At 37.3% G+C, this 72,089-nt stretch overlaps 1 protein-coding gene across 1 annotated transcript; it reads right to left on the minus strand.

Annotated features, from left to right (window-relative positions):
• Positions 1 to 1,509: 1,509 nt before the first annotated feature.
• On the minus strand, positions 1,510 to 30,757 carry DSC1 (desmocollin 1; the record flags this gene model as incomplete). The annotated part of the gene is given in 19 exon segments (XM_068562447.1): positions 1,510 to 1,608; positions 1,610 to 1,708; positions 2,590 to 2,844; positions 3,568 to 3,686; positions 5,012 to 5,254; positions 5,584 to 5,799; positions 12,693 to 12,837; positions 12,986 to 13,243; positions 15,249 to 15,434; positions 16,223 to 16,357; positions 16,806 to 16,827; positions 16,829 to 16,964; positions 18,092 to 18,236; positions 23,876 to 24,031; positions 24,879 to 24,995; positions 26,576 to 26,778; positions 28,027 to 28,110; positions 28,770 to 28,773; positions 30,680 to 30,757. Coding segments are annotated over 19 exon segments (2,700 nt in total), but the record flags the coding sequence as incomplete, so codon positions are not given.
• Positions 30,758 to 72,089: the final 41,332 nt, after the last annotated feature.

Here is a 72,089-nt window from a genome sequence, read left to right on the forward strand (position 1 = left end):
TCCAGAAATTGCATTACTCTCCAAAATTATTTTACTGACAATGGCTATAAAAATGGACACCTTTTAAAATATAATCTTACTTATTAAAACTACTTTGTTTTTCTGCTCTAATATCCAACTTCATATCAAGAAACACCTTTACTTAGAAACTGTGAGTAAGAATAAGGAGACTAATCACAAAATTTAAGAAGATCAGATACTCATTTGTTTCAAAGGTTAACTAGCTAATAGATTAAAAAAATTATTTTTGTCTGAACGAGAAATATCCTTGTGATATATACAGTTAATGTGTATAAATCTATAGAGTTTGGCACAAAACACTATTAAAATATTATTTAAATAAATGGTTTCTTTCTAAATTAATAAAATATAATGTCCTATTAAAATGCTATATATTCAAAATAGTTTATTAACTCATGTTTTCATTTTTTTTATCCATCACCATTCAAAAAATGTTTGGTAAGAATTGCGTTAATAGATTTCAATTTTTTAACATGTATATGCCAGACACTTTTTCTGAAAGTGATTACCAATGCAGCCTGAGTATTAGGTTCCAGGTCAGATAGTCATTGAATCTTTAGCATACTCAAAGGGCGGAGCACTGTGTATGAGGGTTGTAAGCCTAATGCCTGCTGGGCTAGTTCCCCAAATGCTTGAAGATGGTGGCGTGTGTCACACTAGAGAGAGCATGTCCTTGCCAAGGTATTTATATTTTAAAAAAGTAATAATACATCATGGTGGGCAAACAAAACACATTTGTGGGTTTCAGTCAACCCATGGGCATCAAGGCTGCAATTCTTTCATGGAAATCCTCTCACGTGATCCTTCAAAAAAAATCTCAGCAGCTCAAATTGCTGTGAGCTTGTTCTGGTCCATGTCTTTCCAACAATTCTAGAACCTGTAGGAACCGGACGATGCATCCACATGGACAGAGATCTCAGGATCGAGCTGGGAGCACCTCCGCAGGGTGAAAAATATAGTGGGAGATGAGTCTTATTTACCAGTTGGAGACTGTATCAAAGAATGTTTAAAGAATCCTTCAGCACAGAGCCATTCAGATAGAGGAAGCAATTCTCTTGCACCAAAGACAATACTTCTAAAAGCATAATTGTCCCCAGGACTGTGAAGAAAATATTTAATTTTCATCTAAAATAAAAATGTACTTTTCACTAGCTCCCCCATATACCCCTCCAGAGCATACCAAGTAACATAAGTTTTCAGATAGAAGGTGCAAGACAGCACATAGTACAGTCCTAGAAAGGGCAATATGTACATGCATATAAATGGAAATTAACAAATGAAACATTTATTTCTAGACAACATGGAAGTTATCTCAGACAAGGAGAATTAGAGGGAGCTTCGTATTTATAGTATCCTTATCTATATGACTGGAAGTTTACCTCCAATAAACAAACACTTTAGCAGATGCTGCTGTCATTTTACATTCAATAAACTCCTACATGTGCATTCGTAACACATGTGCATGTGTTACTCTATTAAAAGGCACATTTATTTCTTTACACATGTCTTTGCTAGGGTCCTAAATTTGGGTTCCAGATGATCTAGAAACTCAAACCCCTCTTCTTCCGGCTGATCACTGCAGCAGCCAAACTGAGCCGGCCACAGACTCTTTTCCTTCATAGTTAGAGGAGTGGATGTAGTCTGCAGACTGTTTATGCTCCTCGTCTTTTCCACACAGATACACTTTCTGTTTTGAAAAAGCACATTTTATTATTTTTTTAAAAACACCTAAATGTATTAGCATAAAAATAATGTCTTTGATTTACCTTTTACTGTTTAACTTTTAATCAGAGTGTGTCCTCTAATGGATTCCTACATATAAAAAATGCACATGATTGGTCTGTATTATATTCATTATTAAAACATAGCAAATATATAAATGCTCCTACTGAACACATGGACGAAAACAAAAGCTCCACATACATCACACAACTAGTTTACAGTTTCCCATTTAAACATGAGATTGTATAACTGAAATGTATCTCTGCAACTTTTTCACATATTTGGGGGAAACTAATATAAGCTATGATTCTTACGTTTATACACTATTATATACCTATAATAATATAATACATTAACTGGCTAATATTAATCTATGTTGATTGATCTGAGCATAAAACAAGGAGCTAAAACCCCAAATAAAAGCTTAACAATCTATCTGGTTGATGGCGATAGTCAGGATTTCATAACCACATGGAGGATTCAACATACTAAAAATATTTATAATTTGTGATCTGCGCAGTACTCCATAACGAATATTTCACTCTAGGTGATTTTCCTGGCAACTTTTAGGGAAGAAGCTATCAGTCTTTTTACACGTCCTAAAGTATAAAATGCCTACATATGCCACTCCTAGATCAAGTTTTGTAAACCTTATTTTAAAAATTGAACTTTACAAGATTGTTTTTCTCTTTGGGTTTGGCCCTAACATCCATCTATCTCTATGATAATTCAACATGAAAAAGGTGATGAGCTCCAGATGTATGAGGAGGAAAACTCTGGGGAAATCCTGATTTATAAGTAGTGTTTACTTTCATGTAATATGAACTTGAAGACACTGGCACTTACTTTGCCAAGCCGAGGTTGGGTGAAGCTGTGCCAGTCGGTGTATGTGTATCTGCTGGTGTCCGTCACTCCTTGTCCTACACCCTTGACAGATTCCAAGGTCTGATGTCTGCCTCCTTTGATGGGATCCAAAGTGTAGCAGCCTTTGACCACATCAAAACTTTGATGTGTTTTGACTCCCTGGCCACTAAGTGTGCCAACAGACATGCTTGTGTCACAGATGTTGGATTTCTGTGTGGGGAGTCTAATATTTGCTTCCTAAAATGAATAAATCAAATTGAAACTAACAATTTTCTTTCATTTATTTCCCACCATGGGCTAATCACTTACCTGCTGTGCCTCTCTATTCCCCATGCATGAAATCAGGATAATAATAGTACCTGTATCATAGGTGTTATAGGTTAAATTGTATCCCCTCCCCCCCAACAAAATTCATATGTTGAAGTCCTAACCCTCAGTGCCTCAGAATGTGGTCTTATTTGAAGATAGGGTCGTTATAGATGTAACTAGTTAAATTAAGATAAGGTCATACTCAAGTAAGGTGGGTCCCTAATCCAAAAGGGAAAAGTTGGACACAGACTCACACACACACAGAATGCCATATGAAGACTTGATTTATGCTGTCATAAGCCAAGGAACTATCAGAAGCTAGGAGAGAGGACTGGAACAGAATCCTAGCACCTTCAGAGGGAGCATGGTTCTGTGAATACCTTGATCTCTAATTTCTAGCCTTCAGAACTGTAAGACAATAAGTTTCAATTGTTTAAGTTACTCAGTTTGCGGTGCTTTGTTATTGCAGCCCTAGGAAACTAATACAATAGAATTGAAGTTTAAGTGAATTAATACATGCAGGGCACTTGGAGCTCTGCTTGGCGTAATAAGTGCTCAATAAGCATTAGCTGTTATTATTATTACTATTTTACATAATAATCAACTGTCATCATTGAACCACCATACAAAGCAAAGTGAAAACTGATTTACCATCACTTCTCCGGGTGCTTCAGTATTTGATACAATTAAGTTTTGCTCGGCTACATCTTCTGGAAAACATTTCTTTACTGTACTCTTAGCAGTAACACAGATACATGTAAACAAAATATCTAAAAAATAAAAATATATAAGTAAAATAGCATTTTTTCATGCTGGTATATATTAAATCATTTGAATCATTTGATTTGTTTTAAAGTTTCTTCAGAGAACTTTAAAAAATTTGTTCCATAAATAGAGATCTCTTTGGGTCATAAAATTTAAAACAGAATATTAACAAATGTATTAGTATACAGACCAGCTCTGTCTTAGTGAGGTTATGTTATTAGGCTAAATAAGATACAAATCAATAAAAAGGAAGAAAGATGAAGTGAACATAGTTTATTAATAGCTCTCTTCCCAGGTCCAGAATTAAATGCTTTCCTTATTTCCTCCACACTGAAATAGTAACTTCATTTGATTGGAATTTAAGCTAGTATTATTGGTATTTAAAATCCACACAGAACAACTCAAAGATCTTAGAATCACAAAAACAAAGAACATTAGGCATAAATCAAACAGGAAAGACAATTATGTAAAATCAGTGCCTGGCTTTGAAGGTGTACATCAAGTGCTAAGAGGAATATCCAGTTTAACCTGGAACACAAATCAATGAACACAGACAAAGTAAAGACTATGGGAAAAGTTTGTAAATGCAAATAGGCTGTATGTAGTCAAATAGATTGTTAAAAAAAGAAAGAAGGAAGGAAGGAAGGGAAAAGGAGCAAACAAAAGAAAGAGGACAGAGAGGAAGAGAGGGAGGGAGGAAGGAAGGGGAGAAGCCTGGGTAATGATTTCCATCACTTTTGCATCTCCCAAAACCAGTTTGCAGAATGCAAAATCTTAGGATTCTTTGCATCCATTATTTTTCCTCAGTGGCTCACCATATGACCATTTCCCCCACATTGGAGTCTTATTAAGATGTATGCTAAATCACTTCATTAATATACATTAATAACGTTGAGCATAAACATCTAAGTAAATTTTGAAACTACTCTTTCCACTAACTCTTTTTGTGCATTCACTACATGAACGTGACTGGTTGAGAGACTATAATATTTTGTATGGGAGAGAATCTTAACATTAATTTTATCCAACCTCTTCACTTCACACGTGGGAAAAAGCACTTAAAGAAGAGGAAATGATTTACCTAGTGTCTCACAGCTAATTCTTGGAAGAACTAAGGCTACAGTTCTGAAAATTACTTTAAATTTAATCTGCTCTTACTATAGATTTATTCTTCTATGACTCAGTACCCCAAGCCATAGAGTTTGCGCAAGATTTTTAAAAGGACACATTTATCAAAGGCTATAAATGTCATTGATGTAAAGAACTGCCATATGTTTTTAAAAATATTAGATAACATTTCAGCTAACACATTCTAGATAATTATACTTACATGACAACAATGCAGAACCCAACACCATGGCAAGAATAGCCCATCTTCCAAGTATTGCATTTGATCGCCTTGCAGCGTTCGGAACTTTAGTAGTCATTCTACATTCAGATGGAATTGTACAGTCACATACTCTCACTGATAACATGTGTTTTGCAGAAACGCCATGTCTATCTTTTATTTGGAGAGGCACAGAATAATAGTTATAATCAAGATTTTGCAGTTCATGAAGAATGGCAGTTTTACCTATGTGAAAAAAAGACAGATTTTGATTTCTTGAAAAGCCAGGAAAATTAACTGACATTGCTCTATGCTTACCTATACTATTCTATATTTAATATATTATTCAAATATTATATTAAAATGGATTTGTATGTTTTCTTAAAGATATTCAGAACAAGAGTCTAAACATAAGTATATTATTCATTGCTTTAAAAAACAAGGTATTATCCTTTTCCTGGGATCAATAAAATAATTTACTAAAATTAATATTTATTTATTTAATGAACTAAGGTGAAAATCTAGACCACCATCTTAAGTTCCTATTGATTAGAAGGTTTAGCATAACTACATACCATCCGTTAATGTCTCTATTGTCCAAAGTTTGCTGGCAGAATTATCGAGAATGAATTGAAAAGGTGGCCCATTATCAGGTCCATCTTGATCTACAGGTTTGAGAACAGCAAAATCCTTATCATGCCGACAAATTGTCACTTCTTTTTCAATTTGTGGTGGGTAATCATTATCATCTTCTAAAAGAACTACTAATGTTCCAGGGCAAGATCTGTTATCTAAGAAAAACAAAAAATAGGATGTTTCTTCACTTAAAGTTTATTTTCAGCAATCTCTATGATGTACAGTTGACATCTGCTTTCTACTAGTGGTCTGAACTGCAATTTCATACACTTTCCGATCCACAAATAGCATTGCTACCAGTACAAAATAGTGACATTACTCTTCCTTGGAGCTTGGTAGCTGTATCAGATGATATCTTGAGGTGCTTTTTAAAACTAAAAGGTATGAGATTACAAGTAATGTCACTAATGAATAACCAGTTAAGAAGAAAATTGATTTCTTACATCTTTCTTTAGGAAGAACATACTTTCATGCTTAAAATACAAACACTTTACTTTTGGTCATAGTCACTTCCTTGACTTCCTCTCCTGACCTTTTTCTTCATCTACTCTTTGTTCAAACTTTGTAAAACTGATCATCAAACTCAGTAGGTATGCTCCTTCCTGTGTGCAGCTTTGGCACATTCTATTGCCACTGCTGGGAATACGTTTCTTCTCTTCTCTGCCTGACAAAACCTTATTATCCTTTAAGAATCCATTCAAATATCACCTCCACATGAAACCTGCTGTGACTTCTACGGACAATGGTAGCCACATTCTCCTTCAATTTCTCAGAACCCTTGGTTCATCTTTGGCTCACGCACTGAACTGTGAACATGTTCATCCTAAGGGCTAAGTTGTATTCATCTTGAGAGCCTAGTGATCTGGGCACAGTATTTCTTGGCTAACTTAAAACTTAATACTAACATATTGAATATAATGCACTTACTGTTTTTAGACTTGTAAAAAAATTAATTGAATAAACTGTAAAAAAGTTTCACACATCCCCCGCCTGCCGCGAATTTAATCAATTTGCTTTTAAGAATAAGAACTGTTGGGCTTCCCTGGTGGTGCAGTGGTTAAGAATCCGGCTGCCAATTCAGGGGACAAGGATTCAAGCCCTGGTTTGGGAAGATCTTACAAGCCGCAGAGCAACTAAGCCCGTGCGCCACAACTACTGAGCCTGCGCTCTAGAGCCCACGAGCCACAACTACTGAGCCCGCACGCCACAACTACTGAGGCCCACGTGCCTAGAGACCATGCTCTGCAACAAGAGAAGCCCACGCACGGCAACGAAGAGTAGCCCACACTCGCCATAACTAGAGAAAGCCTGCGCACAGCAACAAAGAATCAACACAGCCAAAATAAATAAATAAAATAAATTTATTAAAAAAAAAGAAGAGAATAAGAACTGTTACTCATCTCCAGCTCTCCACTATTATTGGCCTAATGTTTCACACATAAGTCTAAATAAATATTTTTAATTAACATAACGCCCATTACTGGTGTTTAAGAGATAATGAAGTTTAAAGAACATGTTCAAATTTTATCATTTGTAATAAAATTACAAACTACTATAAATGGTAAGCTTTCAAAATTGAAATAAACAGAAAAATAACTGATGAAATTTCTCACTTTTTTTGCTTTGAATACTAGTCTAAATTTTGGTGCATAAATATTGAATTTATCATAAAGACTACCATAAATCATGTGTAAATGTAATCTGTTTTTTCTTTTTAGGTTGAAATAACAATTAAGCCATATTGGATAGTGCATTTCAGTGAAACTTTTTCTGCTGAATAACTAAAAAATTAATTTATTCAAAGTGACTTTTAAATTAATCACTTACATAAGGTAACTGCAGTATATACCTATTTTATCTGGACAAGTTTTACGATATCTAGAAATTAAAGAGAGATACAGGGGGCTTCCCTGGTGGTGCAGTGGTTAAGAATCTGCCTGCCAATTTAGGGGACATGGGTTCAAGCCCTGGTCTGGGAAGATCTTACATGCCACGGAACGACTAAGCCTGTGCGCCACAACTACTGAGCCCACATGTCACAACTACTGAAGCTCGCATGCCTGGAGCCCGTGCTCCGCAGCAAGAGAAGCCACCGCAATGAAGAGTAGCTCCCACTCGCCACAACTAGAGAAAGCCCGCACACAGCAACAAAGACCTAACGCAGCCAAAAATAAATAAATAAAATAAATTTATTTAAAAATAAAAAATAAAGAGAGGTACAACTTTTATTTAAAAAAATCTGCAATAGCATATAAACATTTGGGACTGCCATAAATTTGTAAATAAATTTGAATACAAGTAACAACTTTAAACCCTAACAAAGAAGTGAATAATGGGAAAAAAGGAGCTTTTATTTTTTTAATTAAAAAAAATAGTTACAGATACTACCTGTGAGTCAACATGTGTGCTCTGATTTTACTTTTTAAAATTTAAGCAGAGAACTATTTCTCTTTAAGGAACAATAGAAATCACTTTAAAAAAATCTAATAAAGAAATAGGGAGACTTCCCTGGAGGTCCAGTGGTTAAGAGTCCGTGCTTCCAATGAAGGAGATGCGGGTTTGATCCCTCGTTGGGGAACTAAGATTCTGCATGCCGCAGTGCAGCAAAAAAAAAAAAATTCTACCAACATTCACCACATAAATGATTATTTTCCATCACAGTCTGATTTAAGCATGTTGTTAAAAAGAGGAAAACTTGAAATTGTTAAAATGGATAGTAGTCAAAGCCGCAGCTGAAAACAAAGTCCTAGATGCCTTCTAAAACTATGAAAGACTGATTGCAAATTTTTTCCTTACTTCTGGGAAATAGAGCAAAAAATAAGTAATTACTGATAATAGTTGAAGATTGTGAAAAGGTAATTGAGTGTGTATGTTTGTCTACTTCTAAACCTTATTTTAAATTAAGCACATAAGCAAATGCCAAGTATCGGTGAGTAAGGAATGTCATAATCTTGGGGCTAGAAAGTACATCTTGGATTAACTAAAATCTAAACTTACATGTCAACAATAGGGACTCTGAAAAGCAAGAGTTCCCCATTGCTATTTAAAAGTTTCCAGGAACCGGAAGTTAACTGTTATGAATCAGCCCACTCCATGTACAGAACTCTTTAATTAACCACTAGAAAGTTTTCAGGTTCTTTCTTATCAAGCTATAATACACCTCCTAATCATTTCCAATTTTTTCATGGGTTATTTTGGACTATACACAAAATGTTTACCTCTTCCACATGACAACCCTGAAATATTTATTTTAAGAAAATTCTTTTTACAGCCGAATGTAACAAAGTATTTGTAAACTTTTGAACTCAAGTTTCTATAATACATTAAAACTAACTGTTCCAGGTGCCTATTATGCACCTGAACTTGCAAAGTTCTTGGTAGTGAAATTCACAACCTGGACCTGGAGATTCACAGGGCTCTCAAACGACAGAGGAATGACAAATATCAGTACCTACACGAAGCAAACATGCCAAGATCTCTGCCAGATGCTTGGTAAAAAAGATATTTAGCAATGATAAGGATCCTTGTATGAAAATGAGTTCAGAGTCTAGCTAGAGGAAAAGAATGTACATGAGAAACAATGAGAGCACCCTTTTATAGAGAAGACACATCACCCGTGATAATTACGATATTATTCCCAGGGAAGGAGGGCGTAAAAGGTGTTCATAGAGGAACTGAACAGGGACTTCCCTGGTGGCGCAGTGGTTAAGAGTCCGCCTGCCAGTGCAGGGGACATGGGTGGTTCGAGCCCTGGTCTGGGAGGATCCCACATGTGGCGGAGCAACTAAGCCCGTGCGCCACAACTACTGAGCCTGCGTGCCACAACTACTAAAGCCCACACACCTAGAGCCCGTGTTCCGCAACAAAAGAAGCCACCGCAATCAGAAGCCCGCGCACCACAACGAAGGGTAGCCCCCGCTTGCCGCAACTAGAGAAAGCCCGTGTGCAGCAACGAAGACCCCACGCAGCCAAAATAAATAAAATAAATTAAAAAAAAAAAAAAAAAGAACTGAACAAAGACTAGTGAGAGCTACTACAGAAGATGTCACTGCCATTCATTTGAAGAAGCAAAGGGACCTGAATTTCAAACAGGAGGGGCAGTCTAATTCTAGGTGGAGGGTGTATAAAACAGTGCTTTCTAGAGTGAAAGCAGGGAAACCAGCCTGACTGACAAAAAAATTGACACAAAAAATACAAGGAAATAAACTGGATTCTAAGAAAGCTGGAATACCTAGATCATCATCATAAAATATTTATGAGCATCAAAACTAAACATTCATTTGGAAATATAAGTAATTATATATTTGGCCCTTGGAAGCATATATTAAATGGATTAAAGTTCAAATAAACAAAATCCTTCATGACACCATACGGTCTTCCTTTAACATTTATAGCACCCTTATCTTTACTTCTTGAGCACATCCAGGTTATCCATGGGCCTGGGGCATAGAGTCACAAAGTTTAGATTCGACATTTCATTTCTTTGTGCTATGATCACTGTATTTAAAGACATTCTTTTGTCACCAAAAGACCAAGTTAATTTCTTATATCTGTTTTCCATATTTTCCTTCTCTCCAAAAAGTATTTCATTTTCTATCACCAAGCTTCTGCATTTCCGTGAGGTTTCCTCTCTTTATCCTTTAATCTGGGTGGGCAACTCTTTAACTGATTTCCACTTCTCATGATATCCATACATTCTTTGATGGGGAAAATTTTCATACCGGGGAATCTGTTATGAGAACATAATAATCCCTCAACTGATATTGTGTGAAAATTTGACCTTGTCTTATGAATCCTAATTTTCATGGCCTAGTACTTGGAACTTAAAAGACAATCAACATTTGTGGAATAAGTGAGTAAATATAAATCCTTGTTTGACATCATAATTGTGTTCCTGAACCATTCAGATTTCACTTTTGCTTATATAGAAGCAGCAAATCACCAGGATTATAAAGGAGTGGCAATATGAACTATATTTCTCAGTTAATGTTTTCCCCATTCTTTAGTAGATTTTTTTTCCTACTTATACTGAAAGAATTACATTAAAAGATTGTGTGAGAGGTATCAAGAGGAAAGGAAGATCATATGCGCATGATTAAGTAATAATATTCAAATTGAGGCTTTCTTTCAGATTTTGAAACCTAACAATTTTTGGCTCATGGGCATAGTTCTTTCAAACTGCTTGGTCATCTCACTGATTATGACGTGCAACAGACTATTTCCATCCCAGGGTAACAGGAATAGACCAAGGCTGAGAGAGGAAGTAAGGAAAAAACCTGAATGGGACACATGTAGATGAACTGGTTTGCCCTTCCTCTATAAATCATAAGCAGCAGTATTTTCATTAGTTTAACCTTTGTCTCTCCTCAGAGAATCTATTGTTTTCGTAGATGTGGCTTTTAGTGTAAAGCTATAGAAAAAAGTATGGGTATAATATGTGAGAAAACATTTGTCTTTATCTTATTATCAAAATATCAAGGGGCAAAATGAATAAACATGAAACATTGCATGACTTACTTTCAACTTTTGTTTATTTCCGTGGGATTTGATATGTGTTTATTCCTACACTCGCCCATTCCTTCTAAAGAAATTCAGTGATGCTATAGAAAAAGACCACAACATTGCCGTACCAGCTTGTTTGTTTTGAACATCTAGTGTATAAAAATATGCTAACCATAAAAATAATGGAAACCATCTTAGATTAAGCAGATAGTCAAAAACATAGGCTGTCATAAAAGCCCAAGTTCATTCACCTTTATCATTAATGGAAATTTACCGCAAATGAGTGAGTGTGTAATTGGTGTGGTGGAATGCCATATTGTAACTTCTATTTATATTTTTTATCATCTTCTTTTAATATCTATTTTTATGATGTATACATTAGCATAGTAGTATATGTATATAAATAAACACACTAGTAAATATATGGGAGTGGTTGTGGACTGGTCTCAGCCTATCAATAACCAAGGTTGTAGCTGAACTGGCCCTTGTGATTGCTCTTATGATTGCAAGATGCCCTAAGGCATAACGATCAGGAAACACTGAAAAAAAAAAAAAGGTTTATTACTTACAAGTCCTGGAAATTACATGGCACACATGGGGCCACACAGCAAGAGTAAGTTTGTGGGGAATGGACGGGGTGGGGCAAGGGGAGTAACACCTGGGATTCTGCTTTTATTGAGGTGGAGGCTGGGGCCTTGGGTTTCACAGGCTCACTATTGATGAATTTAAAACACAAAAGCAGGAATTTAAAGCACAGGAGGAGAAAAAACAAGCAGCCCGGAATGGTGAGTTACTGAAATCAACCAAGATCTCTAAAACAAAGGAGCCTGGGGAGATGGGGTAGAGGTCAGCCTGGCTCTTGATCTAGTTCTGTGGTTAGCAATGTGTTTGAGATATCAATCAAAGCTTAAGTCAGGCACTTGCATAACAAAAAGAGAAGCCAACTGACAGGGCTTCCACTGCAAAGGTTCATATTCAAAAATGATTAAATGCTTGGAGGATATATTCAAAAGAGTTTTGAGATCTCTACTTTAGGACATTGGAAGGACATTTCTTCACAAAACAGTTTCTAGAATTAACCTTGGAGAATGATTGCAAACCTCAGCAAAAGACATTAAAAATCATCGTTTGACCATTTATTTAGGAAATAGGATAAGTGTTTTATTCCCCAGTAAGAGAGACTCAGAACAAATCTATCTGAACCCAACTGTTGTAGGTGGGTTGAATTCCTCCAGCAAGTTCAAATCAGTACTAAATCTGTACTCCTGAGAAAAATAGGGATCCTTGATGATGCCACTATGTCCATGGAAAAAGTCAAATAATATGGACCTCGAAACTGGGGCTTCGGCCATTCACCACCTCCAAGTTTTGCATTAGTGATGCACTGGGACCTAAAAAGGGTGGTTTCCAAGCAATTAAGCAATCATAATGCAAACATTTTTTGCATTAAATTTTGATCTGGAAACAAACAAATTTAAATTTAGCTCCAAGATTTCCTTAAAATACGTGCTATATTTATATTTTATTTCTAGAAAATTGCACTCACCTGCATCCATTGCAATCACGGAAACATTGTATTGGTTGTCTTTTACAAATGCTGATTCTCTATCTAGAACTTTTACAGTTTTCAAGTCACCAGTGTATTCATTAATTTCAAACCAGTTATCTTCATCTCTTACCTTCTTATACCTAGTTTTTAGAAATCAAATGTAAATGCTCAAACCAAAGAGCAGACATAATCTCAAAATCTGTCATTCTAAAAATACATAGAATGTTCCTAAATTTGAAATCAATTATCATCACAATTAAAAAGAAGGAAACTTTGAAAATACATTAACTTAAGCCCTCAGCAGTGCCGCTGTCCGGATCCACTGCTTCGTATCCAAGGAGTGTTGTGCCCACGGGGAGACCCTCTTTACTCTTAATAACTTTTACTGGTGGTTGGCATTCGGGGCCCTCATCATGGTCTTTAACTTTAACAGTGACAGTTGTAATACACATAGTAGGAGTTTGTGAGTTTGTTGCTTTAGAGAATTGTGCTTCGTTAAGTACACCAATTTGCAAAATCATTTGGCGATGGACTTCATAGTTCACTGACTGTTCGATAAACATACCATAATGAGTCTATACATATATGCATATATATATAGAAGACATAACTATGATTCCAAGTTTTAGCACAAAAGGGAAAATCATTTTTATGTATAAAATGTTACCAAAAGTTGTTGCTAATGTATTAACGACGAATAATTAGCTTCCTATAGTGACAAACACTATCAAATGCAAAATTGTTGATTTTTAAGATTCAACCAATTTTTCTTCTTACTTTCCTTTGGAAAGGTCCTGCTTTCATTTTTTTTTTATTACAAGTTTAAATACTAATAGAAATACAGAATAAGTGTTTGAATAAATTCATATGGACTATTTCTCATTATTTTATTATTATCAAATGGGATAACAGTGATAACTAAATTAGCAAAAGTCCCTCTAAGTATATAAAATAATTAGATAGACTGTAACCAAGCAGGACCCAATGGGGCCTTCCCAGGGCAGACTTCTCCTCCATATCCTCTGCTTTAGCTCCTTTCTGCAGTACCTAGATAATAGTATCTGATGCACTTCCTGAGTTGTTTTAAAGATGTGAAAACCCCCCACCAAATGGAAGATGTTAACTACTTGTTGACCATGAGCTCATAGCCCCCAGGCCTAAGGACTGATAATGTTAACCCCTATGACACCACCCTGTTACCTCACCATCAACCAATCAGAGAATTGTGCAGGGGCTGATCACGTACTCTGGGATGCCCCTCCCTCACCTTGCCTTTACAAATGGTTTGCTAAAATCCTTAGGGAAGTTTGGAGTTTTTGAGCGCAAGCCACCTGTTCTTCTTGTATTGGCACCTTTACAATAAAGCTGCACTTTCCTTCACTACAACCTGGTGTCAGTAGATTGGCTTCACTGCCAGCGGGCGAGCGGACCTGAGTTTGGTTCAGTAATAAGACTACTAGGACATGAGATTTGGCTATAATGGAGCAGTTACTCTGAGTATCTGAGTCAAAAGATATAATCATATTATCTAGCAGCACCTTTTCAAAGTATATTATATACGAATTTGTTAGTTCATGAACTGAGTAACTAGAAAGAATCCCAAAACAATAAATGATTAGAGACTAAAATCTATCTAAATAACAAAAAAAGAAAGAAAGAAATCTAGAAAAAAGTCCAAAAATATTTTAAAAAGAAATTTAAAAAAAAGAAAGGAAAAATAAGCAGTGTTATAATTAAAGGACATTTTCTAAAAGTTTTATAAGGAACGCAAAATTTATGCATATCACTTTTAAGAAAATACACTGTCTCCAAGAAATTAACAAGAAAAGATGTAAGAGGTTAGTGAGGAGTGTAGGTAGAAAGACTCAGAAAGAAAACAAGTTCAGTTAAAGTGATCACCCTCTGAGCCAGTAAATGCAATTAAATTTTAAAAATCCCAAAGCACTGGCTACCTCAAATATAGGGGAATTAATGGGAATAGCTGCTAAATATTTAGTAAATGGTCTGTCTTATAAAATACATTATAGAGTGGTAAAAGTATAATATGAGCATGAAGGGAATTGAAAAGTCAAGAGGTTGATTTTTTATTGATTCTTCCATTTCTCTCTGTCTTGTGTTTCATAAGGTAAGGAATTTAGATAAGTGGGTGTCTAAGACCTCTTCTAAGGCTAGTATCTATTTACTCATTCAACATGTCTCTGCCTTGGTTTTCCTCGTATATAGAACAATCAGTTTTGTACCGGCCATGCCTTTCCTCTAAGAGAAAATGAGGATAAAATAATAATAATAAAAGGTTTATGTGTGAAACAATATAAATCATTTCAGCATTGCATTGCAACACTCTAGCTATATACATACAGGAATTACTTTTATATATATATATATATATATATATATATATATATATATATATATATGCTCAAGTGTAAGTTAGAATCTTGTAAAGCATTGCTTGATACATATATGTGTATATATATTTATATATGTATATTTACATGTATATTTACATAACTATTGAGTATATATATGTATATATATATATATATTTTTTACCTTGACAACACACAAGACCGCTTCATTTGTATTTGGGTCTGTGCTAATTTTGAAGTTGCAGTTTTTATCTCCCTGTAGTATCTTGTATACAGCTTTTGAGTGAGGCGTGTTTGGCAAATCCTGGTCATACACCGCCATCCGTAAAATCTCAAAGTCAATTCTGTTTTCTTCTACTTCTGTAAAATACTGAAACAATTGTCTCTTGTTATTATAAATTAATGATTTTAATTATGTGATTTTGTTACTCAAAGTTATATTTAAAGACAAAGAAAGCAAAGTGATATGGAAAAGTGCAATTTTACAATGGGAAGAATTTACACATTTAATACATAAACTCACTTCTTTCCTCAGTAAACTAATAATGCTGCTTCAAATCTTATCCATTCTTCAAAGACTAACTCATGTCTTAACTTTTCAACTTCTCTGAGGTGATTTTCCTAATCATTCAAGCCCTCAGATTTGTCTCTATTCTGAAGTACACTCTTTACTTAGTGTATTTCCTAAGTAAAAGTTTGCTCATATATAACCCAGAAGGAGCCTGTGTATAGATGGCAGTGGGCAACCTGTACTACTGACTCTCCAGCAAAGCAGAAGATGTAAACTAGTCCCTTCGTTATCTTATGAAGTTGAGGTGTGAAGAACACAGGCAGATGCCCTCTTCTCCTTCACCCTATAAAAGGAATTTAAGTACAAAGAATCTGATACCAGAGCTTGGCATCCAAGAAGCATTGACTACATGAATGAACTCAAGAGCTAAGAACTTGTAGATGGCCAAGAGAGCAGCTATTTTCCTAGCATCCAGAAATAACTGGCAATTTGATTATTTTTACAGAAATCATATTTTTCTGCCAATGTTATTTGTAAGTGGTAGCTATTAAAACCAAAATGTGTAATCTCACAGAGCTACCAAATTCCAGATTTGTTTTTTGAAAAAGTAAGTGAACCTAGATAAATGAATACAGAGATATACTCACAGAAGTTTCTGTAAAACATGGTGAATTGTCATTTTCATCCTCAAGCGAAATAGTAATTGTTCCTGTATTAAATAAACCAAAAGGTTGGCCCCCCATGTCTCGCACTTCCATTATTAACTTGTACGTATCACATTTCTGAAAAAAAGGAAAAAGGTACACTGATGAACACTTATATTTCCTGTAACTTGTGATTCTCATAGCCATTTCTCAGGCTCTGACTATTTTACAAACATTCTTTTTTGATTTTTTTTTTCAAAAAAAGCCACCATAAATACAAATATAGAAATAGAGATATTTCAGTCAGTACAGTGGAAAGCTGATGTTTCTAATACAACATTTTAAAATGTAAAGCTATTTTAGCATCCACACATCAAACCAGGTCAATGATCTCTAAGTGAGACCTTGTACCTTCCCATAGTCTCTGTAGGGACAAAGGAAGGGTCCTGAGAAGCCCTAAACATAGCCTCTACGGAAACATTCTTGGAGAGGTGGCCACTGGGGGCCTTACTGTAACTTCTTTGGGAGTTCATGATCAGTTTACACATAGTTTAGTGATTGAGAAATTAATTAAGCAGTTCATTACTTCTCTATCCAGTAAACGTGTAGATGACACCTGTGTCTGGATGTACGGAGAAATGCTTTAGATTGTCTGGAATTTGCTGTAAGATTTTATATTTCAGACGAGTATGTAGAGTGTCAGGTTCATCGAGGTCTATGGCAGTCACTTTTCCCACTGAAGTTCCTGTTTAGATAAATCCAATACTGTCAACAACTTAAAATAGCGATATAATTGAATTACAAACAAAAATAAAATCAAGGTATTGCTGTGGCATATTCTCCCAAAAAACCCAGAATTTGACTGATTTTACAGATAAGTAGATAAGTATCTACATGCTTCCAAGTTCCCCTAACCTGGAAACTTCAATTAGGTGGCTACTGTGGATAACATGATTGTGTTCTGCATATGTGAGAACACCCACCCCACGGCTGGTAACAGTGGTTCTCAAATTCTTCCTCCCAATCCAGTTCATGGGCCATTTTTGGATGGGACCTTCTCTGTATATCTTGTTTCTTTTATACCCCACTTGATAATGTTAAAGGAAAAGCACAGCTTTGCATATGATAACAAAGGTTTTATGCTTTTATATTTTACTAAATGTGCTGAATTGTTAATACATACAAGACAAACATTATGCAACAGTCTGAATATCATCTGGACAAGCTTTATGGCTCAGAAATCAGAGTATTGGCAATGTTACTTTAGCAAACCATTTATTGTGGGAAAATAGTATTAAATATGCACATAGAAACTAAGAACATATCTTGCAATTTTTGAGAATGAACTAGACTTGTTATGCCCTGTGGTTTGATGAGGTCACAATCTTGGGTCCTGAGAGCATCAAACCAGTTTAAAATGTTTTCCATTTGTTTGGAAAATAAGCTAAGTAAAGAAATGCCTATGTTGTTATAAGCCAGATCAGCATTGCCATACCATAATCTATTTCTGGGTCTTTGAAAATGTATTGCGACTTTATAAAGATTCAAATGCTCTATTGCTTTATAAATACATCTGGGACACATATGTACATGATCAAAATAGAAAATATAAACAGCCTTTGTCATTGTGGATTAATCTAACAAAGTTAGTAACTTTGTGGATCAGTTAGCTGCCTTCTACACGTGCCTAGAAAATGGGCACAAAAAGGTTTGCCTTTGAAGAGCCTATGATCTTATAAGGCTACAAAGTTTTATGTAGAATATCCATGAAAGTCAAGCATTTAAAAATGTTTTGCATAACTGTGCCTAAAACATTAATGAAGAATTCAACTGAAGCAAAATTCTCATGTTTTTCCTAAGATGTGAATTTACCGGTTTGGCAATTCTCAGGCACACTAAAGACAGTCACTTTGTCTTCAAAATATGCGGCATTATCGTTATCATCTTCAACTTTGAATAGTAAGGGGAGTGGGTACTCAGGTGCATAACCGTCCACAGTAGTTGCATAGATGTAGATCTGAAAGGTAGACAAACACCATCAGCTAATTCTTGAATAAAAAATTAGGCACAAAATTCAACCTAGCGGTTGGGAAAAGATGTAATATTTTAAAAAATCATTGGCAAAGGCCTATGTCACTAAGAACTTATGCAACAGAGAGACAACACAGCAGCACAGACTATGCCTGCCCTATGGCTTCAATCCTTTCTCATTATTCTCTCACCAAGTACCACACACTCCAGCTGAAGGAGGCTACTCTGTTCCCTGAATTAACTGCATGCAGCTCTGCTTGTTGGAATGCACGTAGACTTCCCCTAGTCATGCTAATAACAAGTATTTTTTTCTAAAGTTTATACAAAATGTGATTCTAGTTATTTGTAGATTTATATACACATATAAATATCAACTATTTCTGGGTGATTCGATTGTGTTCTTTTCTCTACCTGTATTTTCTCATTTTTCTATCAGTAACATGTATTTCTTGTGTAGTAAAAATGCTAATAAAATCATATATATATATATATATATATATACATATTCCAAACTCTATCTCAAAATGATATATCTTGGTCCCAAATGTGAAGATTTAATGCCCTTTTTCTTTAAATACCATCAAATTATTTCTGAAGTTTTCTGGTAACTGGTTGTTGAGTTAAACAGATTTTCTTCACTGACAGGAACAACTAAACTTGCCCAAAGTGAAGTCTGTGTTAACTCAGTTCTTCACCACAGCTAGCCTTCCTGATTTCCCTACCTTAACCATTTTCTAAAATGAACCAGGATTAAAATCTCAGGTATCTAACTCCTCCCCCTCTTTAGCCTTATATTATAGTCAGTTGCCAGGTTCTAGAGATTACAGCATTTCTGTGTCTCCGTCATTCACTTCTCTTTTCTATTCTCAATGCTATTATCCTCATGTGACTCCAAATGTATCCTATCAACCTTCATATTGTATCCTACACACATGTCCTACCAACTTTCCCACAGTTGTCCTAACTGACCTTCTCCAAACTATGTAGCCCTCAGGAGTCAGATTCATTTCCACAAAGCACAATTTTAATCATGATATTAGCTAACCAGACTCTTCAATGATCTTCCTATCATCTACCAAAGTAACACAAAATCCTCACTGTTGTGTGGAAAGGAAACATTTCATCTTCACATGCTAACCTGGAGGGGAAGAAATTTCCACTCCAATCTCTAGGACAGAAGGCTTTGAAATAACCATTCATGTTCTCTCTGTTCCCTTTTCCACTTTTCCCCAAACAACCTCCAGCTGGGCTTTTTCAGTAATAAAACTTACACTTTGATTTCTGTCAGTCTGATCCCTGTATCTTAATAAATTCTGCACTCAGGGATACAGGAGTATATTATCACCACTTCACCACCACCACCATCACCGCTACCACCACACTATTCAGCCTTCCTATCAATCCCTCCCTCTCCCCTCATATTTGATGTATTTTTTTCTTTCTTTAAACTACTGTCATTTTGAGAGTTTTGGCTAGAGAAAACTATGTAATTGTTTTATGTCCCAATTAGTTTCCAATTGTCCTCCGGGGTGAAGCCTGAGACTTAGAATATTTGTGTGACTGAAGCACCTAACACAGTGCCTTACATTGGGTAATTCACCAATAAATATCTTGTTGCATTCAATTCCATCCATCTTTTTTTTTAGGAAAATAAACCACCCCTTAAGTTTGCCCTCTGTAAAAACTGTCATAAACATTCTATGGGACCACTTGTAATGAATTCTTTTACTTCTTCACGTTGGTATTAAAACATCTCCCTATCTAACCTAAGTCCATCCTGCTGTAATTTACACTAATTTTTGCTAGTTTTTCTCTTCAATGGAAATGATCATCTACTTCTTGCTGTATAATCACTTGTAGTTTAAAATAGGTCCTGATGCTCAACTACAAATAAATATCATTATTCTACATTCCACTGATTTTCAGATGTAGTGATTTTGTTTCTGGTACTATTTCAGGTACTAGTTTGATTTTTCACTATTAATGTGCTGAGCATCTCCAAAATAAATAAAAATTCAAATAATTATTGTAAAGATGATTTAAACTAGAAAGGCGGCTGAACTTTAAACCACAGCCTGGATCCCTAGGAGAATCCACTAATATTCATATGATAAAGAAACTAATTATAAATATTTTCATAATTACTAAATCACTAAAGCAACAGTTTCAGAAAGCTCAATAAAACTAATGGTTTTGCAGTCTAGTTCCCATTATTCTATATTAAAAGCAATAATAATATATTTAAATATTGTTACAATACCTATAAATAGAATACTATACTCTAGTAGAATTAGTCATATTTTTAGCTAAGTTAGAAGAGTATTATTTAAATTTCTTGTGTCTACTATTGTGATATTTCCCTCTTGAATTCTTCTGTAGCTTGAAGAACCTCATGTCTTTTAGCCCTTTTGCACTATAATTTGCCCTTAGCTCTGTAATTGCTCTCATCTTTGGGAATGTGTAAACAGCTGTCAACAGAAGTTGGGGCTTGAATTTACCCTTGTAGAGAGGGGTATTGAGTGTAGACTGGGCAGAGGAAGGGAGAGAGCAGTGACACCAAAGCTGAGTGTGTACAGAATGTAACTAGCAACATGAATTTAAAGACAATGGATAGACTTGTGTGTCTGGAAAAGAAATCATGTGTTACAAGATAGTAAGGCTCTGGCTGGATAGGTAAGAAGGGACCAGATAGAGCTGATTTTTCCCTATAAACTTATAAAACGTACAGACTCTCCTCAACATTCAAAGAGGAAGAGTGTTTGCAGCTGCTTTCTTTCATAAAGTAACTTGGAATTATTGAAGAAAATTCACTTCTTATACAACTCTTCTCTAAAAAACTTGCAAAAGGGCCTTATATAAATCCCTAAAAGACTAGATGCATTGAATGGTTTAAAACAAATTCCTCCAACTGCAATAATGGTGTGACCCATCCAGAAAAATCTTTACCAGCCAAAATTAAACAATACAACATGGGGCAATAGAGCAAATGGGAGCACAGTAATGATATGTATTGAATTAGACCCTGTTCCCAATAATCAAGGATATCAAATTATTTTGAACAACAATAATTTATTAACACTTAACATTCAAATAGGTTAGATAAAAGCAAAGAATTGGAAAATCCCATCAAAAGCCCCAGTCTTGAGGACAAAATTCTGGATTATGTGCATTATTTGATCTGCCATTAGAATATTTTTAGAGAACTTTACTGTTTATATGGTGATTTTGTCAGCATTATGGCATTTAATGATCACAACAGCTCTGAGGTAGATAAGACAACAATTAGCAGCCCATAAAACAGAGAAGAAAACAAGATTCTTGAAGTTGCGACTTGTCCAAGACTAAAAGCAAAAGTGGCAGATACTGAAGATCCACTAATTTCCAGAGAAATAAGCTTTCCAGTATAAAACAGTAAATGAAACTGATTTGATAGAAAAGCAAAGGCATACTATTTTAATTTTAACCTCTACGTTGACAGATAAGGCTTCTATTCCACATTGTCTCAAGTGATTTTACAACTTGTACCATGTTTACATCTGGTTTGTTATACTTTATGAATTTTGTTGATTTGCAGTTGGTGTTTCTTAATGTCAATTCAATCTTAAGCATGTTAATGGAAACTAGGGAAACACAAGTAATTCTGAAGGAAAATTACTCAAAAGGCCAACTTTGAGCAAAATTTCCAAACTATTTTATTCCTTTGTCCTTTAAAAGACGTCAAAAAGTAGTGAAGTAACTTATTTTATTTTGTTTTATTTTATTTTATTTTAGGCCACACCATATGGCTCTTGGGATCTTAGTTCCCTGACCATACATATCCCCTCAGCAGCGAAAGTGCAGAGTCCTAACCACTGGACCGCCAGGGAATTCCCAGTAACTTATCTTAATTATAAACTATTCTCTTTCCCTTCCCTCTTGCAATGATCTTAATAAGAAGCCAAAAGAGACAGCAGATTGACCAGTGAGAAGCAGCTAAAGACCTCAAAAATCCATAAACAGCATGTTATCAGCAGAATAAGAAATGAAGTGTACATCACAACGTACAGAGCAGGCAGCTTTTTATTTCTCCACAAGAGTGACTGCTAGTGTTAGAGCTTTTCTTCCTATGAAGAAGCTATAAAAGCAGCAGAGAACTTATATATTTACATGCGCATGTATATAAATATACATATTTATCAATTATTTATTTGGCTTTTTGATAAAAAGGTCAAAATGTTTAAAGTAGTGATTAGCATACTTCTTCAATAAGACCTTATGTAAGCTATTTTTTAAGGTAAGAGTTTGATATTATTATGAGTAAAGTATATTTATTCTAGAGAATTTGGAAGGGAGCATAATATTATACAGAAAATGTTTCATTCTAATCCAAGCATTTTATTTAACTATGAAATCCCTAAAGTGGAACATTTATGTTGTTTCAAAAATGTCACTACCTTATATTGTGCTTTGACATCCTTAGCATAGGGTCCTTAGCATGAAATATCAGGTCCTTCACACTCTGATCTCTACTCATTGCTCTAGCCTCATATTTCACAGTCTTCCTTAGCTTCAAACTACACTCCTGCCAGGGTTTCTTGTTGTTCTTGTTGATTTCTTTTAAACCGATGGGTCTTTCTGTTGCTGATGCCTTTGCCTAGAACGCTTAGCTACCTCCTCCCACTCCATGGCACCATTTATTGACTTTTTTCATGGCTGCATTTCTGTGGCCACCAATTCCTACTCATCTTTCATATGTCTGCTAAGATATTACTTTCTGGACTGCCCGAGTATCAGTTTCCCTTTCATGTACTCCTTGAGCAAAGAATTCCTTTACTACACTCTTATAATTCAAAGATACCACGTGCTTAAACAGTTTCATTCACCATCACGCTGAAACTCACTGTAAATTTCTCTTGTATGTCAGATTAGGTATCAGAACACTAAGGAGATATGAGAAGCTGAAACAGAAAAACAAAGGATTTAATTTTCAGAAGAGTTAGAATTTTTCTTTGGAAAAGATTAGATGGAATAAGATGAATTGGTAAGTTCATTTTGCATGACTGAGGACAGAAATTGAAATTCAAGATATTTGTTGCTGAAGGACAGTCAGAGGGAAAGAAAGAAAAGAAGGACAGTGCAACGCAAGAGGCTAAAGCAGGGGATCTTAGCCTCAAGATACATTTAGAATCACCTTGGGTGACTTCAAATTTTCAATTGCTTGGGCCCCATCCTAGAACAGTTAAATCAGAATTTCTGGAAATCGGCCGATCATCAGGTTTTTTTTTTTGATTATCATGTGATTTATAATGTACAGTCAGGTTTGAGAATAATTGGGCTAAGTTATTATAGGGAACTTCAAACTCAATAAAATTCACTGTTATTGTCCCAGGATTATACAGATCAAAACCTGTCCTTTAACATTGTTATTATATTTTCTATCGCTTTCCCCCACTTTCTTCCCTTGTGACATCCATTATCTTTCTTCATCTATGGCACCAATAGAAATTTGAAGTTTATATTACACATGAACACTATTTAAAATATTAAAAGAAATAATTGATTCTTCTGATACATAAATAAACAGCTTGAAAATATTAAACCAGTAATAAAAAACATAATTCTGAATTAATAATGCAATCATCTTACCAGAAACTCTTGATACTGCTCACAGTCTATGTTTCATATACAAAAGATATCCCCCGTGTCTTTATTTATGAAGAACAGATTTAAGGGCTCTTTGTCTACTCCTGGTCCACTTATGGAGTAAAAGATGGTGTAGTTCTGTGCGGCATCAGGCTGGACCTGTAACAATAAGTGACAATTTAGGAAAGGAGCAAATATGTTGTGATAAATATTTTTAACCCAATCTCTTGTGATGGTTTATTTTATATCACTTGCTCTCTTTCCTACATATCTATTCTTTCTTTCCTCTGCTTGTCTACCCGCTGTCCCCCATGTTTTTCAAATTCTTAATCATATCCTGCAAGGTGCAAAGCCACAAACTGTCATTTATTTGATCCCAAATTCTTTTGAGTTATCTGCATATGTATGGAAAACTCCTGGCGTTGAATATTCCTTTACAATTCTTATTCACTTATTCTTATTCCTATAAAGTATAGTAATGATTTCAGTGATTTTGAATTATTTTGAATGGAAATTTTGTGACTAAAAAAACAGAAATAATGCAACTTTCCTCCCACAATTAATACTTCATGAATTGCATAATTTCGAAACTGGCTTATGCTTACACTCGGTTATGTGGCAGCGATAGCACTTTTTTTGAAAACAGAAATACTGGCCTTTTTTTTGTGAGGATAAGTGCTAATTAAAGGGAGAACTGAATCATGCAAAATCTGTAGGCATGTCCTCTGTACATGAATGCTAAAATCTGGCAGGGTATTCAGGAGAATCTGGATGCAGAACTACAAGCATCAGAAACTCAAAATATGCAACTTGTTTCTAAATTCTAAATGGGAGTTTTGGAGGGAAGTGATAAAATTACACTGACTCTCTTCTATAGGACCCTAGTTCTGGTGAAGAGATGATCTTTATTAGTACCAACAGGTACTAATTCAATTCACTTCAAATGGAAAGTTTTAAAAACAAAGAAGCAAAACTAACGTATAAAATCAAACAAGATGGAATGTACCTGCTGAACGTGCTGTGGAAATGGACCTAGTGAGTTCTCCATCAGCGAACACGGAATAGGCGCCCATCGCCTCTTGCTTCGCTTGAGGTCTGTATCTTTGGGATATCTCTTAGGAATCTGCATTTGATGAGAGGTGAAGAAATATAGCATTGCTTATCATTCTAGATACTATGATTTTCACATATATAGTAACGTGAAGAAAATAAGTAACGATTGTATATAACAATATCATGGATAATGCCCAAACAATTTCTATTTTTCATAAGTTCTGTTTTTTATTAATAAGACACACACACGCACGCACACACGGATTAAGAACCAGTTTCACCTATTTCCTGATTTAATCACTTGTCACTTAACCAACCAGAACTTTATAGGGTTTTGGTGAAAGATGCTATCTTGAGAAATATTGATCGGCCTAAAAAGAGATAATCCATTAACAAATATTAAAGAATTGATTTTGGGCTTCCCTGGTGGCGCAGTGGTTGAGAATCTGCCTGCCAATGCAGGGGACACAGGTTCGAGCCCTGGTCTGGGAAGATCCCACGTGCCGCGGAGCAACTGGGCCCGGGAGCCATAACTACTGAGCCTGCGCGTCTGGAGCCTGTGCTCCGCAACAAGAGAGGCCGCGATAGTGAGAGGCCCGCGCACCGCGATGAAGAGTGGCCCCTGCTCGCCGCAACTAGAGAAAGCCTTCACACAGAAACGAAGACCCAACACAGCTAAAAATAATAAATAAATAAATAAATAAATTTATTTATTTATTTAAAAAAAAAAAAGAATTGATTTTATTCCACTAGAAGTGGTGCAATGAAAATTTGTTAAAATACTAGCTACTGTGCAAAGCATTTGTATACCTATATAAAGACACGCAGGTCAGCGTGTGTTCCAGCATATTTTATTTTATGTGATATGGAGATTCCTTACAATTTGGACATAAAGTAATATTTTGTAAGCCTTATTCTAAATGTATAACAAATGTAAAGTATATGTAATATGTAAGGATATTCTAAATTTGATGAAGAGTTTTTGTAATCAAAACAAATTTAGCTGGGAAAGTCTCTTATAAATCGAGTCCCTTATTAATAAATCATCTCATAAAACCAGATTCATCGTGCAGAGTTTGCTTAAAGTGAGATTTATGTGAATTCCAGTAAGCTTCTCCCTTCCCACTCGCTGGTTACCACCACTCACTGCAACAAGAAGAGCTTAGAGTCAGGACGTTCAAACCAATCCGGTGGACCGGCCCTACGGCATTCTCTGAAGAGAGGGACCTCGTAAAATGTTCTATTAAGATGGGAATAAACTGTAGACGGTCTCATCTCCTCTTTAAAGAGAGACTCAAACCCATAGTTACTTGGGAGAAAGCCACTCAGGGTGGAGCACCACATCTCCAGCCAGAATCAATCTTCACTGACCCATCTTGCCTTGTTCTGCAGGTAGGTTGCTCTTATTGCCACACCTGAAAACATTTGATATTCTGACTTTGCTCCCTGGCTACTGCATTGTTCATTTTTACACCAGTTGTAAATAGCCCTATTATTCCTTAAAACAGTCTAGTCTTTATGTATGTTAATTGTAAGTGGAATAGACAAACAAGTGAGCATTCAAGAGCAATAATTTTAGCACAGAAGGAAGTAGATGAGATGAAGGGCTCTTGTGAGCAGATTATTGTGCTTAAGTCTTGCCTAATATACCTTCCTTCCTCCTGCTTCCAGTACAATTTCTATCTCCTTCTGTTCCTGTCCCTGAGTGTCTGAAAGCAAAATGGAAAAACTCTTCTTTTCAGAAGACAAAATGAGGTCATGTGTTGTGTAAATGGAGCCATCTTCTAGAATTCTGAAGTCAGGATCGCTTGACTGAATTAGGCTGGCCGACTGGAGACACTCCTTCAGATTCACTGCAGGGAAGAAATTTTACTGTAATTTGTAAAGTGAAACAAGAATAGAACAAATTTTACAGGAATGACAACCTCCAGTTAGTGCATGAGAAGCAAAAAGGGAGAGGTGACACTTGGAATGTGTGGAGTAATTACTATTCTAAAACTTAGAGGCCATAAAAATTAGGTAATTAAATGGATGGAGTCACCGTTTCCACTGCTTTCATCATAAAGTAATTTATGAACAGACATAAAATATTTTTAATGTCACTGGATTTATTGTTTCCACTTTAACTCATGTATATGTACAAATGTGTTGTTTTCTATTATATGTAGTAAACTGTATGATGTCAGATTTTGAATTTGTTTGCAATTATCTGTGATAGTTAAAACTATCTTGCAAAAAATAAGAAAACTGGTCTATACTTAAGTAATAGTTCTCAGTAATACTGCAAGTACTAATTCTATAAAATCTTTTGGAGGCTTAATAAACCCCAAGCTTAATAATGCTTAGTGGTTGTATCAAAATATTTCCTTTACTGATTCATATTTAATATATTTACCATATTTACTATGTGTCTTTAGAGTATAGACTGTGTACCATTTAAGTGCTTTTAAAAGATATAAGGGATTAATTCAAAACCTCAAAGCGCTGGGCAAAGTATACAGAAGTATACCACTTCTATATACAAGGTGTGTTTTTCTAGATGTAAACTTAAGGCTAATGAAAAACGTTGATGAAAGGAATGTTACCCCTGGACTCAGAACATCCAACCCATGCCTCAGGTATGGCTGTGATAGTAAGACTACTTAAATTTTTATTTGACTTTCAGAAGCTATTCTGTGAAATAGATCACATAAATTCTCGATGGGTACTTGGTCATTGTAATCAAACTCAAGCATAAATTTTATTTTGGGACATTTCAATTTTGACACATCTGTTTTACATGTAATCAATTAAAGAATGTTGGAAGCAGATCAGTCATAGGAAACTAAAACATGTTTCTGGTTTTGGTGCCTCTCTTTGTACTAAACTAAGATAATTTAGCCCTCTGATGTTTGCTAATTTTTCTGGCAAGAAAAGTGTACAGCTAACTTGGTACTTTAATTGTTTCTAACCACTACCAAAAAACAAGTAGTTTATCTTTCATTTCATGTCGAATTTTAATGCAAGTAGCTACCATATGGCTTTTATCCCAAACTTTACAAGAGCAGCTGGAAGCTAAATGTAGTAGTTAAAACTGCGAAATTCATAACATGGTTTCTCACCTTTGCCTACAAGTGCTTCAGCCTGAAGATGAGAAGGAACCTGAAGAGAAATTTTCTGACAAGCATCGCAAAATAATATTAAAACTTCAAAGGAAGGAAAAAAATCAGGAATTACATTTGATAACAAACTTTCACATTAGTTTTGTCTTATTGATAAAAGTATTGTCAATTTCAGAAACAAATTAATCTTCCAATCCTTCAATATTTTTCATATTCATTTTAAAAGGAAACAGCAAAGAAAGTGGCTTTAGGGACACAACAGTCATTTAGTATCAATGAAAAAATTAAAATGAATAGAGTTCTTAGAACCCGAATTGTATTGCATCCTTTCAAGAAAATGTGTTACAAACCATTGACTCTATATAGAGTTTATCATCTCTAAGGCCATTTGTAAATGTCATTCTGATTTCTTAGCATGAAGAAAGTACTTAACTCTGGAATACAATAATCACATATTTGTACACAAATCATCATTTTCACAGCCCCAAGCAATTTGACCTGTAGTTAAGTCGAGAAAATATTCGAGGATGTTTTTAACCGTCTGAAGACCAACGTCCACAAATATTCACTGATGTCAAATTACTCCTTGGACTGGCTTTGCATAAACTTCAAAGTCTAAATGATCTCATTCACAAAACTAGTCTAAAAAGAAATACATTTCAAAATTTAGAGAGTAGACTTCAACAGGTTAAAGAGTTTTAATTAAATTCAAGACACAAATATTGCTTTAAAAAGCTATATACCTAACTCAAGGAAAGAAGACAGAGACTACCCGAAAAATAAGAGAAAAGCTATCAGTTTAAAAGTGAATGTAAGTTCAAAACCTATTTTACTTATTTTTCTCGGCATTTTCTGTTTATTTGCTTCCTCTACTGTTTTTCCAAATGACAGTTTCGTTATTATTTAAATATAAAACAGAGCTAGGACAGGGCTTTCTTGGTGGCATAGTGGTTAAGAATCCGCCTGCCAAGGCAAGGGGCACGGGTTCGAGCTCTGGTCCGGGAAGATCCCACATGCCTCGGAGCAACTAAGCCCATGCGCCACAACTACTGAGCCTGTGCTCTACAGCCTGCAAGCCACAACTACTAAGCCCGTGTGCCACAACTACTGAAGCCCACGTGCCTAGAGCCTGTGCTCCGCAACAAGAGAAGCCACCGCAATGAGAAGCCCACGCACCGCAACGAAGAGTAGCCCCCACTCGCTGCAACTAGAGACAGCCTGCACGCACCAATGAAGACCTAATACAGCCAAAAATAAATAAATAAAATAAATAAATTAAAAAAAGAAAAGATTAAGAAAAAAAGTCTTGACCAATACAGATACTAATTAAAATGCAATTAAAAAAATAGAGCTAGAACAGTTAAGTCAATTTTATAAACAATTTTTCTCTGAAGACATATTTCTAGAGTTATGGGACCCACTATTTGGGAGGAGGAAAGAAAACCATCAGCCATATTATGGATGTATGTTTCTTTTCTAACTCAGCCCAAGTTTATTGACTATATCGTGTCAGCCTATTTAAACAGTCTTTAATTTTACAATGACTCTGTTAGGCAGATAATACTAAAAACTGGAATTTAAAAAGTTGCATTTGTATTCCGCTTTAAATAACCACTTTTTAAAAAATGAGTCTTTTTATTTACTTGACATAATATTTTCATTTCTATAATATTTTCATTCCTTTTTTTAAAATAGTGATTACTTCTTTTTATTATGAATTTATTTATTTTTGGCTGTATTGCGTCTTCATTGCTGCACGCGGGCTTTCTCTAGTTGTGGCGAGCGGGATCTACTCTTTGTTGCAGTGTGCAGGCTTCTCATTGCGGTGGCTTCTCTCGTTGCAGACCATGGGCTCTAGGCACACGGGCTTCAGTAGTTGTGGCTTGTGGGCTCTAGAGCACAGGATCAGTAGTTGTGGTGCACGGTATTAGTTGCTCCGCAGCATGTGGGATCATCCCAGACCAGGGCTCGAACCCGTGTCCCCTGCATTGGCAGGCGGATTCTTAACCACTGTGTCACCAGGGAAGTCCCAATGTTTTCATTCTTAATACCAGGGAATGAAGTACACAGTTACAAAGCTATTAAAAACCTAAGTGGAAGCCAAGTTTCTGTATTTTTTCAAGACTGTCACATTTTTCTTTATTTTTTTTTTTCAAGTTAAACGCCTTGCTTGAACTAAGAGCTCTGTCCTTCTTTTAGCCCTTCCTGGGTAAACTTAAGAAAGTCTTGGATATTTCACCTCTCCACCCAGAATCCTTTTCCTCTTCTCGTAGCTCAGTGGAACTAAGTATGTTAAATAAGTACAGCTTATTTACTAGTAGCAAAAGCAAACCTCAGAACCTCCTGGGTCAAATGGCTGAGGAGTGAATTCATTCCATCACTCCTTAGAAAAACACCACAGCAAGACTGAACAGGGGATTCCCTTGAAAAACTAACAGGTTGGCAGTGGAAATTTGAAGAGCAAACCAAACACCTGCCATCCCGGGTCACAAGTCTCTTGACTCTTCCTTGAATTTTTCTCAGATCTGTTTTTGTTCTCCCAGTCTACCTTCTCTGCCTTCCACTACCACCCTACTCTCTTTCAAGCCCAGACTGAAGGAAGGAAGTGCACAGTAACATGCTTGAACTCCCTAATCCTTTGCTTGCTATGCACCAGGAAAGAGAAAAGGAGCTGCTTAGAGAAGATGTTCCCTGGGGCAGTGGAGGCCGCAGCCGTCAGAAGTGGTCCCAATGGTCACGGATGGTGGCTGGATAACGGGGCAGCTTGGGATGCACAGGGTGTCTTCAGCAGAGTCCCGACAGCTGGCACTTGTACAGGATATTCTGCTGCCACCTTGGCGTGGATGAGCTTGATTTGGAGAAGAGTCAGGAGGCAAGTGGTAAAAATGACAGGAGGAGGAACAGCAGAACAATTGCTTTCCTCCTATTCTCAGGTCAGTCCTTCTCCTTCGATTCAATTACCTCGGAATGGAAAGACGTTTTCCTATAAGTGGGGAGTGTGAGGTACAAAACACTCCTAAACCCAGCCACTAGCTCTTCCTCACAGCTTTCAAAATTTCTACGGCCACTTGACACATAGGCAGAAGCAACAGGGAGCACCCTTAGTCCTCAGCCCTCCTCCCTTTCCCCCCATGTTAAGGCTCTGAAGTCCTCCCTGGCTGTTACCCACTCCCATGTCCTCCCCTCCTTCTTGGCCTTGTTAACCTGTCTTGGCCCTGGGTACAAACATAGATCGTGTGTGCACGAACTCCACTCAAAGAAGTGATGCCTCCTCAGCTGCCATTGGCAACTCAGGAATACACAGGCATCTGCAATCACATCCATCGGAAGTTATCTCCCCATCTAAGCATTTTGGTGTAGTCTGTCACACCTAGCACTGCAGTTCTGCCCGAGATCTGGCGCTCTGGTCCACAGCAGCAACTTCACAGATGTGTTGTGTCTACTCCTTATTATTGTCTGCACACTGTGGTTTGATTCTCTAGATGTCACAGGAATTTCCCACAGTGCATATTGAAGTTATACAAGTAAGTGAATAAAGAAATAGCTGGTATATAATTTTCTTATTGCAGTCTTTAAAATTTTTTAAATTCAGTTTATTTAAACTAAAAAAAAAAAAAAAGAAAAACCCAGTTCACCCATTTCTCCCACCATTTCCCATGCCCTGCTTCTTCTTTTAAACCACCAATCCATTCTCTGTATCTATGAGCTTGGCTTTTTATTTACTTATTTTTTCTTAGATTCCACATGTGAGTGAGATCATGGGTATTTGTCTTTCTCTGACCTACTTATTTCGTTTAGCATAATGCCCTCCAGGTCTGTTCACGTTGTTGCACATGGCAAGATTTCATTATTTTTATAGCTGAATAATATTCCATTGTATATATATATACCATAGCTTCTTCATCCATTCGTTCATTGATGGGCACTTAGGTTGATTCCATACCTTGGTTTTCGTAAGTAATGCTGCAATGAACACAGAGGTGCATATATCTTTTCAAATTAGTGTTTTCATTTTCCTTGGATAAATACCCAGAAGTGGAACTGCTGGATATGGTAGTTCTATTTTTACTTTTTTGAGGAACCGCCATACGGTTTTCCATAGTGGTTGTACCAATTTACATTCCCACCAACATTGCACAAGTGTTCCTTTTCTCCACATCCTCACCAACATTTGTTATTTCTTGTCTTTTTGATGGTAGCCACTCTAACAGGTATGAGGTGATATCTTACTGTGGTTTTGATTTGCATTTCCCTGTTGATTAGTGATACTGAGCATCTTTTCATGTACCTACTGACCATCTGCACGTCTTCTTTGGAGAAATGTCTATTCAGATCTTCTGTCCATTTTTAAATTGGATTGTTTGCTTTTCTGCTATTGAGTTGTATGAATTCTTTATATGTTTTGGATTATTAGCCCCTTATCAGATATGTGACTTGCAGCTGTTTTCTCCCATTCATTAGTTTGCCTTTTCATTTTGTTGATAGTTTCCTTTGCTATGCAGAAGCTTTTTGATTTATATAGTCCTGCTTCCTTGCATTTACTTTTGCTGTTTTTGCTTTTGGATTAGATTCAAAAAATCATGGCCAAGATTTATTTCAAGGAGCTTACCACCTATGTTTTCTTTTAGGACTTTATGGTTTCAAGTCTTATGTTCAAGTCTTACTCATTTTGAGTTTTTGTGTATGAAGACTGTGGTCCTGTCTCACTTTTTGGATTTGGCTGTCCAGTTTTTCTAGCACCATTTATTGAAGAAACTGTCCTTTCCCCATTGCATATCTTTGGCTCCTTTGTCATAACTTAACTGACCATATATGTGTAGGTTTATTTCTGGGCTGTTTATTCTGTTCCATTGATCTATGTGTCTGTTTTTATGCCACTACCAGAATTAAAAAAAAAAAAAAAATGATATTAGGAGGTACTTCGCATAGACTGCATCCTGGTCAGGGCCCTCCTTGTCCTCCTTGAGGAGGTAGTGCCCCTTGGCCAACATCCTCCACCCTTAGCACACCCGCCCAGAAGTCCACTAAGGAAACCCCAAGGCCTGGGGAGCTTCTGTCTGCCCCTGTGCACCCGGGCCTCTGGCCTCTCCAAGCCTGGCAGGCGGGGCTGAGGATGCACTCCCTCAGCCTGCAGCTCCACAGGAACACGGGCCTGCATTGCTCCTGCTGCCAGGCCTTACTCACTGCATCACTGGACTCTTCCTTTGCATCCTTTGCATTCAGGCTCAGCTGACCAGACATGCGGGTCCTCAGCTCTGCTGCTGCTACTCCACTCTGCGTCTGCTCCTGCAGCCATCACCCGAGTGCAATACCATGCTATTTTAATTACTATAGCTTTGTAATAGAGTTTGAAAGCAGGAACCATCATGCTTCCAGCTTTGTTCTTTCTCAAGACTGCTTTGGCTATTCTGGGCCTTCTGTGGTTCCATACAAATTTTAGGACTGTTTGTTCTATTTCTGTGAAAAATACTACTGGAATATAAATATTAATTCTCTTCTTACTGCATTCTTTTTATTACTCATGAGGAGATTTTTTTCTTGAGAATCTTTATTCAAGAACACCTATGATCTAAGACCAACTCTTTTTAAAATCACTCCATTCATCCAAATTACTTGTACCTTACATGAAGGACATCCTAGTGTAAAAGTACATTATTCCATCGAGCTTAGTTTTGTAAACACTAATGACCCTTGCAATGGAAACTTTAGCATCATTTCTCCTATCACAACTCAATGAGTTCAATATCAGTCTCACACAACAGCAGTGATGGCACTTAGGAAAGGAGGGTAAATATTTTCAAATGGTAATTGCTTAATTTGGGTTATAGAAAGGGAACTAAAATTCATATTTAGGGAATCCCCTGGCGGTCCAGTGGTTAGGGCTCCACACTTTCACTGCCGAGGATGTGAGTTCAATCCCTGGTCGGGGAACTAAGATCCCCACAAGCCACGTGACGTGGCCAATAAATAAATAAATGAATAAATATATAAATAATAAAATTCCTATTTAATGAGCCACTGTTAAGCATCAGAAACCATGACAGGCATTTCACTGAATCCTCCCAAACAGCCCAGTGAGGGCTCCTTTTAGATAATGAAAACTTGAGAAAGTAAGTAACCCATTAATCCAGAGATGATGGAGAAGTAAACGTTTGAGCCCAGGTCTGACTGCCACCAAAGTGCTACTCTTTGCACTCTCTCACGCTATTTTGACAATAAATGTATATCAATATATTAAAAATGAGCAGAAAATGATGACCGAGCATGTGAGAATTCTGTCTTGTTGAACAATAAGCCTGTTTGAGGCCGGTGAAATGTATTCAGAAGCAGTTATAACCTATACCTCTTGATTACAGTCAATCATCCTAGAATACTGTGAGCATCTGGCCTCTTTTGTGAGCAACATTGTAGTCAAGTAAAATGGCTGTTTGACTACTTACTTTGTAAATGTTTATACTTGAAATTACTCTTCCTGCTCTTGTTACTTACATCTCTACCTCCTGTTTAACTGAAAAGAAAAGGTACAGCTCAATCCCCATGCTGCTGAGAAAGGAAAAATGGAAGATTTACTTTTGCTTATTTGACTGTGAATGTAGAAATGGAAATAATAATATAACTGCTTCTTTGGAATTAGAGGTCAAGAAGGCTTGGGAAATAAAACTTTCTGGAAAAAGAACTAGATGATGTCTTGTAGTATATTATTGCCAAAGGTACAACCACCAATAAATATTTACTTTGAATCTGCATTGGAATTTGATTTCTCAATGAGAAAATAAAATCACTTTAATTAGGGACTTCCCTGATGGTCCAGTGGTTAAGAATCTGCCTTCCAATTCAGGGGACGTGGGTGAAAGATTTAAGTCTAAAGACCCACCTGACCATTGCAGTTCTTTAGCTTTTAGCTTAAGAGGTGTCAAGAATATAAGCCTTTCTATAAATTTCAAAGAATGTGTCTTATAGAAATACAGTGACAAATTTCATAAAAGATATATATTCATAGCTAACTTGCAGAAAGTACTGGTTATGAATAAATTCAAGGCCTCAAAATAGCCTCTTACTCATAAAATTATTATCTCTGTTAGGTGATCCAATTTATTCTAACAGACTTTGGACTGGTAGCAATGCTTTATACATTAATAAAGCCCTAACAAGGCATTTTGGGTTAAGTTTACATGGCTGAAGATAACAGAAACTACAGGGGTAAAATAGGGTGTGTGGTCTTAAAACAGAAGATTAGAAGTGTATGAACAAATTAAAAAGAAGTCAACTATAGAAGACATCTGAGTCTCAGGAGTTTAATTCTCAGGGGAAAACCCCTTCAATTCCAATGAACTCATGGACTTTTATCTGGGTAAAAGGTTATTAAAACTTAGAAGCAACTCATAGGTATTGACGATTACTAGCAATGATTTCTTAAGCCTGTTTACATAGAATACTGACTAATTGTACATAAAATGACTACTTCCCATTATTATCAAAATTGTTGGCAGACTTATGAAAAGAAATGTCAGCATAAATATCCGTATAATTTAGAACTCTGTTCAGCACACACAACGAACTCAAACTGGCTTAAGAGAAACATAACAAAACAAAACAAAATTGTTGAGGATAAAGGGATTTGTTAGGTCATGTAATTGGAAAGTCCAGGGATCTCCTAGATTCAGGCATAGCTCAAGCCAAGTTATCAAATGGTGTCACCAAGATACTGGTTCTCTCTATCTCTTAGCTCTGCCTTTCTTTGTGTTGGTTTCATTATCATTCAGTTTTATCAGTGCAGAGGCAAAGCTGGTCACCAGAAGCTCCAAGATTACATTCAACTGTTCAGTAATGCATAGTTGAAAGCGCATGTCTTATTTTTAATAGTTGGAGCAAAACACAATCTCACTGGAGAATCTCGTCCAAAAGGCTAAAGTCAAGTGATGGCCAGACCACATGGGCAAAAAGCCGTGAGGAGGTCTTGCTCCAAAACAACCGTCAGCTACTTACAGAAAAAGGAGGCTAGACAAGCAAATTAAACGAAGCCCATTAAACTGAGCTTTTCTTTATTGTCACCTCAATAATGCTGGTCAATTATCCATCAATCATTTATTAACACCTTTTATATTCTAAGCACTACTGATGGTGCTGCTGATTGGAATCTGAAGAAAACATTATCTCTGCCCTCATGGAGCTTACAGTCTACTCTCGGTTTTGAAAATTAGTGAAAGTACTTCATATGATATGATCATGATTGAAATCCTGGTGAAATAAACACAATGAATATTTTAGATTTTTATTTACTTCCTGATATTTCCTCCAATTATTAATTTCTTTGGTGGCCTTCAAAGTTAAATGTTTAAAAATTGTTCTTTTAAAATGAAGGTGGAATTTTACTGTCAATTATTTATATTACATATTAAAAGCATATTTTTAAATGTTGATTTTTAAACGTTAAGAGTACATATCCCCTATCTAAACTTTGTTAAGATAGAAAATGAGGAGAGGAAACTTCACCTATGATCTAAAGGTAATTTTCCAGGGTATATCTTCCAGTCTAGTTTCTGTGTATAGAACTTTTAACATTTTTATACTGTGCTATAAATATAATTGTGTAGCATGCATTGTCCCCTTCCTAATATAAAACAAATATTTGTCTTATGTCATGACAAGCCCTAAATGGATTTGCTAGAAACTGTATTAAACTTATTCAGACAGTTGATTTACCCTCTTCATAATATTGGGTATTTAAGTTGTTGCCAATTTTTCATCGTTATAAAGACCATCTTCTCCAGATTTAGGAGTATCTTTGTGAGACAGGGTCCCACAAGTAAAAGTTCTAGGTCAAATGATTTAATGGGACTTAATAGCTTTTGGTATATAAAGCCAATTTGCATCACAAAAGCAGAGTACCAATGTACATTCTTACAATGAATGCAACAATAAATATCCTAGGCAGGATCAAATGTTATCATTTCATTAAAAATCCTGCTATTTTAATCAGTAAAACATTATAACTTTAATCTGAATTATTTGTCTAATGATGATGTCTAGCACTTTTCACAACTGCAAAGCAATTGTATTTTTTTATTATGTATATGCTCTTTTAATATATTGGCACATATTTGGAACTGTAAGGAAATTGGCACATTTTGGAATAAATCAAACAAGTTAATAACTAAAACTCTTTCTTCAATGGAGCTTCTTGAGTTGAGAAGGTTATTACACTTAGCTTCTAGCCTTTTATAACTTTGTGATTGAATCTGATGATTGTGCAAAAGTATTTTTGCCTTATAAATCTATTGAAATGTTCATCTTCCCTGAGAAACTACTGGTATTTTCTGAAGTAACAACCATAAACTCAACCCAGAGATTTATAAATTGATTTGTTGGCTAGATTGAAATATGTGTTGTCATCTATAGCAAATGTGATACATAGTCAGAGGAACCATTTGTAATTTCTTTGCTCTTGAACTAAAAATGAAACCCATTCCCCAAGGTTCCTGCAGCTTGCTTTGGATATAACAAAAATAAATCTCTATTGATCAGATTCTGTATAGTGTTTCATGAAATGCCCCTAAGAATTTGTTCTTACCTAAGTTTAATTGAACAAACAGACTGTCATCTCAGTGGTCCTGCTGCTGTTTGAGGGTCAAAGGGTGAAGATGAGGGAATAGAATGGTTGCTATGAACTGCTGCTCTTTCTTTTATATGGAAGATAATTAGGAAAATGAGAATGGGAAACAAATTGCTCTACATGATCAAACAAAACAAGTTCTCCTGTTTGAATAGAGAAACACTTTGTAAATTGTTTTGTCTTTTGATAAAAGTTTCCCTATACAAATTCGAACTAGAATATTTCTGAGAATGTTTGTCTGTACTTTGAAGAGGTGAATGGCTGCACGCTGTGCTTCTCCTGAGACAGATCAGAGGTCTCAGGTACAGTGAAAAAGTTCAGGTTTACCTCAACTTAGCCTAGACTGTTGTGCTGACTCTTTTGCTATTTTACCTTTTTTGGGGGGAGGGGGCCACGCGACATGCAGGATATTAGTCTCCCAACCAGGGATCGAACCCGTGCCCCCTGCAGTGGAAGCATGGAGGTTTAACCACTGGACTGCCAGGGGAGTCCCATTTTACCATTATTCTGAAAGGAAAGCACATTATGGTCTGTTTTGCTGAAGCCCTAGTGGTGTTATTTTCATTAATAGGATATATAAGAACTTTTAACTCATATAATGTATAATGTATAAAATAGTAATGGGATGGAGAAAGGGAAGATAGTAACCCATGAATGTTTTTGGACTAAACTAAAACATTAAAAATACACGTCTACACTTTACATTTGTGTTGAATGGAATAAGAGTGATTAACATTAAACAAAAGAAACTACACCCTTTAAAGCATACACCCTTTATGAAATAGCCTCAATTAGCCACTGGGCTCAAATTATTATTGCATCATAGGTGCTTCTGCAGTCAATTGGTAACAAACAATTCTCCTGCCATGGAATAATTTAGGGAAAGTGAGTCTAGAAAGTGCTGACTTTAGGAAGTCCCTGACCTAATTCGCAGAGTTTGGGTTCAGATTGGAATTGGCCCAATATTTTGCCAGGTCCTCAGATAGTGTGAGTTAGAATACGTTCCCTATTTTTTAATAAATACCTGTTATGTGTCTATTACACTGCTTGAGAATGTGAGAAAAACAGAATTTGTAAGGGAGAATAATTATGCCCTAAAAATGCTTACAGTGTTGTTAAGCAGACAAGATGCATATGTATCAAGGAGAGAACAGAACGAGAAATACATAACCGCATGCTAAGTATTGGTACAGAGTTTAAGTGTTTCCAACATTCAGAGAAAAGACATTCACAGAAGAGTAAGATAATCAGAAAACCAGACAATCAGAACATCTTAGCCAAATATTAGATGACCTGTGAGGAATTCAAGCATAGCCCAAGACAAGGATCCTGAACTCAGATAAAGTAAATGTGCGTTAAAACAAATTAATGGTGCCTACCTAACCATAAGTGAAACGAAGGTTCAGAAAGAAATCAGTATATCTTGTAAGTGGAGACTTGAAAGGTAGACTGGAATTAGACAAGCAGAAAGAGGATGCAGAACACCTGGTATAAGAGAGGCACAGGAACCCAGTCAGCTCTCCACATCCATGGTTGCCGTTACCTTCTGTATCCGTGGATTCCAACCCATGGATACCGAGAGCCAATTATACTACATCATTTTACATCAGGGACTTGTGCATCCGCAGATTTTGGTATCCTCGGTGTGGGGGTGAGGTTGGGGGTTCCTGGAACCAATCCTCCTTGGACACCCAGGGACAACTCTAAATATGAACTGACCAAAATGGATTGTCTGGAACAGCTAGTCTAGATAGGACCAACTTTATCAACTGATAATCAGCACACCCCTTCTGTGTGTCAGGTGCTTTTCTAGGTTTTTCAGGGTACAGACATGGCCTCTTCTCATAGTGTCATAAAAGAAACAAATGAGGGAAAATATAACACTGCATGATGAAATAACAGCTATGAACAAGTGCCGTGAGAGTACAGAGAAGAGAGAAAGTCATTCGGCATGGTGGATAGGAAAGCAATGCCATAGATTTGGTATGTCACATAGGAGAAGGAGCAGTTTTAATGGCTCTTGAAAGATGAATTGAAGTTAAGCAGATAAAGGAATCCAAAGGAAGCACAGTCTTCAGAGAAGTTTTTAATCAAAACCAAAGAAGTGTGGAAGAGCAATGCTTATTCAGGAATGATGAGAAACTCCCAGGATGGAAGAACTTGAAGCTGTATCATGCAAAGAATGATTAAAGAAACTGGGACTTTCCATCCTACAGAAAAGCGGATTCAGTGGTGATATTATATAATAATTGTTTCCAAATATTTATTACATAGGGAAAATCTTACACTTGGTATTTTTGTCGTTTTTTTTTTTTTATGTTTTAGAACAGTTTCAGATTTACAGAAAAATTGCAAAGACAGAACAGAGAGATCCTATACACTTCACACTCACTTTCCCCTATTATTAATATCTTACATTAGTGTGGTACATTTGTTATAATTGGTGAGCCAAGATTAATACATTATTATTAACTAAAATCCATACTTTATTCAGATTTTTCTTTAGTTTTTACTTAACTTCTTTTTTCTGTTCCAGCATCCCATCAAGGATTTCACATTACATTTAGTAGTTGGGTCTTCTTAGGTTCTTCTTGACTGTAATAGTGTCTCAGACTCTCCTTGCTTTTGATGACCTTGATAGTTTTAAAGAGTACTGGTCAGGTATTGTGGGTCCTATGAGATTTGTCTGATATTTTTCCCATGATTGTATTACAGGAAAGTGCTATTTTTCATTACATCGTATCGAGTTACATACTATCAACATGACATAATTTACACTTGTTTTGAAACATGCTGAGAAGTAGAAAACATTCAAAAGGAGATAAAGATTTATACCATTTTTCTAGATTCCACATATATGTGTTATTTTGCAAAGCAGAAATAGAGACATAGACATAGAGGATACCAAGGGGGAAAGGGGTGGGGAGGGAGGAATTGGGAGACTGGGATTGACACATATACATTATTGATACTATGTATAAAACAGACAACTGATGGGAACATATGTATAGCACAGGGAACTCTACCTAACGCACTGTGGTAACCTAAATGGGAGGGAAGTCCAAAAGGGAGGAGATATCTGTATGTGTATGGCTGATTCATTTTGTTGTGCAGTGGAGGCTAACACAACATTGTAAAGCAACCATACTCCAGGAAAAATTAATTTAAAAAAAAAAGAGATTTAAATACATTAGTCAGAAGGACTCAGGATCAGAGAGAATGAAGTTACTTGCCTGAGTTCACATGGCTAGTAAGGATCTAGACCAAGGCTCAAACCCAACTGTCCTGATTTTAAGTTTCTTCTTCCACTTCATCAGGTTTTAATAGATATTAAATGAGCAAATGCCATAACGTTCTGGCCAGGGGTGTGCTGAAGCTGCACGTCCTGGTTCTTTACAGCCAACTATGCACACCTCTTCCAAAATCTGCACTCAGAGACATCACGTTGGTAGCTTGAAACCAGTTATGGTGGGAGTATTTACACCATGGCAAACATCATATGTTCTAAATCAGAGCATTTTAAAAATACATTTTTTTCTGGAGAGTTGGTTGTTAAACAACCAACAAGGAAAACATTGATTGTTTATTCTATTTGTTTTGTTTTGGTTTTACACGAGAACAATCTTACTCTATTTCCAATTGTGAGTAGAAAAAAGAAAAAGAAAGACAATATGTCAATATGTTTCACCTTCTCGTAGAAAAATTAAAACAAAATAAACATGTTGGAGCCTAAGTAAAAAATCTAACTACAGAGGGTCTGAAGATCCAAGTGAAAAACAGCCACAGGTAAAAGGGAAGAGTAGAGTGAAGAAGGAACGAGAACGAGAACTCCATGGGTTCTTGTACCCAGATGTGTTATTTTGTCATTATTGTCGTTGGTGATAATGCTGTTCTATTCATTTTTGTTTGTTTGTTAAATCTGGAAATCCTAGTATGTTTGGAGCAGCGACTTGATATTTATTTCCTGAATACAAGTTCCAAAGAAATCTTTCTGTGTGAAATGCATATTTCTAGATCTCCATGCTGATTTAAGAAGTACACATGTGCTTAATAGATTCTGTAAATTAGAATGCTGCTTCTAATATTTAAACTTTGAAAATATAGAAGGAGTTCCTTCCTCCCTACCGCACCCCACTGACTTGGTAGTTGCAGTTTGATTCCTGGTTGAAAGACACCTGTCTAATAAGAAACAGCTTTTATAGACACTTACTGGGCAGAGTCACTTGAAACGTCTGGTCAGCAGGATGGAGCTCCCTTCCCACCCGCAATTAGTGGTGTTATCTCCCAGATGAGGATGAGGATGAGGTGTTGTGACAGGGAAGACTTGAAGGAAATTGAAGGAAAGTGCTTGACTGTAGGCATTCTCTACCCAGTGCTGTCAGACTCTAAGAATGTCATTTAAGAATCCCAAATTCATATGGATAGAACATGGTGATTCAGAGTTGGTGAGGAAAGTAGCATCTGATTGTGAAGCAATTTTTCCCAAAGAAAAATATCATTTAAAAAAGTCCTTTTAGGGCTTCCCTCGTGGCGCAGTGGTTGAGAGTCTGCCTGCCAATGCAGGGGACACGGCTTCGAGCCCTGGTCTGGGAGGATCCCACGTGCCGCGGAGCGGCTGGGCCCGTGAGCCACAACTACTGAGCCTGCGCGTCTGGAGCCTGTGCTCCGCAACAAGAGAGGCCGCGATGGTGAGAGGCCCGTGCACCGCGATGAAGAGTGGCCCCCGCTTGCCACAACTAGAGAAAGCCCTCGTACAGAAACGAAGACCCAACACAGCCATAAATATAAATAAATAAACAAATACTTAAAAAAAAAAAGTCCTTTTAGTGTTTAAGAGTGATTAAATATACACAAATATTTAACCACTATTTAGTTGTTTTTTTTAAAATGTGGGCATCTGTGACTGCATGTGTATAAAATAAATATTGCAAATTGGTGCTTGAATGCTCTGAAAGGGGTGGATGGCTAGCTAAACCCAATACACATACACAAACACACACATATGCACGGAAAAAGTATAAAATTTTAAAATGAAAAATAATTTTTTTTTCAATGAGGGGCAAGCAGGAAGATGAGTTTGAGGGAATTTTGTCATCAAGCAAAAAACAGACCAGTTGAGCATTGTTTTGAATTTTTATTGGATGTCCCCAGTGTTTCTCAAACTTGGCTAATTATCAAAAATACCCAGGGTGCTTATTAAAAGTACAGATTCCTTTGGTCCACCTCAGACTTATGGAATCAGATTCTTGCGGGAGTGGCACAGGAATCTACGTTTTTAGCAATTGTCCCTGGTGATTCTGACGACTAGCCAAGGATGAGAAACACTGCCTAGATCAGGGGTTCTCAACTGTGGCCGCACACTTCTATCAGGTATAGAGTTAAAAAAAAAGAATGCTGATGTCTGGGTCCCACCCCAGGCCAATTAAATCAGAATCTCTGGGATTGGAGCTGAGATATTTAAATAAACAAACAAACCAAACAAACATACCCTTCCAGGTGATTTTAATGTGCTGCTAAGAGAGAGGACCACTGGCCGACCTAAATAATAAGCTAACACGGGAATCAATGAACTTATAATAAGAAATGCCTGTTGTCCAATCTGTGGATGTCTTTAGAAATTTAGAAGAAAAGGTAGCAAGTTTGGGGGCACTTCTGACTACAAAGAAGTGAATCTATTTCTTCCTCTTGTCATTTTATGTATTCATCTTTAACTAGATAGAGAAGTGGAAGAAAGCGAGGAAAAAAAGTGGGAGAACTCTCATGTATATTCTGAGTATTTAAAATCTCTAAGGACATCTCACCCATTCCCCTAACAATTTAAACTGAGCCTACCTTATGTACACAAATATCTGCTTGTTATTTAAGAATTTTCTTTTTATTTTCATTACATAGTCTTGTAGAGAAATTGTGCTCCTTTAATTTTAATAAATTCCAATAAACATTTAAATAAATAAAAAGTCATGGCTATAATTCGTATTGTTGGAGAAAGCCTTCTTTTAAAAAAATTAGGTTTCTTAAAATTTCCAGTTTAGATTGCTTGTGAATACCATTGTTACTTATGCAATAAAATATAGAACTAATGTAATTATCGAGAACAGCTTACAAAGCTGGCATATTTACCTGTATACATTTTCTTTGAACAGACAAGAGAAATGTCATGCTTTATATTTAATGAATTAGGAAGATTTATTTTGCTTTTACATACTTTGTGGTATATGCTAGTTTACAGGCTCTGTGAAACAAGGTGTAGCATTTTTCAAAAAATAGGCTTTAATTTTTAGAGTAGTTTTAGGGTCACAACGGTATTAAGAAGAAAGTACAGAGACTTCCCATACACCCCCTAACCCCACGTATTGTAGCTTACCCCATTATCAACATCCCCACCAGAGAGGGACATTTGTTACAACTGATGACACACTGATACATCATTGTTACCCAATGTCCATAGTTTACATTAGAGTTTATTCTTGGTGGTGTACAATGTATGGTTTGGACATATGTATGACATGTATCCTCCATTATAATATTGTACAGAATAGTTTCATTACCTTAAAATTACGCTGTGTTCCGCCTATTCATCTTTCCTCCCCACCCCCAACCTCTGAAGACCACTGATCATTTTACTGTCTCCATAATTTCTCCTTTTCCAGAAATGTCATATAGTTGGAATTATACAGCATATAGCCTTTCAGATTGGCTTCTTTCACTTTGTAATATACATTAATTTTCTTCATTGTCTTTTCATGACCTGATAGCTCATTTCTTTTTAGTACTAATTAATATTCCATTGTCTTGATGTATTGCAATCTGTTTATCCATTCACTTACTGAAGGACATCTTGGTTGCTTCCAAGTTTTGGCGGTTATGAATAAAAGTGCTATAAACATCCGTGTGCAGGTTTTTGTGTGGACAAATGTTTTCAGTTCCCTTGGATAGATACAAAGGGGTACCATTGCTGGATCAATTTTGTGTGGTAAAAGTATGTTTAATTTTGTAAGAAACTGCCAAACTGTCTTTAACATGGCTGCACCACTTCGCATTCCTGTTGTTCCTCATCCTTGTCAGGATTTGGTGGTGTCAGTGCCCTGGATTTTTGCCACTCTAATAGGTGTGCAGTGGTATCTCATTGTTATTTCAAGTTGTATTTCCCTGATAACATATGATGTGGAGCAAATTTTCATATGCTCATTTGCCATCTGTATATCATTGTTGGCGAGGACTCAAGTTCTTTGGCCCATTTTTTAGTTGGCTTGTTTGTTTTCTCATTGCCGAATTTCTAAGCGTTCTTCATATATTTTTGGATACCAGTCCTTTATCAGATATATATTTTCCAAATATTTTCTCCCAAGGGAGTAGCATTTTTGTTTGTGTGTGTTTTTAGGATACATTGTCGAGTTATAAATGAATGTATATACATTCTGTATATTCATTTCTGTATATTCCTTTCATTTAATACGATAATGTAGGTATTTCCTAGTTTATGTTTGTATTAGTTTGCTAGGGCTGCTGTAACAAAATATCACAAACTGGGTGACTTAAACAACAGAAATTTACTATTTCATTGTTCACAAGATGTCAGCAAGGTGGTTTTTTCTGATGGAAGGATCTCTTCCAGTCCTCTTTCCTTGACTTATAGATGACTGTCTTTTCCCTATGCCTCTTCACATTATCTTCCCTTTATATGTGTCCAAATTTCCCCTTTTTATAAGGATACCAGTCATATTAGATTAGGGTCCATCATAATAACCTCATCTTAACAAATGGCATATGCAATGACCCTGTTTCCAAATAAGGTCACATTCTGAGGTACTGCGGGGGCAGGACCTCAACATATGAATATGGGGGGAACACAATTCAATCATAACAATGTTGAAGTCATTTATTCAACTCTTTCAAGCCAATGAAAAAGGACAATTACACCCTCTGTGTTTTCATGCCCTGTTAGTTATATATAACTCCACTTACGTCCAGGTGTCTGCTTAGATGCTGGTTACCAGGAAAGGTAACAAACCTTCCCTGGTTCTGTTACCCCCACCTGGATTGGTATTAGGTGTGTTTCTCATATAAAGCCTCTTTACCCTGATTAGCTAACTCCAGTTGACTGGCAAGTTTTCCTCCCTGGATGATAAATTCTTTCTATTCAGGGACTGTTTATTCCCAGTGGCTAGAATTATGCCTCCCATGTGGAGGGAACAAAATAAATATTTGTTGAATAAAAAATAACAGGATTAAGTATTGAGAAATTAATTTGTCCCTACAAGACCACACACGTCAGTAGTCATTCTTGTCTTGACTTGGCCATGCCCCATCTCTCTGTCTGGAATGCCCCCTCACCAGCTAGCTCATCCTCCTTTATTGAGAATCAGTTTAAATCTTCCTTTCAGAGATCTTCTCCTGGCCATCTAATTTAAAGCAGATCCCACGGTCCCCATTATTTTCTCTGCCAGACCCTTCTTTGTTTCCTTCTTAGCAGTTATTACAAACTAACATTGTATTTTACTTATTTTTGATTTTTGTCTCTTTGTCTATTGTCCCCATTAGAATATGCCCTTCATTAGGGCAGGGCCCCAACAGTCTTGTTCATCATCATATCCTCAGAATCCAGCAGTGTCCAGCACACAGATTTTGTCCCTTTCCCGACTGCTGTGGTTTTCCTGGGGGGAAAAAATAAGTATATAATGATTAGATTGTTTCTCTCCTCCTTTTAGGAAAAATTAACAGGCTTTTGTATTCTGAGTTTGGAATTCCTTGCCCAAAAATCTGTTATAGAGTTCAAAAAATTTATTTCAAGCAGAAAAAAGAGAGAGATAAAGAGAAGAAAAAGAAGGAAGAAGGAGAGGAAATATGGCCAAGCTCCTGGAATAATGCTCCCATTTAGCATAATAGGTAAAGTCATTTAGCCATTTAGTCATTTAGTCAGAATTTAAATGGTAGGTCTGCCTCTTACACTTGTGTACTTTGAGTTAAAACACTTCTCTGCAAACAAGTTGTTTAATCTGTGAAGTTTGCTGTCAACTGGATTAAATAAAAAAATAGTTTTTTTTTCAGCCTAGGTACATGTTTTGTGAATTTGGAAATATTCGAAATTGAATTTCCATTGATTTCACACAAGGCAGACAATTTGTTAGGGTATAATATTCTTGGTCACATTTTAGCTTATTTTCCGTTAAACTTATTTTGTTTCATTTTCTGCTAATTCTTATATTTCTGCCTGTACTCTTTTAGGATGCATTTTGTTCCTGAAGTAGAATAATTCTGCCAATATATTTCTAGGTGTGGGTCTTTTAAAATTTATTTCACCTAGAACAGAGGCAGTTCCATAAATCTTTACCCATTGTAATTTTTGTGGGTATGTCTTTTTCCCTTTTCAAAATTTAATTTTTTATTTATAACAAGAAAGTATGTACATTCAAATACACTGGCTAAAAATATAATAGTTTATTCCCTTTCTCCTCCCAAATCCCAATTCTTACTCCTTAAAAGTAACTACATTCAACTTTTAAAACCATTTCTTCTGCTATTTGCCACTGCATTGCTAAATAATGTGCTTATACAGAAATTATTTTCCAAATTTAGACTATTATTTATTGACTTTCTGCTATAGAAAATATGTGTTTACCTCTTACATCCCCCCCCGCCATCCACAATTCTCTACCTCCCAGCCAACTTCCTTCATAAACTTTGACTAAATTAATGTTCGATTCCACATTATTATGACTACCAACGAGCTCAGACATACCAAGTAGTAGCTCAGTTCCATTTATATCTCACAGGCATCCTTCCTGAATACCTCCATCCTGCCCCACGCTGGCCTTGCAGAGTTTTAGGTCTTCAGCACAGCTGATATCCTGAGACTTCTCTTCAATATTATCATGGGAATTTCCTTTGTCAGTTTCATCTCTTTTGTATGTCTGGTTTTTTTTTCTGTAAACTTGATAACCCAGTAGCAATGAGCACACCCAGTGCCTAGATCTTGATTTCTAAATTTCTAATAAAAAGATCCAGAAATCCTAGAAAACTGATTGATTGCAGGTCTGGGCAGGAAAAATTCAAGATGAGCATAGATGTCAATGTCAGATGTCAGATCTCAAGATGCTGAAAATAAGGAAATGTTTAGAAAAGAAAAAGGGACGGTGGCAGGTCAAAGCAGCATAGGAGCCAACCTGAAAGAGCCCCCAAAGGCCAACCTTAGAACAGCCCAAGCAATGAAATAATTACACATTATTGGACTACAACCCAAAGAATAAAATAAATATTACAAGCCCATACTGATATAAATAACTGGACAAATACATAAATGGGGGTAAATAGACAATTCTTGTTTTACAGATGAACTCCTATTAGTAAATGTGGAGGGAAAGAAGGAAATAGAAAATCACCTTTCAATGATCACAATAGTAACTGCCACAGGCAAGATCCACCCATGGAGGCTAAAATGTGTGGATGAAAGTTTTTATAAGAAAGAAAAATTATGCCTTTATAATAAAGAGTCCTAGCAGAGACCACCTTAATCACACAACAACCAAGATTAACATCATCAATAATATATATAGGCTCCATGTAGCTTTTTGATACAATGTACTGAGAAAGGAATATCACCTCTGGCATCCTTCAAAAAATGCAGAACCTGTCTGATCATGAGAAAATAGCAGATAAACTTAAACTGAGGAACATTCTAAAATATAGTTGACGGGTATTCCTCAAAATGTTAAGGCAATGAAAGAGGAAGGAAGACTGAGCAACTGTTACAGATTGGAGGAATCAGGTGGTAAGACAACTAAATGAAACATTGTTTCTTAAATTGGATCCTGGAACAGAAAAGGGACACTAGTAAAGAAACTGGTGGAAACCCCCCCCACCCCGTGAATTCTGTAATCTAGTTAATATTATTGTACCAAGATAAAGTTCTTAGTTTTGATAATGGTTCTATAGTTATGTTAGATGTTAATATAAGGGAAAGCTAGGTACAGGATATATGAGAACTCTCTGTATTATCTGCATAACACTTGTAAATACAAAGTGCATAGCACTTTATAAATTTGTCTAACAATAAAAGATTTCAAAAATCAACCACCAAGCCAATAAACATAGACAAAAATGTCTTGCATTATTTGAATTGTTAGTACTCAAGTAAAATGGTCAAGACATTTTGATGTCTTTTTATCAAATATCATAGATGATCCTAAAAAGTAAGTACAGGGCTTCCCTGGTGGTGCAGTGGTTGAGAATCTGCCTGCCAATGCAGGGAACACAGGTTCGAGCCCTGGTCTGGGAAGATCCCACATGCCGCGGAGCAACTGGGCCCGTGAGCCACAACTACTGAGCCTGTGCGTCTGGAGCCTGTGCTCCGCAACAAGAGAGGCCGCGATAGTGAGAGGCCCGCGCACCTCGATGAAGAGTGGCCCCCGCTCGCCGCAACTAGAGAAAGCCCTCGCACAGAAACGAAGACCCAACACAACCAAAAATAAATTAAAAAAAATAAAAAAAAAAAAGAAGTAAGTACATTTCACGCAAACAGCATCCTGATATAAGGTTGCAGAGTTTCTGCTTTTGTTTTCATTTTTTTTACCTCTTCATTTGTATGAGAGAGAACATTTTAATAAAAATCATTTGACTTCTTTTTATTTTACTGAGGATATTAAATATTAAACTTTAGTTTTAGCTTACTAACTTAAGTGGAATCGCATTAACAAATAGAGTCAAACAACATTCTTAGGACATTTATTTAATGTAATCATTCTAATAAAGTAGCAGCTGGATTTGTTGAGAGAATTTCCTTTGAAATGATGCCTCCTAAGCTAGAAGTCTATTAAAAACAATATAACAATATGTTATAAATCCCCAATTACCCTCCATGCATAACATGGAGTTGTTCTTACTCAGGTTTTGCTTACAATTAACGCCAGTGTGTTTTAAATATTATAAAATTAAGATGACGTTTTCTGAACAATAATTTATTCAGGACTTACTGTCACTCCAAACCTGTGTGATGGGGATATGGAAGGCAAATGGCAAGAGGCTCTCTGTGTGAGCAGGAGGCAAGATGCTCTCTTTGTGTCTGTGTTAAGTCAACCAGGAACCATGCAGATCTGGGAGAGAAACAGATCTGCGTGAGGCTGAGAGATCTCAAGTGGAACATAAGATGTGTCCCATGCATTGCATTTATCTCTCCCAGTAGCATTTGGGGTCTCTAAGAGTAAAGAACCATTTGTGTGTGTCTTTACATTTCTGGTACTTCATACCTCATAGTGAGGCGTCCAAAATGGTCCTTGAGTAGATTAGTTTCGAACTGAAATAATTTGACTAGAATTACTTTGTGTGACATCAGGAAAACAGAGAACTGTCTGAAACTGTTGAACAGGGGACCAATATCAGATTTGCATTTAGAAAGGTACAAGTTTAGAAGTTCTTGCACTTGTTCATCCTAATGGAGAGAGATCACAAATAAAGCAGTAGCAACAGGAGAAGAGAACAGGAGGAAAGGGAAGAGTCAAAGATGATTCTTGCATTGTTTTGGCTTATGTATTACTTACTGGGAGAGTACAGGGACATGAGCTGATTCAGGTGTGGAAGATGTTATAGTCAGTCTATCCAGGTCATATCCTAAGTAGGAAGTCAAAAATTGCATTTGGAATTTAGGACTGAACTCTTAAGTGGAAAGATAGATGTAGGAACCATTTACATTAAAACTGAAGCAGTTTGAAGACCCTGAAATGGATGAGCTCAATCAGAGAAAGTGTACCGAATGAGAGAAAAAGAAAATACAAAAGGGAACAGAGAATATATAGAGTCAAAAATTTGGACAGGGCTTCCCTGGTGGCGCAGTGGTTGAGAATCTGCCTGCCAATGCAGGGGACACGGGTTCGAGCCCTGGCCTGGGAAGATCCCACATGCCACGGAGCAACTAGGCCCGTGAGCCACAACTACTGAGCCTGCGCGTCTGGAGCCTGTGCTCCGCAACAAGAGAGGCCGCGACAGTGAGAGGCCCGCGCACCGCGATGAAGAGTGGCCCCTGCTTGCCACAACTAGAGAAAGCCCTCACACAGAAACGAAGACCCAACACAGCCATAAATAAATAAATAAATAAAAATTAAACTTTAAAAAAAGAATATCACCAAACATTCCGAGAAGCAACTGGCCCTGAATCTGATCAGGGACCACTTCTAATCTCTTAAAAAAAAGAAAAAAAAAAAAATTTGGACAAAAAATCAGGGAAATGTGAATCTGAGGAGCATTCAGGTAGGAATAAAGGGAAGATGTTTTCCCCAGGGAAGAGAGAGTTTTAAGGTTCAGTAGTGGTCACTAAGTTGTCAGGATTCCTGGTTCCAGACAAGAGAAATGAACATGAGTTAACATCACAGAAAAGGAATTTAATGAAGTGATAAGAGATACATCACAGAATCAACACAAAAGCTGATGAACCAGGCTCAGAAAAGTGGGAGGAGCCAAGGAGACTTCACCATAAGAAAACACAGTGAAGGCCCTGTCACAGGACGCTTCTACCTAAGATGCCACCTGCAGTGACAGGACATGACATTGCCGCCCTCATAGGGTTAGCCCCTGATACAGCCAGGAATATCTTCTTAGCCTTTGCTTCCCTTGCTCAAATATCAAATCCCTGGGAGAGAGGATCTAATCTCCTGGCTTAGGATGCCAGAAGGCAGGGAGACAGGATCCCTCCCTTTTGCTTTGCCTCCCATTAACACTCTGAACAGATGTATCCCCTACATCAAGAAGAATAACAGCTATTTCCAATAAAACTCTTATAATGTTCTAGGTCCTGTTCTGAGCACTTTATAGACATCAGCTTATCCTCGCAACCACCCAATGTGCTAAGTATTATTATTTTCCATTTTAATTGCGGTTAAGCTGAGAAATCCAGGAGCCAAATGACTCCCCAGATGCTACACTACTAGAAAGTGGCAGAGCAAAGATCAAAAGCCAGGCAGTCAGTCGGTTACAGATCTCTTTGGGGGCAGGGTCTCACATGCTGACCTGCACATCTAGGTAACAATAGGTTTGTTGATCAATGAAGCAAGAACAAATGTTGAATTCTTAGATTTAGATAATGATGCAGAGTGTCTTCTGAGATACAAGGAAAGGAGGAGAGAATGGATAAAGATGCCATAGAGGATGGTTTTGAGGTATTCCTTGTCTTGATTTAAATTTCTGCTCAGAATAAGCAAAGACATCGCTCCAAAAACAGTGAGATAGCAACGGAAGTCAGTGGCAAATGGTAAGCCTTTGCAATAACCACTGTGTAGAAAAATAGTAGAGTTACTCTAGCTAAAGCTTGGGAACATGAATAAGGTATGGGTCCTAATCTTCCTTTCTTGGTAATTATGCTTGAACAGTTCACCTGAGATGAAGAGACCATAAATTCAAGTTTGAAGTTTATTGGTCAGGACCAGCAGAAACCTAAGGGTCAACAGGTAAGAGAGTAAATGAAGTGATGAACTGTAGTACCTAAGCTGGCATCGTTATTATAATTACCATCATAGTCATAACAGCTATCATTTATTGACTGGTTTCTATGTATCAGACACTGTTAAATGCTCTATGTGCATTATCTCAACCATGCTCATAGCAACTTTATAAAGTTGGTACTGTTATTATCCCATTTTATAGACAAGAAAACTGAGGCCTAGAGAGTTTAAGGTCACAGAGCTAGCAAGTGGTGGAGACAGGATTTGAACCTACTTGAAACCAGTAGAGCACCGTGAATGGGACAAAATGTAAGAATCAAAGATTAGGAGTTGGAAAGCTGGTAAAATAAAAGAAAGTGAGAGGATTGAATTCCAGAAGATTGGTTACGGTCAGAGAACAGAATGTTTGAGTTTACTATCTTACCCCTCAAGTGGTTCTGAGTGACAAGCTTCAAGGTTCATTATGGGAGTACTAAATACACATGGTGCCCCTGTATGCACAATACGAAGCACAATCTTGAACAATGGAGGATGCAAACCAGTGGATAAGTAATTCTCTCTTTCATTCTCTGGCCAGAAAGTTCTGGGGGATGTTTCATAAGGCTTCTCAGATGTTGACATGGGACTGAGCACAAGTCACCTACGGTGGTAACCAACTAAGTAATGTACCCGTGTATTGGCTCTTCCCTCCCCCATTTTTCTCTCCTCTGCCCTTTACTTTGTCTCCCTGGAGTTGCTTCCCAAATAAACAACATGCACTCAAGGATCTACGTTACCTCAGGCTCTGCTTCTGGGACAACCCAAGCCAAGACAATCGGAAGTAGCCTTAGAAGGCAAAACTTTAAGATGAATGTTCCTTCCTGGGAACAAGCATTCTCTTTCAAAATCTACCCATTCTCTTCTCATTGCCTGCAGACCTATAATCAAAGTTGGGTCTGGTGTTAGAGTTCTTCAGAGAATCAGAACCAACAGAAAAAATATGTACCCAATAATGCGTGTGTGTGTCTCTGCAGATTGGAAGAGAAAAACAGATTTATTTTAAGGAATTGGCCCAGGTGATTGTGGAGTCTGCCAATTTTGAAATCTATAGAGCAGGCCAGCAAACTGCAAATTTAGGTAAGGGTTCATGTTGTCTTGAGTCCAAATTCTGCAGAAGAACAGTCTAGAAACTCAGGCAGGGTTTTTTATGTTGCAGTCTTGAGGAGAATTCCTTCCATTTCAGGGAAATTTTGTCTTTGCTCTTAAGGTCTTCAATTGACCAGATGAGGTTCACCCATATTGTGGAGGGTAATGTGCTTTGCTTAAAGTCTACTGACAATATTGTTATTATTGGTTCCATCTTATCATCTGAACAGTGTCGGTCTATTTGCAATAAATACTCAGCCTTTCAGCTTCCTTTCTCCTTTCCCTGTTGCTTATAAGGTTTCTCCATTTAGTAGGCAGTGTCCTTTATAGAGACTCGAACAGGTGAAGAAGATGAATATTTCTGTGGGATTGTGTTGTGGTCCGTAAAGGGTCAATAGTGAGTTTTCTGATCTGAGAAGCACACTTTATATCCCCCAGGGCCTCTGCTGCAGAACGCAGTATTTTAGTTGGAGTTTCCAAAGTCCGTCAACATTTGCATGAACAGTTGATGCCTTGAAAATATTTATTCTTCCAATTCAGTCATGAGCTATGACTCTCAATTTATTATTTTATATTTATCAGTCAAGTTGTGCATTTTTTCATATAGATTAGGCAGATATCTTATTCAAGTCATTCCGAACCATTTTATATTGTATTCTTGTTGTTGGTAGTAAGTTCTCTTTCCACAAATCTACTGCACGTGTTTGTTTGGCTTGAGCTCTGAATAAGGGCACTCGGGGAAGGGCGAGTGGGAGGTGAAATCTGGCCATGGTCTCCTCACATCAATTGTGTGCCCTGGACCCCATGTCGTGTGTGTGTGTGTGTGTGTGTGTGTGTGTGTGTGTGTGAGAGAGAGAGAGAGAGATTTTATTCATTTGTATCCAAAATATGTTGATTTACATATTCCTTTTTCTTTGCATTCATTTTAACAAACGTATTTTTAATTATTCTTTTTCTACTATCCACTGGGACAGAAATACTAGCTGGTGCTACTTAGTTTCTGGGCATCCATTTTGACTTATCAAGACTCTGTATTTATAGTTCACAACACCTTAAGGGTAAACTCAAACCGTTATAAACAAGGCAAAAGAATTTATAAGAATGACTAAACCTGTATTCTATAATCGGAACTGTAGTCAGCTTACTATAAATATTTCTATAAAATAAATTATAAAGATGTGTTTCACAGAGGTTCCTGTGAAGCACCAATACACAACTCTCTATTGGTTGTTTACTAATTTCATGCACAGTAATGTATTGATTAAAATGTTATGTGCAAACAGCAACAATTTTTCTCCATTCTTTTCCAATTCTTTCTGATTTTCTATCTCTTTTTCTGTTGTCGGTCTTATTATACTTGTCAGAATAATGTTAAGTAATAGTGAGAAAAAGCATTTTTCTTTCATTTCTGAATTCCATTGGAACAGCCTTTTTTTTTTTTTAAGTTTTTTTTGATGTAGACCATTTTTAAAGTCTTTACTGAATTTGTTACAACATTGCTTCTTTTTCATGTTTTGGTTTTTTGGCCATGAGGCATATGGGATCTTAGCTCCCCCACCAGGGATCGAACCCGCCCCCCTTGCATTGGAAGGCGAAGTCTTAACCACTGGACCACCAGGGAAGTCCCAGAACAACCCCATTTTACCCTTAAGTATTTTCTACTCTACCTCTACCTGCTTTAACTGAAGCTGGCCATCCAACACATCGTGCCACCGTGAGCAGCAAAACCGAGCCAGGAGCCAGGAGCAAAAGCCCTGTCTCTGGCACTCCCAGGGCATCTCACACCACTGGCAGGTCATCCCATTGAACTTTTGACTTTGTGGCTCTAATGCATCACCCAGCTTTCGCCCTTCCATCTTCAAAGTCAACCAGGACTTTAGGGTATTGTGGTTAAGAGTGTTGTACTGCACTCTAGATCAGGGGACCTTTTCACACAGCCTGGTTCTGCTGTTTACTAGATGTATGATCTTGCAAGTGAATTAGCCTGCCTGTGCCTCAGTTTTCTTGTCTATATAAAAGGCATAATAATAGTCCCAATCTGAGAGGTTCTTGTGAGGCTTAAGTGATAATATGTGTAGAGTACGTAATCAGTGTGAGACATAATATATGCTCAATATATGTATACATAATGTATATACAATATACATATACAATATGTATATACAATATGCATATATACAATAATATGCATACATATACATATATAACATGTATATACAATACACATATATACTATAATATATACACAATAACATATATATGTGAGTATATATATATATATATATATATATATATATATATATATACACATATAATTTATTAAATTAGGAAGGAAGAAGGTGGTCCTGGCCACTCCGGAGTCAGGGCAACCCTGTCCTGCTCCTCTGTACCATTCAGCTTTGCTATAGCCTGTCATTGCTTTCCTGCTCTTCACCACGTGGAGTTGCCTGACCATCCTTTCTGTGAGTGAGTGTCCAGTCCGCCACATTGTCCTTTACAGTCCCAGCCCTTTATTGACCAGGTTTGGAGAGATGAGGGAGTGGGTGGGAGAAATTAGGAAGCAAAAACAAGAAAACAAAACAAAACGTTATAATATTAAAAAACGCTTCTTCTTAAAATCCTGTGATTTACCCAAACACATGATAGGAATTTCAGAGTAGCTTCTGTCATTCTCCAGCTCTGACCTATGTTGTCTGGTTTGAATTCCCTCCCTTTTCTCTACTTCCTGTTCTTTCCTTTTCTATTTTCTGCTCTGATCTCTTCTCAATTCTCCTTTAAATTCAAGTTTATTTCTAACGTAGAGTGGTTTATCCATTGTTTCCTTATCTCTTGGCTTTAAGTCTTTGCTTTAAGTCCTCACCTTATGTCAACAAGCTTATCAAAGTATTTCCTTGAAGAAGGGCATTCTTCTCCTAAGGCAAAGGTCTGGTGTCAGATGCCAAGATAATCTCTTCACGATAGTCAACCACCGCTAGTGACCCTGATCAGGCAATAAGACAAATATGAGCTTGCCTGTTAGGCTGGGAGAACTTAGTTAATGTTAAGGCAATGTATTTATCTCCCTCAGTTAAAAATATTACAAAAATGTTGTTAGGAATAGCTGCCAAATTCTGTCAAATGGCTTTCTGTGTATCTTTTGAAGCAATTCTTTATTACTGCTTTACACATCGATAGGAGAGACTCAGCTTCATTCACAAGTATCCCACTTCTTATTTTCACAGTTCTCCCATGCCTTCTTTAAGTTGGTTACTATGGATTTATTTATGTTTATAGAGAGAATGTTTATTTATTTATTTATGTTTATAGAGAGAAGCCAATGGTTCCTGAAGAATACTCTTCTTTTCCCTAATCCAAGACTCAAGAGCTTACTCAAGTTTCACACCAAGTATTTAGGCCCAGATAACTTGTCCACTGGCTTAAACACAACAAATAATAAGTAACATTTATACAACTTTGACATTTTCTTCATGCTCTTCTAAGTTTATATATATATATTATACATAACTATATATATAACATATTATTAAATATATATATTATATATGTATAAATCTTATGACATAGATGTTACTATTATCTGCTTTTTAAAGATAACAAACTTAAGGCTTTATAAAGTAACTGTCTCAGGGCACATAGCAAGTACATGACAGAGGCAGGATTTGAATCCAGGTATCCTGGCTTCAACCATTACACTAAACTTCTCTAATAAATAGAGGAGCTGTTGATGAGGAATATATTTCAAGAGTACCCTATTATGGTGAAAGCACGTCCTTTGAAAGGGACTCATTGTAAACTTATATCAGTTATCATCCTAGGAAAATGAAGAGAAATCTGAAGGGCATATGGGGTGGAGAGTGGATTTGGGGGAGGAACTGATAGAAAAGGAAGTGAAATGGCAGAAAATAAAATGTGATAATTTTGGTTCTATCCATGCCTATCTCCACCCTGGCTGGACCAGGCTGTAAGAAACATTCTATTGCTACCTTTGCCACACCTGTCTTAAATTTCCAGCCTTTGTTCTAGTCGCTGATAACCTGAAGGAGTGTTCTCAAAGTGGCCTGTGTACTACGAGCATTGGGAAACACCCAGGTGCTTGGTAAACCTGATATTCCTGATCTCATTCCAGATCAGATGAAATCTGTCCTGGGATGGGGGAAGGAGAGGGATCAAGGAAAATGCATATTTAGCAAGAACCACAGGCAGTATTTAAAGCTATAGTTTGCAAACCTCTGCTTTACAACTTTTCTGCACGTGAATTTTTTGTGTTGTCCTGCAGTACAGAAATAACTGCAAAGTGATTCTCTTTACTTAGATTCTGCAGTCCTGGGTACCAGAACCCCAGCATAAACAATGAGTTTGTTCACCTTAGAGCTCAAGTTTTCCTTTGATATAACAAATAAACAGATTGGAAAATGCAAAAAAAATCTCTTTTCCTGTGAAGGAGAGCTAAAGTTATACCTCAAAAAGATTGGCATAACTAACCTAACCCTAATAAATCTATAGGCAAAGAACTTTACAAAATCAAAAATCCAGGACTTCCCTGGTGGTGCAGTGGTTAAGAATCCACCTGCCAGTTCAGGGGACATGGGTTTGATCCCTGGTCCGGGAAGATCCCACATGTTGCAGAGCAACTAAGCCTGTGCGCCACAACCAGTGAGCCCCCGTGCCACAACTACTGAAGCCCGTGTGCCACAACTACTGAAGCCCGCACGCCTAGAGCCCGTGTTCCGCAATGAGAGAAGCCACCACAATGAGAAGCCCGCACACCGCAACAAAGAGTAGCCCCGCTCGCCGCAACTAGAGAAAGCCTGCGTGCAGCAGCGAAGACCCAATACAGCCAAAAATAAATAAAATATAAATAAATTTATTTAAAAAAATCCATTAGTGTCCTCTTACAATATCTTTTGCAAGTATTTGTAGGTGCTCTAAAGTACCTTTTGTCACTTATGTAATAAACGATTGTGCAAAGCGTCTCACTGTACATCCTTGGAAGCAAGTATTTTGGTTTTGAAGTAGGCTTTGTGTATTAAAATATGTTTTCAGGGCTTCCCTGGTGGTACAGTGGTTAAGAATCCGCCTGTCGGTGCAGAGGACACAGGTTCGAGCCCTTGTCCGGGAAGATCCCACGTGGCGTGGAGCAACTAAGCCCGTGCACCACAACTACTGAGCCTGCGCTCTAGAGCCCTCAACCCACAACTACTGAGCCCTTGTGCCACAACTACAGAAGCCCATGCACCTAGAGCCCATGCTCCACAACAAGAGAAGCCACCGCAATGAGAAGCCCGTGCACCGCAACGAAGAGTAGCCCCCGCTAGCCACAACTAGAGAAAGCCTTCATGCAGCAACAAAGACCCAATGCAGCCATAAATAAATAAATTAATTAATTAAAAGAAAAACTCTAAAAAATATATATATATTTTTTCAAATGCCAAGCAATAGAAAATGTTCATAAACATAAATGTCTATTGCTATATTAAGCAATATATTATAATTTTACCACTTAACCTAGTACCAGGACCCCTCAGATCATCCTAAATATAACTGAGCCAAAGAATGATGCTCCAAATCTGTAAATTAATGGGAACTAAGAAAAAGAGATAAATTGAACAGTCAAATCATTTTCCCACATTGAGTTTTATAATTTTATATCTTTAAATTGCATAATAATAGAATATAGTCAGCTTCAACTTCCTTGTTTTTTAGTTTAACATAGGGTGACAATTAGCATTCCTTTTAAGACTTGCAAGTTTTGAAAGAGAGTAAAGTAAACTGGACAAGTTTCTATTAATTTGGCTTATCCAATCTGGAATCATTTGGGATAATGCTGACAACTTTAGTCTCCTTCTGTTTGGTAGTTGGCTCTTCCAAGGCATATAATTGAACAAGTTTCTACTTGTATTATTAGTACTTATCCCAATTCAAAATATGATTCAGTCTCTCTGTGCATGTAGAACAAATTTTAGTTTCTTGTTAAGTAATGATCACACAGAGCATTTCTCATTATGAATTGACTAAACATTTGCTGATCCAAAATAATGATACTCATTAAAAGATGCTACCAGGTGGATATTTGAGGCTCATTGCTTCATATGGTGTTCTTGTTGAGAGAGTGTCACTTAGAACCCTCAAGGATACAATCCCAGGGTCTGTGGATTATAATAATATCTTATACTATCAAATCATCTTTCATCAGGGATCTCAAAGGGATTCTATAAATACTAATTTCACCTTTCCCTGAGATGTATTGGGATAGCAATTGCACAGGACAGAGAAAAGAGCTGGGAAACAGCTCCAACCAGTTCAACCCTTGGGAAACCCAGTGAAAGAGAGGCCAGAAGTGAGCTGTCCCATCCGTCTCACGCACAATGCCAGGTAGGACTGAGCTCCACCCCAACCATTGTTCTGGGAGAGTTAGAGAAGTCCTCTTTTGTTTGGAATTTTGTCAGGAACTCAAGTAGATTTAGGTGAAAATGTATCCCTTACAGAAACAACAAAAAAACTTAACTTCTTGAGTGGATGTTGATATAAGAAGATATTTTCTCATAGTGTGCATGGAGATGGTCCCATGAGAGTTAGAAACAAAAGCTGCAATTACTACGATCAAGTCCCTAAGCTACAGCACCCCTAGGTAGGACCTCCTGGTAGCCTAGAAGTGACTTTAAGTTATGGTGACCGGAAGTCCAGGTTTGCCCAGACAGTCCTAGTTTGTACCCTTTGTTAGGCCATAATTATAACATTGATCTCTGTCAATCTCAAAAGTGTTCTGGATTGTGTAAGAACATATATGATCTCTAAGATCACTTTGACCTCAGTGCATAATTCTATACATAAAGATCTTTCCTTAGAGGAAGGGAAATAGAAAGCCACAATGAGTAAAGAGAGAATGTTCAGCCTTGCTTACCTTCTCTAACCCTTAAGTTTCTCATAAGGAATATGGATAATATCATCTACTCTACTGTGTTGCTATGAGGATTAAATGCAGTAATATAAGTAAAGTACACCCCTCCTCCCACTTCTACACACCCCCCTCGAAGGGCCTGGAACACATAAGTTCTCAAGAAGTTCAAGTCTCAGTCTGTTCATTTCCCTTTTCCTTTTATCACACCAAAAGAAAATTCTAAGATGGATTCTATTCTTCTAAAGAAATGTCAAAAGTTAAAGCATCTTCTTCACCTTATCAAGTCCTCAGTGGCACAGGAATTTTCTTGCAATTTCAGGAAGCCTCAAGGTCCCTAACACTCCTTTTTTGGAGGAACACAAGATGAGAAGACAGGAGCTTGATAACGCCTGGCAAGGAATCAGATTGTATGACCTGCCTGCAGAGGACAGGGGCCCAACAACCAAATGGGACCAAAACTTTCAGTTCAGATTGATGTCAATTAAACATAAGAAAGAACCTTCTAATTACACTGTTTAGGATGGGATGAGTATCCCCATAGGCTACTGAGTTCCTTGCCACTAGTGAGGACAAGTATGGGTGGGTTAATCCTTTGATTGGGATATTATACAGGTTTCCACTTCCGAGAGGGGTTAGCCCAGTACTGGGAATGTCTTCTTCCTCTTTTTCTGTCTATACATGTCACTCATTTTGGTACTGTACAGTTCCTACCTTTTCCAACAAACAGTTCTAGCCTATATTTTTCTTTTTCTGAACTTCTAGTGAAAAGTATAATTTAGTCCTTGTTTACTGGTTGTGTTATGTATATTAATTCAAAGGAACCATGCCCGACACTCATTTTGACTCTTCCAACAACTGCTGTCTCAAATGCTGAGCACTTAGTGAATGTTCAACAGGTACTTTACTGACAAGAAACGCAGCCACATTCCTGCAGAGATTTTCCCCATGCCTGTCATAAACACAAAGTGACACTGCAATCAGCATCACCTGTGGCCATATGACATATCTTTCGTGTCTTCCCATGAGGCAAGAAACATGGCATTCAGCAAACTCTAAAAATGCATTGGCCCTTCGTTTATGACTCAAACACTTGACTCTAGAGACTAAAACTACAAAAGGCTGTGTCAACAGGCTGATGGTGAATAAAAACACAATATACATAAACATGACTGTAAATATGACAAGTGAATCGTGATCAACTAATAAAAATAATAAAAAAGACTAAGGCATTAAAAATAATGATAGTTATTGTTCAGAACATTAGACATCTTGGGATATTTTGTTGCTTGAAAGTTTAAAAATGTTTAATATGTTAGGTCAAACGCAAACCGGAACTAAGGTTATGGACAAAATAGGACATGAAAGTGACAGACTCTGGCAAGAATACCAATCATTTCAAATCACTTGACTGCCTTCCAGAAGAAGGGGGCCGAGAAGCAGGAGCTGTGAAAAGGCACTCCAGGGTTTTCCAGGGTTTAGTGGGGTGGGGAGGGGTAAGTTACCTGCTGGCTGTGAGACCCTCCTGGGATATAAGGGAGTGGGAGGAAAAGTGGCACTAAACCAGAAGTCTGAGTATGCCCAGATATCGATGCTGATGGGCCTATGCTTGGAGCATCTCTGTAACCAGTCGAGTAGAGCTGGAACACTTACTCAGATGGCTTGTGAAATTCCCCCCTCAAAAGGAATTGGTGCTGTGAAGAAGAGTGTACTGCCCAGGTTCTTGACACATATAATTCTGATTCAATTAAAGTTTCTGTGCTTTGGTTAAGTGGAAAAAAAAAATCACTTAGAAGATTTTGATAAAATGTTATTTATTATATTATAACTAACCCAATAGATAAAATATAGTTCAATTGAAGAAATGCACATCTAACATACTATCGGAACTTACAAATGTATGAATAATGAATTTAGATTACTTGCCAAACTTTTTCCAAAACCACTGGTATTTTGAAATGAAAATACAGTATTAAATTTAGTCTGTAGGAAATTGAGGTGTGTAGGTACTCACATTTATGCCAAATACGAAATACATTTAGTAATAACTATTGAAATCTACTCTTGCATCTAGTGTCCCTCTCTTGACTTTTGTTGTTGTTGCTGTTTTAGCTTCCTATTTTTTCCAGAGAATAGCCAGCAGTGAAAAGTTATGTGAGAAGAGTCAGCAAGAAATTTGCCTCTGCCATCCCCTTTCCCCAACAAGTGCATTATATGAGAAAGTCAAACAAAGTGGATTTTCCCTAAATGGTGTATGAAATCTAAGGGCATTTTGAACTTTTATTGAATTAAAACTCTTTTGGTTGCAATTATATAAACCGAATCCAAACTGGGTTTTGAGGCCAAAAAGGAAAGCTTATTGATTCACAAAAAAATAAGAAGCGGGGTAGACAGGAGGGGTAGGAGACTCACAGGATGACAGGACAGGGACTTCAACGCTGCCAGGCCTCTCTCTGCCTTGCTCTATTTCCAGTCCCTCCCTTTGCCTTCACTCTCTCTGCAGAAGATGGTCTTGTGCCTTCACCAGCAGAGGTGAGAGGGCTTTCTTCTTTTAACTGCCATTTTAATCAACCCCAAGAAGACCATGTGCAGATATTCTTGAGCCACGTGTCTACCCCTGTGGCTGGGTGAGAGGGATATTATGATTAGCATCTCCCTCTGCAAATACGGGCTTAAAAGGAAAAGAAGATGAATTTTCAGAGGAACAGAAGTACGGCTCCCAGGAAAATGGAAGAGTGTTAAGGGGAGAAGGCTATAGTTGTCCCCTACAACTATTGACTGTCCTTGGGGGCCAAGGTATCTGGCTCTGGCCTATTTGAATCATCAAAATGTGACACCATCAGAAACAACTTTCTTGGTCTTTTAATTCTGTAGCTCGTTTAAGTGATGAGCAGGGGCACGGTTAGGAAGAGAATGGAAAAGATCTTGGAAAACTGGGGTTTATAACATCCTATGTGATATGTATCCTCTACACAGCAAGCTTGGCCTGTGATCTTGCCTGATGCCATTTAATCAATAACATGGCCTAAGGTGCTATGGTTTCTGGTTTTTGGTTTTGGGGTTTTTTGGGGTTTTGTTTTGTTTTGTTTTTATGTTATTCTTGGACACCAATCAACTATAGACATCCTTATACTACTATTTTTTAAGAATGTACCCTTCATTAATTCCTATTGGCTATTTATTCAGAATTTAGTCCAAACACTGTGTTCTCATTTTAAAATCTTCCAACATTCATTTTTGTCACAGAGTCCGTTGTAAATTCCTCTGTAAAAATTAAGTGGACATGCCTGTTAATCGAGCTCAGAGGTTCTCTTACATATGCCGTAAGTGAAATAGTGACAAGAAAGGTCCAGGAAAGAAAAGGCTTGAAACTGAAAATTATTTTCACCAAACTAAAATTTCACAATTGCATTCCTCAAGTAGCCAGATACTTTAGCTACTTTAGCCTACTTTCTGTTGAACCACCTTGGAAAGCAAACATGCGCCTATTCAACACCTACTATTTCTCAAACCGTGGATCCATACTTATAATTTTAGAAACACCTGGAGAGTTTTTCATAATATACTAATGCCTGGACCAACCTTACCAGATTCTAAGTCAGCAGGTCTATGTTGGGTCCTTTAACTGTTTTATTTTGTTGCTTTGTTTTTCTGATTCAGAAGCACTGCCATCTGGGGAAACCAGAAATGTCAACTCAAATGTATAATTTTTCTGCAGATTTCATCAGCAATAATTTGCACAGTGTATTCATTTTATATAACTTGTGAAATAATGCTGTTCTTAAAAATCAGAGTATTAGTAGAGGAGACTGGATTTTTTGTCCTGGCAAAAACCCAATCCTGTGTTGACAGTAGATAAGGCCTCTATTTTGCTCATCTATAAAATGAGATGTATAGATGAGATGACTCTTAAAGTTCCTCTAAGTCATAAATTTATTTAACCTATGTAATCCTACAGAATTAGATGTGAAAAAGAAACGTGAGTAGAAATGTTTATCACAATTTTTCTCAAAAGTATATAAGTCATATAAAACGCTAGAGAAAATGCAGAGCAAATCAAAAAGCCATAAATAAATGAGGTTAGTCCTTGAATTAAAAAAAAAATCCATACTCATAGCTGAATCTATCACAAAGGCCAGCAATAAAGTTATATAATGATTTAAGCTGCCTTGGTCACCATTTTTGTATAATTTCCTTGCCAATCAAGAATAAGCACAGAGACATGTCTAGAAAGTAGTTGTCAGTATGATGAGCTTAGGCAAAGAACAGTTTCCAGGGTGGGTGGGGTGAAACTTTTTTTTTTTTAGTGAGCTGTCATGTCTGTCTGATTAGGACGCTGTGAATCACTGTGTATTTGGCATACTCTCAAATGAAACATACATTTGCTTTGCTCCCTTTGGTCTCTCCCTCACTTATCATCCTGGGAAAAGATAAAATTCACAAACTACAGATGAAGATATTACTAGTCAAAAGAAACATCCCATTTTAGAAGTACATCTAACTTCCCCGAATCTTATATTGGTTGGATGTCTTCAACCTAAAAATATTACCTGTGATAAAAGCCTCTAAATATTTGCATTGCTCTTATGTTCTTAAATTGTACTGTAAGCATATTTACTTTTTGCTCCATTGGGAAATGGTTGTAAATTAAGTATTAAATAGTGAGTGCTAGAATTTCAGGTGGCAATGTTACAGACCATTTCTTTTTTATTTTTTTAATTTTTATTTATTCATTTTTGGCGGAGTTGGGTCTTCGTTGCTGCGTGTGAGCTTTTCTCTAGTTGTGGTGAGCAGGGGCTACTCTTAGCGGCGGTGAGTGGGCTTCTCATTGCGGTGGCTTCTCATTGAGGTGGCTTCTCTTGTTGTGGAGCATGGGCTCTAGGTGCGCGGGCTTCAGTAGTTGTGGCTCATGGGCTTAGTTGCTCCGTGGCATGTGGGGTCTTCCCGGACCAGGGATTGAACCTGTGTTCCCTGGATTGGCAGGCGGATTCTCAACCACTGCACCACCAGGGAAGTCCCTACAAACCATTTCTTAAACTTTTTAGATTATTTCTGCCTTTACTCTCTTGCACCCTTAATAACCCACAACAGTACCATACTTCCATTCCTCTGCTAATAAACATTATGATATAGATATTAATCTCACAATGGAGAATAAAGAAGAGAAATAGTCGTGTTTTTTTTTTTTACAGTAAATAGCTTCATCAAAGTCAGTTCTACAAGACGTTGGTTCTGTTGTCTCTGCTTTTTCATTTACTTTGAATGAGAGTCAAAGTCACTTCCTTTAGAGTCATTCAACAAGAAATTTTCCTTATTGCAAATCTAATTTTGGACCTTGGCAATAAACTGTCTTCAATAAGACAATTCCATTAAAAGTGTTCTCCCCTGCCCACTGACCCTGCTGTACAGATTTCAGATTTCCTCTCATGACATTAGAGAAGCTCTGGTGTCACCATCTCCACCTTTTCTCTCTTTCGGGTCTTTATTTTTTAAATCCAAATATCTCCCTGCTCTGAAGAGCTCAGAAATCAGACACTGATTTTTAGATTGATACAATCAGGTAAAACTTGATTTTTTTCCAAGACTGCAGCTGGCTTCTCCTGCTCCTTTCATCAGCGACTGACTTCATTACAAAGTTCACAAAGTCGTGGCAAATCCAGAGTTGGCAGGTCAGAGAAACAGGCCATCTCCCACACTTGGAAAAAATGATCCTGTTGGCACATTTGAACCCATCTCGAGGTATGGAATTAGTAGTTTGGTTAAAATTAAAACCCACAGTCACTAAATGTATCTTACCTTGTAAAATTCTTTCCCAAAGCAAAATTTTTAGTCTATGTAAAATCTAAAATTCTAACACATGTATGGAATGCATGTGTCAAAGTTTAATAATAAAATGCAAGATTTAGGTGTGTGATTAGCATTTACATGGAGGAATGCAGGTTATATTTCTGGCTTGCGGCCAGTGCCCATTTTCTGAAGAGTGAAGCAGCCATCACGCTGTCACAGCAGCCTCTGCGTCTCTCCCAGGTGTCTTGCTAGTGATGGTTTCTATGCAAACCCGTCTATATAAAATTCTCCACCATTGCACCATAGCTCCTCCATGTTGAGACTTGCTCCATGTCACCCTAAATGCAGGTGAAAGTCCTGATTGCTGGTGAGATAATCTGGAATAACTTGATTGAATTTTGCAACTTCTCTGCTGGACGGTGGTGGTGGTTTAATCATTATAATTGAGGAATCCCATAATGCCTTCCTGGAGATATCAAAAATCCTCCTGTTGGGACTTCGTTTCTGAGCGCGGGCTTTCTCTAGTTGCGGTGAGCGGGGGCTACTCTTCGTTACAGTGCGCGGGTTTCTCATTGCGGTGGCTTCTCTTGTTGCAGAGCACGGGCTCTAGGCGCGGGGGCTTCAGTAGTTGTGGCTCCTCAGTAGTTGTGGCACACGGGCTTAGTTGCTCTGCGGCATGTGGGATCTTCCAGGACCAGGGCTCGAACCTGTGTCCCCTGCATTGGCAGGCAGATTCTCAACCACTGTGCCACCTGGGAAGTCCCTCCTTCTTTATTTTTACAGTAAGATAATTCCTTTCACTTTCCACAATATATTGTTTTTAAAATAGAAGTTCCCAATCAAGCCCTTTAATTCTAGAATGTAACTGTCCTAACTTTTAAGCAGGAGCCATCTACTGTCCTGTTTAAGATTGCTCATGTTTGTAAATTGGTGCAAAAACTCAGAACTTGTAGAAATAATTATTATCATTCAAAAACAAGAAATATAAAGATATTAACATGCATGCTTGTAGTCTTATGGCTGAATACAATTTGCTGGAAAGCTCTGCTCCTAAACTCCATTTTCCTCCTGAGAAGCTGGTTTCAGAAACTGTGGAAGTAAACTTCTCTGCATACTTTTACTCTTTTAACAAATATTTATGGAGAACCTACTCTGCTGTGTGCCAGGCATGGAGGTAGGCTAAGGGGATACAGTGGTGAACAGGGGAGCTGTGAGCCCTGCCCTCAGAGGGCAGGTGGTCGTTATCTTATGACGGTGGTCGGATAAGTAAACAGCACTGCAGGGTGTGTGGAAGGAGCCATGGCAGCAAAGGGGAGCAGGCATTGGGAGCGCCCCCCAGCTACTCCAACCTGGACTTTATGGAGGTGGTGGTCGGGAAGGCTCGGCTAGCGGGTGGGAATGCCCTCCAAGCTACTCTCTGAAAGATGAGAATTACCAAGTGAAAGGAAAGTGGAGGAAACGGCAAGTGTGAAGATCTGCAGGAGAGACATGGAGACACTGAGAGAAGTCTGATCTGGGGTGAGTATAGAGTTTGAGGACAAGAGTACCAAGAGATAAAGAAGAGCCAGCTTTTGCGAACTCTTTCTAGAAATACTTTAAAATTTGGTTTTTTTCTAAGGACAATGGTTTCCAGTCAGTATAGCAACATAACAGGGGTAGGGGAGATATTACCAAGCCATTGATGTCCACTTTGATGTCAAATTTCTTAGACTAGATTATGCTCCCAGATAGGCAGAGGCTTCACAAAACTGCCTGGCCTCATTCTATGTTGAACATCTTTGTTAGAAAATATGGATTATGGTCACTGTGGCCATTTCACAGATAGAAATGAAAAGCATCTTTGTAGGCAACTATCTGCTTTTCAAAACAATTACTGATGCAGCAAGAGAGGCTGTATCACTTCAGTCCACCCCTACTTCTTCCCACAGTTGTCCATCTTTGGCAGTCTCTATTGTACAGCTGTCTCTTGAGGCACACCCCGCCTACCCCCATCCTTTACAAGTGAAGCAGGGAAATTGTTCTGGATGTTCAGACGCTCCAGGGTTGGAAGATCTCTAAAAAGTTTCTTAAGCCGAAATGGCCACCCCCAACTCAGCCTCACCAACCCCCTTTCATGGCAGTGGAATATGTGATGCTTTTCACATTGCCCTGAGAAGTAAAGCTGAGTAAATGCGGGATGGCTGCCTTGATTCCTAGTTCACTGTGTCTTTACATTGTGTATGGAAAGGGCATCAGACTTGGAAGTCAAGAGACTTGAACTTTACTGCTAGCCTTGCTACCCAGCATTTCTGTGATTCCAGCTAATAGTGTAACCAATGGAGCCTCATTCCCTTCCTCTGTGAAACTGGAATCACACTCTTGCCTCAATGGCTTTGAAAGGATATGTGAAATAACTGATAAGAAAAAGCACCTAACGTAAAACTTAATAAGCAATAACAGCTGTCATTTGTTATGTACTGTGTCTGGCTATGCTACATATTTTATTTAATCCTCATAAGACCTCTTAGTAGGAATTACTTTTCACTTTCTATGGGTGAGGAAAATAACGTCCAAAGGGGTTAAGCAGTAACGTGCCTAAAGCCACGCAGCTATGTGGTGGAGCTGGGATTTGAACCTGGTTCTAGCTTATAGCAAAGCCGTGCTCTTCACCCCAATGGTTCTCTCTCCTCTTCCTTCCTGTTTCTTACATTCCAACCACATCGTGCTATAAATACTGAATAAAAACATTTTTATCACAAAAACCTAAATACATACTTACATATATATCATGCACATAATTTCATGAACAACACATTTTTGTAATATAATTAAATTCAAGTAATAATTCTGTCCCACCCTGATATAATTAATGTCTGTCCCATTCCCGATACCATCATCCATGTTCCACAGACTGCAATCCTGTTGTGGTTGCTCAAGCAAAATAGACTCAGCTGCTCCGGGCCTCACACCCCACCAGCAGCATGAAGCCTTCTGGGCTGCCTCAGGTGAGTAATGAGTGATTAAAGCCCACAGAGAAATGAAGCAGGGCCCTGACAATAGAGCTGCCCTAGAAAGAGACACTCAAGCCAATTCCAGCAACTGCAAATGATTTATTGGGAGATCCCCACCCCACCAGACCCAGCAATTTCCCATTTGTCCCTTTCCAATCCTGCCCCCCCCATGTCCCCTCCCCCTCCCCCTCCCCCCCACCTTAATGAAGCCTCCCATTAACGTGCCCTCCTTGACTCCTCCGCAGACAGTTCCCACCTAGATTCTTCAGCCTGCCTCCCTGCATTTCCCTTTTTGTTTTGGATCCTTTCCACATTACTTCAAATCACAGCAAACTGGATCAACTGAGTAAACCTCCTGGAAGACTCTTCCCAGAGATAGATCATCTTGCGAGCATGGACTGCTAGACTCTCAACTGGTCAGTCCAGCTCCCCGGGTCATGAGGCAATGCCTTGTGTAAATGCTGCCTGATGTCCATTCTAGTGCAGATAGACGACCATTTACCACTGACTAACAATTAAGATGGCACTTATTTCCTTACAGTAACCAACATAATAAGAATAAGAATAACTTCAAATTATTGGTCCAGAACTCGTTGTGCGGCAGATGCCTTTCATGTAGTTGCTCACTCAATCCTCATAACCATCCTGTTTAGGTAGGTATTATTACCCTATTACAGAGATGTGCAAAAGAAGACAGGAAGAAATGAAAGACATGCGTTTGTTATCATAAGGAATTAAGTACCAGAAACAGATGCAAACCCAATCTCTCCAAGTGTACAGCCTGCCCATGCTTCCTAATGCCTCCAACATCTGCTCTTCCCTCCATCCAATACAAGCATCTCTATCCTCTTCATCACAAAGACTGGAAACCACATAGCAATTGGTGGTTGCTCCTTATTCATCATGCTCCTTAAACAATTCCTTGCTAGAATCCTGTACGTTGTATCTATTTAACACTTTTTTTAGTTGGTCTCTTTTTTCCCTTCCCACTGTAGCTACCCTAGCTCAGGCCTTCATTACCTTTCTCCTAAACTGTCTCAATGCTCTTCTGATTCTGATTCTGATTCTGATTCTCTCTCTCTCCAAATCCAGTCTTCACACTGTTGCATATCCCTCCTACTTAAAAAAAAAAAAATCAATATCTTTCTTCTGCCACTTGAATAAGGGAAAAGTCTCACCCTAGCCTTAAGACAAAAAAAACCTTTATAAAATGAGATCTGGCCAACGTGTTGTCATATTTACCTAAAGTGGTCAAGTGGTAATAAAATATCACAGGGAAGATTTGGAAACAGAGACCAACCACACAAACAGATTAAGGATCAGGACTAAAATGTTTAGAAGGACCTGATTCCATAGGAAGAGATACTGGGGAGGAAACCAAGGCTAAGCATCACGTAGATAGGTGAGAGTTATTGAGGGCCATAAATATTGTAGTGGCAGGAAGAGCATTCAGAAGGAACAGATTCATTCAGAAGATATTGCAGACACAGGACTGGAGTAACTTAATGACAAATGTGGGTGGTGGTGAAGGAAGTAGGGAAAAGAATGAGTCGGTCTTTAGCACACCCACAAGCATTTTTTAGTGGATAAACAATCTGATGCCTTGTAAAATGATGGGAAGAGAGTGACAATGGATATTTGTGAGGAAGAAGAAAAGGATTAATCCAAATGTTAAGTAGTTAAGAAACAATTTTTTAAATTTAGCAAATATTATAATGCACATTATGTTGAATCTGGCTAGGTCATGGAACAAGAGAGAGAGAAACTCATTCAAGTTCGAATTTAGTGTTCTCTGAAAGGGAGGGCTGTTTGAGAAAACACTCCCTTGGAATTTTACCCTGGTAAGAACAAATCTGAAATACATGTAGAGTATATTTGCTAAACGTCACCAGCCCTAAAAACAACTCTGGTACCAAACTCTGTGTACAGAAACACAAACAATTCACCTTTTTATTTTTTAATGTATTTTTTAACTTACACACAGTAAAATTTGCTTTGTGATAATTAGTTCTAAGCATTTTGTCAAGTACATTGAGTCATATTCAGCATCAAAATCATCATAGGGAACAGTTCCATCACTGTCTCCCCAAATTTCCTTATGATGTCTCTTCGTAGTAAGTTCCTCCTCTCACTTTCAGCCCTTACCCACTGATAAGTTCTCCAGTCCTTTGGTTCTGCCTTTTTTAGAATGTCATATAAATGGATTCCTATGGTATATAGTTTTGGGGGTTTGGCTTCTTTCACTTAGCAAATGCTTTCAAGGTTCAACTATGTTGCTTGTGTATATCAAGTCTGTTCCTATTTATGGCTGAGTAGTAGTCCACTGTATGAATGTACCATAGTTTGTTTATCCAGTCACCCATTGAAAGACATTTGAGTTTTTCCCAATTTTTAACAATTATGAATAAAGCTGTTATAAATATTTATGTATAAGTTTTTGTGGGAAAATACATTTTTATGTCTCTTGAGTAATTAGAGTGGCATTCCTGGGTCATACTGTAAGTATATGCTTAACTTTATAAGAAATGACCAAACTGTTTTCCAAAGTGGTTGTACCATTTTGCATTCTCACTAGCAATAAATGAGAAATACAGTTTGGATCTCTTTGTGTTTCAGTTAGGGTAATACCTGTCAACCTAATGCTAATTAGCCTATTGACTAATTATTTCTTCAGCTGTCTCAAGTCTTCTAATGAGACATATAATGTTGTTCTTCACCTCTGTTACTATACTTTTCATTTCTAACATTTTAATTTTATTTCATTTTATCATTTCCATCTCTCTGCTGAAATTCCTATCTGTTCATATATGTTGTCAATCTTTTCCTTTAGAGCCTTCAACATATTAATCATAGTTATTTTGAATTTCTTTTCTGATACTTCTATCATTTCTGTCATATCTGAATTTGATTAGATTGACTGCTTTTCCCTGGGTAGTTTACTGCTTTTTCTTGCCTCTCTGTATGCTTCATAATTTTTGGTTGAAAGTTGGACAACTTACGTAGGAATAGAAACTAAGGCAAACAGCTTCTATGTTTTTAATAGAAGCATATGTTTTAAATTTTACTAGACCTTTTTGGGGGGCAAATTGGGTTAATCTAGGAAGGGGCTGAATTGGGTCTGGGGCTTCTTGTTGCTATGGTTAAAATCAGCACACCACAGAATTCAAATTCTTCTAGAGAATTCTTGTGTTTAGCATGGGGACTGATTTGCAGGGGATTTTTTCTCA

Source organism: Eschrichtius robustus, chromosome 14 (genome assembly GCF_028021215.1).
Source record: "Eschrichtius robustus isolate mEscRob2 chromosome 14, mEscRob2.pri, whole genome shotgun sequence".
Taxonomy (NCBI): domain Eukaryota; kingdom Metazoa; phylum Chordata; class Mammalia; order Artiodactyla; family Eschrichtiidae; genus Eschrichtius; species Eschrichtius robustus.